The following is a 72,089-nucleotide window of genomic DNA, read 5'->3' as shown; positions in this document are numbered from 1 at the left end:
CTTCTGCACAGCAAAGGAAACAATCAACAGAGTAAAAAGACAGCCCACAGAATGGGAGAATCTTTTTTTTTTCTTTTAAAGACGTATTCTTGCTCTGTCACCAGGTTGGCACAATCTTGGCTCACTGCAACCTCCACCTTCCTGGTTCAATTCCCCTGCCTCAGCCTCCCAAGTAGCTGGGACTACAGGTGTGTACCACCACACCCAGCTATTTCTTTTTTCTTTAATTTTAGTAGAGATGGGGTTTCACCATGTTGGCCAGGATGGTCTTGATCTCCTGACCTCAGGTGACTGTGGCATGATCTCAGCTCACTGCAACCTCTGCCACCCGGGTTCAAGCGACTGTCCTGCCTCAGCCTCCTGAGTAGCTGGGATTACAGGCGTGCCCCACCATGCCTGGGTAACTTTGTATTTTTAGTAGAGATGGGGTTTCTCCATGTTGGTCAGGCTAGTCTCGAACTCCTGACCTCAGGTGATCTGCCCACCTCGGCCTCCCAAAGTGCTGGGATTACAGGCGTGAGCCACCGCGCCCAGCTGAGACTGGGTAATTTACACATAAAAAGAGGTTTAATGGACTCACAGTTCCACATGGCTGGGGAGGTCTCACAATCATGGCAGAAGGCAAAGGAAGAGCAAGGTCACATCTTACATGGCGGCAGGAAAGAGAGAATTTGTGCAGGGAGACTCTCATTTATAAAACCATCAGATCTCGCCGGGCGCGGTGGCTCAAGCCTGTAATCCCAGCACTTTGGGAGGCTGAGGCGGGCGGATCACGAGGTCAGGAGATCGAGACCATCCTGGCTAACATGGTGAAACCCCGTCTCTACTAAAAAAATACAAAAAACTAGCTGGGCGAGGTGGCGGGCGCCTGTAGTCCCAGCTACTCGGGAGGCTGAGGCAGGAGAATGGCGTAAACCCGGGAGGCGGAGCTTGCAGTGAGCTGAGATCCGGCCACTGCACTCCAGCCTGGGCGACGAGCGAGACTCCGTCTCAAAAAAATAAAAAATAAAAAAAAAAAAACCATCAGATCTCGTGAGACTTATCCACTATCACAAGAACACCATGGGAAAGATCCACCCCCGTGATTCAATTACCTCTGACTGGGTCCCTCCCATGACACATAGGAATTATGGGAGCTACAATTCAAGATGAAATTTGGGTGGGGACACAGCCAAACCATATCATCAGAGAACTGCATATCAAAACCACAGTGAGGTACCATCTCACCCCAGTTAGGATGGTTATTATCAAGAAGATAAAAAACATTCTGGCAAGGATGTGGAGAAATGGGAACTCTTACATACTCTTGGGGGGAATGTAAACTAGCACAACCACTGTCGAGAACAGTATGGAGGGTCCTCAAAAAGCTACAGATAAAACTGTCATATGATCCAGCAGTCCCATTTATCCAAAGGAAAGAAAAGCAGTGTATTGAAGAGACATCTGCAGTCCCATGTTTATTGCAGCCCTTTTCACAATAGCCAAGATATGTAATGAACCTAGGTGTTGAACAACATATGAATGGATAAAGAAACTGTGGCATATATACCCAATGGAATACTATTCAGCCATAAAAAGGAATGAAATCCTGTCATTTGTGGCAACATGGATGGAACTGGAGGATAATATATTGTTAAGTCAAACAAGCCAGGAACAGAAAGTTAAACACTGCATATTCTCAGTCATATGTGGAAGCTAAAAAGTAGTTGATCTCATAGAAGAAATAGAGCAGAGAAGACTAGAATGTGGGAAGGGTAAGGAGAAAGAGGGATAGATAGGAAGAGATTGGTTAAGGTTATAAAATTACAGTTAGATAGGAGGCATAGTTCTGGTTTACTACAGCACTGTAGGATGACTACAGTTAACAATAATTTACACAGTTTCAAATAGCTAGAAAGAGAGCATTGAATGTTCCTGACACAGAATGGCTGGGCTTCTGGCTAAACTCCACCCTCAAGCCTGGAACCTGGGCCCTAAGTGAAAGCAGCTGAGCTCATTTTTCTGCTCAAATAATTGCCTTTTTGGCCCTCCCCACCCCCATCCGGTGCCCATAAGAAGACTTCATCTGGCAGAGCAACACAAGCAGTGGGTGCAAGTGGCTGGGGATGCAAGCTGCTGAGCCTTGGGGATACAAGTTGCTGAACTTTGGGGATACAAGTAGCTGAGTGTCAGAGACTACGGAGACGCAGCTAACTTCAGATGGTCCAGCTTCAGGGAAAGATCATCTTCTTCCCATACCATCCCCTTTCCAATTTCCCATCCCACTGAGAGCCACTTTTATCACCCAGTAAAATCCTCCACGTACACTACCCTTCAAGTAGTTCATGTGACCTGATTCTTTCTGGATACCGAACAAGAACTCAGGTGTCAAAAAGGGCAGGTGCAGGAGGCTATCACCCTGACCCCTCACTGAGCTGCTAACAGTTAGCCATCCATGGACTGCAGGTTCAGTGAAATGAGCCACTCCTGTTCCTGCCCACACAGGGGGTCAAGGTCAAGGAAACAATCCCATCTCAGTCCCAACACAAAAAAGTGGTAAATGTTTGCCATGATGGTTATGTTAATTGCCCTGATCTGATCACTCTACCTTATATATGTATTGCAATATCACTAAGTGCCATTCATATGTACAATTATGTGTCAATTAAAAAAATTAAAAATAAATAACTAAAAAGAAAAAGAGCTGATGTTTCAGTATGAGTCCTAAGGCCTGAAAAGACCAGTGTCCTGGCTCAAGGCAGTTAAGCAGGAGGAGTTTCCCTTTATTCAGCCTTTTTGTCCTGCTAAGGTCTTCATTTGATTGGATGGGGTCCTCCTACATTAGGGAAGGCAATCTTCTTTTCTTAGTCTGCTGATTCAAATGTTAATCTCATCCAGAAACACCCCCACAGACACACCCAGTATAACGTCTGAACAGATATCTAGGCATCTAATGGCCCGGGCAAACTGACACAGAAAATTAACCATCACAAAGGATTATCCACAAAAGGGCAGCTATGTCCCTAACGGGAATTCAGCTCTAGCTTTTGAAGTTTTTTTTTTCCTCTTTGTCACATATATTATCCTATGTAGATCTGGTCATTCATTTATTCATCAAGGACCTCCTGAGAGCCTGCTGTGTGCCAGACACTGCTTTGGATACTGGGGAGACAGTGAACAAAGTAGACTTATTGTGAAAAAAAGTACACACTGGCAGTATCCTAATATTGCGTAAATGGTTCCTGAAAATGTGCATAAAATAAAATGTGAGAAAATCTAAACATTAGGTTTATTTAGTATAAGGGACAGTTCATTTAAAAAAGCTAAGAAATATTATAAAACTATATTTTGCCTTTTAGTCATAATTTTGACAACAGATTCCCAACTTTTCAGAATATTTCTAAATTTGTTTTTATTTTTGTCTTTCTATAAGTGAACACACAATTGCTCTTGTTAAGCCCCATGAGTGTTTGTTTGAAGCTAAAGATGTGTTATTTTAGACACATATAATGGTCTCCGTCTCTATCTCAGTTCTAATAGGTTTGTGATATTTACAGTTCTTATCAGGTATTAGGGTTTTTATTTTTCAGGTTTTCACTTACTATAGGACATAAGGACCAACGCTCTGCAACTTTACTAAAGAAAATAAATAATCTTTATACACTGGCTACCTAGTTATGGGCATTTTATTAAGTGTCTTACAAATACTATATTTTTAAATCCTGGGATAGGAGTACATTTCTGGACCATTTACAGAACTACATTCTGTTCAATGAGTTATTACAGAGACAGGGAAGTTGATGAAGTTACAGAGATCATCATGCCATGATGAATAGTACACAAAAGACATAATTAGCATGAAAAAAAATTCAGCTTATTCAAATAGAACTGTAGTTTCTCTAATGAATAAATGATCCCCTGATTATACTTTCAAGTAATACCAAGTCTAAAAATGGTTGTTAAACCAATGATTTCTAAGTTTTAATTGATTTGGAATGAATATGTTGACCTCCATTATCATGAGCCAGATCACAATGTAGTTGAGATGCCCACTTTCCCACTATTCCTAGCCCTGACCTTGGCTAAACTGCTCACTCTTTGAGCCTCAGTTTATTTTTCTGTAAAATGGGAGCAATCGTAAGAATGTCAAAGGATGCGAAAAGGATAAATTATAAATTTTTATTATTTATAAATTATTAAAGGATAAATTATAAAATAATTTATAAAATCCTTTAATAACTTTATTTAATCCTTTATTAAAGGATAAATTATAAAATAATTTATAAAATAATTTAAATAATTATAAAATAATTATAAATTATAAAATAATTTATAAAATAATTTATTAAAGGATAAATTATAAAATAATTTATAAAATAATTTATTCTTTAATAAAGGATTAAATAAAGTTTAATAAATAAAATGACAACATACAGTTTGGAACTTGGAACATCACAGGGAGAGGTGACAACATGCTAGCAGGCGTCACTCGCTCTTGGCGCCTCCTCGGCCTCCGCATCCGCTCTGGCCACGCTGGAGGGGCCCTTCAGCCCGCCGCTGCGCTGTGGAGGCCCCTCTCTGGGGCTGGCCAGAGCCGGCTCCCTCTGCTAGCCGGGAGGTGTGGAGGGGGAGGCGTGGGCTGGAGCTGGGGCTGCGCGTAAGCTCACGGGCCGACGCGGGTGCGGGCTCGGCGGGCCTGCATTGCGCCCCGCCAGCCGGAGCTTGCTGTGCTTGATCAGGGGAGGAGCTCCCTCTGGGCTGCTGGACTGCCCGCTGGCCGCAAAGCCCGCTGCGAGGGCTAGTGAGAGGTGAAGCCCGCTGGGTTTTTGGGACAGGTGGGGACTTGGAGAACTTTTCTGTCTAGCTAAAGGGTTGTAAATGCACCAATCAGCACTCTGTGTCTAGCTAAAGGTTTGTAAACGCACCAATCAGTGCTCTGTGTCTAGCTAAAGGTTTGTAAACGCACCAATCAGTGCTCTGTGTCTAGCTAAAGGTTTGTAAATATACCAATCAGCACTCTGTCAAAAACGGACCAATCAGCTCTGTAAAATGGACCAATCAGATCTCTGTAAAACGGGCCAATCGGTAGGATGTGGGTGGGGGCCAGATAAGGAAATAAAAGCAGGCCACCATAGCTAGCCGGGGCTTCCTCCTTTGGTTCCCATCCAGGCTGTGGAAGCCTTGTTCTTTTTCGCTTTGCAATACATCTTACTGCTGCTCACTCTTTGGGTTTGCATAGCCTTTGTGAACTGTAACACTCACCATGAAGGTCTGCAGTTTCACTCCTGAGGCCAGTGAGACCATGAATCCACCGAAAGGAACAATCAGCTCCAGACGCACCACCTTTAAGAGCTGTAACACTCACCACAGAGGTCTGCAGCTTCACTGCTGAAGTCAGTGAGACCATGAACCAAACTCCTGACACACCATCTTTAAGAACTGTAACATTCACTGCGAGGGTCTGTGGCTTCGTTCTTGAAGTCAGCGAGACCAAGAACCCACCAATTCCAGACACAATAGTTGTTTGAAAATACTTCGGTTTCTATTTCCTGAAGGCAGGTATATTGGAAGTGTTCTACCAATATTTGCTGGAGATGTTGAATTCTAATATTGATAAGCAAAGAAAGATATATATTAAAATAAAATGAGTTATTGAATTTGGTGTTAAGTAGTTTAGAGCTGCCTCTACGTATTTTGAGTTGAGCCTAAAGATTTCGCTGTACATCATGAACTATAACCTAAATGGAGGTGTAAACAGACTGTAACCTTACTCTTGTGCCAATCACCGAGTTTTGGCCAAAGGGTGCCAACTGTTCAAACCATGTTCAAATAAGGTAAATACCTGAGCTGTCACCAGTCGAGCTGTTTCAATACCTCACTTCTGTTTCCTGTGTGTCACTTTTCTTTTTCTATTCATAAATCTTCTTCCACCCCGTGGCTGCTCTGGACTCTCTGAGCCTACTGGAGGCCTACTGGATTCATGAATCAATTAAACTCTGTTACATTTACTTTGGCTAAGGTTTGTCTTCTAACATTGGAAAGAAAGCTGAAACCTTTCAAACTTTACTCTTGAATCTTCTTTTCCTGGTCAGGGAACTCTTCAAGGGTGGATGTTCTGGAGTGGCCAATTATTTGTCTAATTGCTTTGTTTCTTTCCTAACCAACTAGGCTAAAACATCTCTGATAAACAGGCATACAGGCCTCCCGCTCCCACCACCCCATAAATAGGACTGTAGGTGAGAAAGGCAGGGAGTCTGCACTTTCCCCTTCTGATCTGTGCGGGGGAGGTTTCTGCTTCAGGGGATGTGGAGGAGACTGGTCCCGGCTTAGTCTTCTTAGGTTAATCTTTGGCGGGGACAGCAAGCTGCCTCTTCTAATCTGCCTTCCAAGTGCATGTAGTGGTTCTTGGCACTGCTTTACAAGGGAGATGGGTGGAGCACTTGTATATTTTTAACTTACGAAGTCCTTGTGAGCCAGGCACAGTGTCTCATGCCTGTAATACCAGAACACTGGGAGGCTGAGGTGGGAGGATCACTTGAGGCCAGGAGTTGGAGACCAGCCTGGGCAATATAGTGAGACTCTGTTTCTACCAAAAAAAACAAACAAAAAAGAAGAAAAGAAAAAAATAACTAGCTGGGTGGTGGCACACACCTGGAATCTTAGCTGCTCAAGAGGCTGAGGTTGGTGAATTGCTCAAACCTAAGAGGTTGAGGCTTCAGTAAAGCTGGCTATGATCATACCCCTTCATCCAAGCCTGGGTAACAGAGAGAGACCCTGTGTCTAAAAAACCACGACAAGAAAGTTATTGTGAAACCCTTAGAAGAGACAGTACTAGAGCTTATCAGTATCTGGTTTTTCTTTCCTTCCTGGGTCCACAGAGGATTACGTTGCCTACCTCCCTTGCCAGTAGGTGGAGCTATGTGTCTAGTTTCACTTCAGAGCCCAACCATAGAACATACAGATGTTCAGACTGTCACTCGCTCTCTTCAATCTTGTCTTGAGATGTTAGACCCACAAGGCAAGGGACATGTAGTTTGCTGAGTTACTGCATTGACCTTAGTTGTCCTGGAGAGCTGCCCAGACATACAGTAGATGTGGCAAACATGAAGAGTAAACTATTATGGTATGAAGGCACTTAAATTTGAGGGCTGTTACTGCCTCATAATCCAGTTTATTCTGACCAATTGAGCCTCGTGGGGAAGGTTTGAAATGGGGTAGAAAGTATTCTGTGCTACCAACAAAATATCCTAAAACTATGCCAAATAGTCTACTGGTAAATGATGGGGAACTGGAGGTGGGAAATGAGGGGAAGGAAAGCAATGAATCTGGAGAAGCTGCGACAGAATTACTGTCTAAAATAATGATCAATCACTTTTTCTGGGTTTTAAGTTAGCCTGTAACCTTCTGCCTTCCAGGATTCTCAAATAAATTCTATACCTTTGCCTGTCTCAAAGGAATCTCCTCGAAGACCATTGTTTTTGAAACGCCTTGAAGATGGCTCACAGCAGAAACCAGTTCGGCACTTGTCTATTGTAAGTAATGATAATCATATGACTTTAAACTATCATTCTTCCTTCACTTGAAGTGAACAAATTTGAGTCAACAAATAAGGATGGGAGCTTACATGAAGTGACTGTACTTGGCTGTGGGGATACCAAGATGTAGAAGGAATGCTTCTGCCCTCGAGGAGCTCACAGTCTAGTGGGAGGGAACAATGCAGACATAACTGGCTATGGAACAAGTTAGCCTGGGGAAGGGCTTCAGTAGAGGCATAAACAGAAAAAGTCAGGGTCGGGAGGGGGAGAGATCTCTGTTCTGTTTGTCGGGGAGGGGTCTGGGAAAGCTGTATTTTAAGTTAGTACTTGAAGGATGACAAAGATCTTGATGGTTTTCTGTGAGGTATGAAAAACCACCAGTGTTGTATCTTTAGCTTCAGGAATTTTATTCCTATGCTGCAGAAAACTCCAGCTCGGCAGATGTGTAATTTAAGCATTTTCAAAGCCCATATAACCAGAGATCTGGGCTAATGGGAAAATAGTCATAACATTGCCACTAAATGCAATAACTTGATATATTTTGCTCAATTGCCCTTATTAATTATTCATCAATCATTTTTGCTTCCTGCACTAAAAAAATCTTGCTGCAGAATTTTACCCACACATATACACACCTAGTTTTTGGCCCTTGGCAGCCTTCCTAAGTGGAGAGTATTTTCCAGTTGTGGTTGTTGACATGTAGATTTTGAAATTCAACAACAATGGATGCATATAAGAGGGAGAGGAGACTGAGAATATATCCTCCATGACATGCAAAGATCAGTGTTTCTCACAAGTTGGTCCCGACTGGGTGTGGTGGCTCATGCCTGTAATCCCAGCACTTTGGGAGACTGAGCTGGGCGGATCACCTGAGGTCAGGAGTTCAAGACCAGCCTGGCCAACATGGTGAAACCTTGTCTCTACTAAAAATACAAAAATAAAGAAAAGGAAAGAAAAAAAAAATTAGCTGGGTGAAGTGGCACGGACTTGTAGTCCCAGCTACTCAGGAGGCTGAGGCAGGAGAATCTCTTGAACCCGGGAGGCAGAGATTGCAGTGAGCCAAGATCACATCACTGCACTCCAGTGTGGGTGACAGAGCAAGACTTCAACTAAAAAAAAAAAAAAAAAGTGGTCCCTAGAGCACTATTTTTGGATGAATGAATGTGGTATAAAAAAGGATTATGTGTTGTGTGTTTTGTCATTGTGCCAACTATCAATTTATCACCTCTCAGCTCCAAATTCACCCTTTTGTTACCAGCTCCACAGTGAAGCCTTAAGCATTGCTCTTTTGTAGCAAGCATGGTATTTAAGCTTTGTCAGTAGAGGAACACTGGAGAAACATTACAGGAGGAGGGAGATTCTCTTCCTGCTGGTTGCAACCACACCTTTTCCAATAAGGTCTGAATCCCAACCTTGGGGAGGCCCCAGCTTCCAAGTTTGCTTCTCCTTGGGTGCTCTTCCTTGGCCCTGGAGTATTCTTCAGTGTTCTCTTCACATCTCTATAGTTACTCCCCTGTTGTTTTTATTTTATTTTATTTTTTTGTTTGTGATGGAGTCTCACTCTGTAACTCAGGCTGGAGTGCAGTGGTGCGATCTCGGCCCACTGCAACCTCTGCCTCCCGGGTTCAAGTGATTCTCCTGCCTCAGCCTCCTGAGTAGCTGGGATTACAGGCACCTGCCACCACGCCTAGCTAATTTTTGTATTTTTAGTAGAGACGGGGTTTTGCCATGTTGGCCAGGCTGGTCTCGAGCTTCTGACCTCAGGTGATCCACCCACCTTGGCCTCCCAAAGTGCTGGCATTATAGGCGTGAACCATTGCGCCTGGTCCCCTGTTGTGTTTAATAAGGGTTTATCTTACACTCTCCCTGTTCAAGTTATTGTATAGCTCCTGTCTCCTCATTGAACTTTAACTGATTGAGTCAGGATAGGTGATAACAACGGTTCTCAAAATTTTATTATCAGGACCTCTTTCTACTCTTAACATTATTGAAGACCCCAAAGAGATTCTATTTGTCTAGGGTATATCTATTGATATTTACAATATTAGAAAGTAGAACTGAGACATTCAACAAACAATAAAATTAATTCCTTAAAAATGATAAATGAATTACATGTTAAAGAATATGGAAAAATACCAACTTTTTCAATACAAAGAGTATTAGTGAGAAGAGTAGTATTGTTTTACAATTCTACAAACAACTTTCATGTCCGGCTTAATAAAAGATTAAGGATGATCATATCTGCTTCTGCAATCTGTTGTGATAGGTTGTTTAGTTTGAAATTTGTGAAGAATATCTAGCATCTCACAGATATGTAGTTGCGTAGGGAAGAGTATTTAAGTAGTCTTTTTAGATAATTGTGGGTATTCATCTTTGATGCTGCACCAACATTCAAGTGGTAGTTTTTATGAAGTTGACTGCAATGTGGAATCTAAAACTAAAATTCATTGATTTATCTTGCACTTTGAGTGACTTTGCACATGCATTGGTCACTGTGAAAATACTGGTTCATTGAGTTAGTAAGATCTAGATGTTGACACTTTTTTTTGCTTTAAAAAATAATTTCAATAGATTTAGGGGTGTATATGTGCAGGTTTGTCATGTGGATTTATTACATGACACTGAGGTTTCGGGTATGAATGATCTCACACCCAGATAGTAAGCATAATACCCAATAAGTAATTTTTCAGCCCCTGCCACTCTCCTTCTCTCCCCTTGCTAGTAGTCTCCAATGTCTATAATATGGTTATTATATCCATAATCTCATCTTGGATTGTATATACCCAAATCTCATCTTGAATTGTAATCCCCATAATCCTCACAATCCCAACCGTGTCAAGTGACAGACCAGGAGGAGGTAATTGAATCACAGGAGAGGTTTCTCCCGTGCTGTTCTCGTGACAGTGAATAAATTCTCATGAGATCTGATGGTTTTATAAGAGGCTCCTCCCCCTTTATTTGGGACTTTTCCTTTGTGCTGCCTTGTGAAGAAGGTGCCTTACTTCTCAAGTTCTGCCATGATTTTAAGTTTCCTGAAGCCTTCCTGGGAATGCTGAACTGTGAGCCAGTTAAACCTTTTTCCTTTATAAATTACCCAGTCTTGGGCAATTCTTTATAGCCATATAAAAACAGACTAATACAGTATATTGGTACTGCAGAGAGTGGGGTACTGCTATAAAGATACCCCAAAATGTGGAAGTGACTTTGGAATTGGGTAATAGGCAGAGGTGGGAACAGTTTAGAGGGCTGAGAAGAAGGGAGGAAGATGTGGGAAGGTTTGAAACTCCCTAGAGACTTGTCGAATGGCTTTGACCAAAATGCTGATAGTGATATGGACAATGAAGTCCAGGCTGAAGTGGTTTCAGATGGAGATGAGGAACCTTGTTGAGAACTGGAATAAAGGTGATTCTTGCTGTGCTTTAGTAAAGAGACTGGTGGCATTTTGCCCCTGCCCTAGAGATCTGCAGAACTTTGAACTTAAGAGAGATGATTTAGAGTATCTGGGAGAAGAAATTTCTAAGCAACAAAGTGTTCCAGAGGTGACTTGGGTTCTTGTAAAAGCATTCCGTTTTATGCATTCACAAAGAGATGATTTGAAATTAGAACTTCTGTTTAAAAGGGAAGCAGGACATAGAAGTTTAGAAGATTTACAGCCTAACGATGTGTTAGAAAATAAAAACCCAGGGCTGGGCGCAGTGGCTCATGCCTGTAATCCCAGCACTTTGGGAGGCCAAGGCGGGTGGATCACGAGGTCAGGAGATCGAGACCATCCTGGCTAACATGGTGAAACACTGTCTCTACTAAAAAAATTATTTAAAAAATTAGCCAGGCGTGGTGGCGGGCGCCTGTAGTCCCAGCTACTCGGGAGGCTGAGGCAGGATAATGGTGTGAACCCGCGAGTCGGAGCTTGCAGTGAGCTGAGATCGCGCCACTGCACTCCAGCCTGGGAGACAGTGAGACTCTGCCTAAAAAAAAAAAAAAAGAAAAGAAAAACCCATTTTCTGAGGAGAAATTCAAGCCAGCTGCGGAAATTTGCGTAAGTAATGAGGAGCCAAATGTTAATCGCCAGGAACATGGGAAAATGTCTCCAGGTCATGTCAGAGGTCTTCATGGCAGCCCCTTCCATCACAGGCCCAGAAGCCTAGAAGGGAAAAATGGTTTTGTGGGGTGGGCCCAGGGCCTTGCTGCTTTGTGCAGTCTCAGAACTTGGTGCCCTGCGACCTAGTTATGGCTAAAAGGGGCCGACATACAGCTCAGGCTGTTGCTTCAGAGGTGGAAAACCGCAAGCTTGGGAGGCTTACATGTGGTGTTGAGCCTACAGGTACATAGAAGTCAAGAATTGAGGTTTGGAAACCTGCATCTAGATTTCAGAGGATATATGGAAATGCCTGGATGTCCAGGCAGAAATTTGCTGCAGGAGCAGAGCCCTCATGGAGAACCTCTCCTAGACTAGTGTGGAAGAGAAATGTGGGGTTGGGGTCCCCACACAGAGCCCCCACTGGGGCACTGCCTAGTGCAGCTGTGAGAAGAAGGCCATCGTCCTCCAGACCCCAGAATGGTAGTTCCACTGACAGCTTGCACAGTGTGCTTGGAAAAGCCACAGACACTCAATGCCAGCCCATGAAGGTAGCTGGGAGGGGGGCTGCGCCCTGCAAAGCAACAGGGGTAGAGCTGCCTAAGGCTGTGGGAGGCCACCCCTTGCATCACTGTGACCTGGATGTGAGACATGGAGTCAAAGGAGATCATTTTGGAACTTTAAGATTTGACTGCCCCACTGGATTTTGGATTTGCATGGGGCCTGTAGCCCTTCATTTGGGCCAATTTCTCCCACTTGGAATGGGTGTATTTACCCAATGCCTGTACCCCCACTGTATCTAGGAAGTAACTAACTTGCTTTTAATTTTGCAGGCTCATAGGTGGAAGGAACTTACTTGTCTCAAATGATACTTTGAACTTGGACTTTTCGGTTAATGTTAGAGTGAGTTAAGACTTTGGGGGACTGTTGAAAAGGCATGATTGTGTTTTGAAATGTGAGGACATGAGATTTGGGAGGGACCAGGGATGAAATGATGTGGTTAGGCTTTGTGTCCCTACCCAAATCTCATCTTGAATTGTAATCCCTGTTATACCCACGTGTCAAGGGACAGACCAAGAGGAGGTAATTGAATCATGGGAGCAGTTTCTCCCATGCTGTTCTCGTGATAGTGAGTTCTCATGAGATCTGATGGTTTTATAAGAGGCTCTTCCCCCTTTACTCATCACTTCTCCTTCTGGCTACCTTGTGAAGAAGGTGCCTTGCTTTCCCTTTGCCTTCAGCCATGATTTTAAGTTTCCTGAGGCTTTCCCAGCCATGATGAACTGTGAGTCAATTAAACCTCTTTCCTTTATAAATTACCCAGTTTCAGGCAGTTCTTTATATCAGTGTGAAAACTGACTAATATAGTCTATTACTCCATGTCTATTATGTCCATGAGTATCTGATGTTTAGCTCCCACTTACGAGACTGTGTGGTATTTGGTTTTCTCTTCCTGTGCTAATTCACTTAGGATAATGGCCTCTAGTTGCATTCATGTGGCTGCAAAGGATATGATTTTATCCTTTTTTATGAGTGTGTAGTAGTCCATAGTGTCTATGTACTGTATTTTCTTTACCCAGTTCACCATTGGTGGGCACCTAAGTTGATTCCATGTCTTTGCTATAGTAACAGTGTTGCAATGAATGTATGAGTGCATGCACCTTTTTTGTAGAACAGTTTATTTTCCTGTGGTTATATAATTAGATGTCTGGGTCAAATGGTAATTCTGTTTTAAGTCCTTTGAGAAATCTCCAAACTGCTTTCCAAGTGGCTGAACTAAGTTACATTACCACCAACCGTATATAAGCATTTCCTTTTCTCTGCAGCTTTGCCAGCATTTGTTATTTTTTTGACTTTTTAGTAATAGCCATTCTGACTGGTGTGAGATGGTATCCCATTGTGGTTTTGATTTGCATTTCTCTGATGATTAATGATGTTGAGCAGTTTTTGTATGCTACTTGGCTGCTTGTATGTCTTCTTTTGAGAAGTGTCTGTCATGTCCTTTGTTGACTGTTTTTCTTTTTGACATAGGGTCTCACTCTGTCATACAGGCTGCAGTGCCATGGTGTGATCAGGGCTCACTGCAGCTTCAGCCTCCTGGGCTCAAGCAATTCTCCCACCTCAGCCTCCCAAGTAGCTGAAAGTATGGGCACATGCCACCACACCTGGCTAATTAAAAAATTTTTCTTTCTTTTCTTTTTCTTCTCTTTTTCCTTTTTTGTAGTAGATAGGATCTCACTATATTGCCCGGGCTAGTTTTGCCCACTTTTTAATGTGGCTATTTGGTTTTTTGCTTGTTGAATCATTTATTTCTTTACAGATCCTGGACATTAAACCTTTGTTGGATACGTGGTTTGCAAATATTTTCTCCCATTCTGTCGGTTGTCTGTTTACTCTGGTGGTGATAGTTTCTCTTGCTGTGCAGAAGCTCTTTAGTCTAATTAAATCCCACTTGTCAATTTTTGTTTTTGTTGCAGTTGCTTTTGAGGACTTAGCCATAAATTCTTTGCCAAGGGTAATGTTGAGAAGAGTATTTTCCAGGTTTTTGTCTGGGATTTTTATAGTTTGAGGTCTTATATTTAAATTCTTCTTAAGTTTTTTGTATGTGGTAAAAGGTAGGGGTTCAATTTCATTTTCCTGAATATGGCTACCTAGTTATGTCAGCATTGCTTATTGAATAGGGAGTCTTTCCCCATTTTTATTTTTGTGGACTTTGTAGAAGATCATATGGTTGTAGGCATGTAGCTTTATTTCTGGGTTCTCTATTCTGCTCCATTGGTCTATGTGTGTGTGTTTGTACACTGTAGTATCATGCTCTTTTGGTTACTGTAGTTGTATAGCATAGTTTAACAACAGGTAATGTGAAGCCTCCAGCTTTTTTTTTTTTTTTTTTTTGGCTGTTTGGACTCTTTTCTGGTTCCACATGAATTTTAGAATAGTTTTTTTTTTCTCTCTCTCTAATTCTGTGAAAAATGATGTTGGTAGTTTGATAGGGATAGCATTGAATCTATAGATTGCTTTGGGTAGCATTACCATTTTAATGGTATTGAGTCTTCCAGTGCATAAGTATGGAATGTTTTTTCATTTGTTTGTATCATCTATAATTTCTTTCAGCAGTGTTTTGTATTTCTCCTTGTGGAGATCTTTCATCTCCTTGGTTGGATGTATTCCTGGGTATTTATTTTATTTTATTATTTTATTTGTGACTATTGTAAATGAGATTGTGTTCTTGTTTGGCTCTCAGCTTGAACATTATTGGTGTATAGAAATGCTACTGATTTTTGTACACTGATTTAGTATCCTGATTTACCAAAATCCCTTTTTCAGTTCTAGGGGCCTTTTTGTGGAGTTCTTAGGTTTTCTGGGTATAGAATCGTATTGCTGTAGAAGAAAGATAATGTGACTTCTTCTTTTTCTATTTGGATGCCTTTTCTTTCCTTTTCTTTGCCTGACTGCTCTTGCTAAGACTTGCAGTACTATGCTGAATAGGAGTGTGAGAGTGGGCATTCTTGTCTTATTCCTGTTCTTAAGGGGAATGCTTCCAGCTTTTGCCCATTCAGTATGATGTTGGCTGTCAGTCTGTCATAGATGGCTCTTATTTTGAGGTATGCTTCTTTGAAGCCTAATTTGTTGTGGCACATTTTCTTTTCTTTTCCTTGTTTTTTTTTTTTTTTTTTTTTGAGATGGAGTCTCGCTCTGTTGCCCAAGCTGGAGGCTGGAGTGCAGTGGTACAATCTTGGCTCATGGTGCAACCTCTGCCTCCCAGGTTCAAGTGATTTCCCTACCTCAGCCTCCCTGTAGCTGAGATTACAGGCACGCACTACCATGCCCAGCTAATTTTTGTATTTTTAGTAGAGAAAGGGTTTCGCCATGTTTGCCAGGCTGGTCTCGATCTCCTGACCTCAAGTGATCCGTCCACCTCGGCCTCCCAAAGTTCTGGGATTACATGTGTGAGCCACCATGCTTGGCCCAAATTTTCTTATATAATACGAAAAAATCCACATTCATTCACATTACCACTGATCTCAGTAGGAAAAAATTATTTAAGTGTTAGCAGCTATCAAGCCCACAGCATCAGATAAAAGTTTTCCAAAATGCTAAGATTCACTTGAAAATCTGAAGTTTATCATTAGCAAGAATATGTTTGCCAAATAATTAAGTCTGAATAACTGTAATTTGTCTGTCAGTCATCCTCATAAATAAGAAATTTTTAAAAATGGAAAAGTAGGCCGGGCGCGGTGGCTCAAGCCTGTAATCCCAGCACTTTGGGAGGCCGAGACGGGCGGATCACGAGGTCAGGAGATCGAGACCATCCTGGCTAATACGGTGAAACCCTGTCTCTACTTAAAAATACAAAAAACTAGCCGGGCGACGAGGCGGGCGCCTGTAGTCCCAGCTACTCGGGAGGCTGAGGCAGGAGAATGGCGTAAACCAGGGAGGCGGAGCTTGCAGTGAGCTGAGATCCGGCCACTGCACTCCAGCCTGGGTGGCAGAGCAAGACTCCGTCTCAAAAAAAAAAAAAAAAAAAAAAATGGAAAAGTAGCTAATTCAGTTTGTAGCTCAATCATAAGTATTTTTTCTCATGACAAACACAGTATTTTGGTGTGCAGTGAAAGAGCCTTATGTCTACATTATATTTCATCACAAAGAATATTAAGATGTGTACTCAAAAGTGAGATTTAAAAAAATTAGTCTTTTTTTTCTGTTGCATTAAGTGATAAGGCAAAACTTACATTTTATTTATTTATTACTGATTTTATTTTTTAATTTTTGGAGACAAGGTTTTGCTCTGTCACCCAGGCTGGAGTGCAGTGGCATAATCATGTTTCACTGCACCTTAAGCTTCCAGGCTCAAATGATCCTCCCACCTCAGTGTCCCAAGTAGCTGTGACTGCAGTCATGCACCACCATGCCTAATGTTTTATTTATTAAAGAGATGGGGTCTTGCTATGTTGCCCAGGGTGGTCTCAAACTCTTGGGCTCAAGCTGTCTTTCTGCCTTGGCTTCCCAAAGTGCTGAGATTACAGGCATGTACCACAGTTCCTGGCAAGAACTTTTCCATTTAAAAAAAACTATGACTGCATGGGGGTGAAAACTACAATGGCTATTAAGTACAGTTTGGTAATCTACTGTGATTTGTGACAAGGACCAGCCATTTTACCCATTGCTATAGTTTGGATATTTGACCCTCCAACCCTCATAATGAAATTCGATCCCCAGTGTTGGAGGTGGGGTGCAGTAGAGGTGTTTGGGTCACAAGGGTGAATTCCTCATGAATAAGTTAAGGCCTTCCTTGGGTGGGAGATGACTGAGTTCTCACTCAGCTCCTGAGAGAGCTGGTTATTTATAAAAAGCTCGGCCCTTCCCCTCTCTTTTGCTTCCTGGCTACGTGATCTCTGCACAAGCCAGCTCCCCTTCTCCTTCCACCATGAGCAGAAGCAGCCTGAGACCCTCACCAGCAGATGCTGGTGTCATCCTTCTTGTACAGCCTGAAGAACCATGAGCCAAATATACCTTTTCTTCTTTGTAAATTACCCAGTCTCAGATACTCTTTTATGGCAACACAAATGGACAGAGACCCACCATTACTTTTACATCATTAATGTAAAGGTCAACATGATGAAAAAGGCAAACAATGTCCCAGTTTTTTTTATTAATTGCAAACATAGTTTTGGCTGGGCACTGTAGCTCATGTCTATAATCTAGCACTTTGGGAGGCCGAATGGGTGGATCAACTGAGGTCAGGAGTTCAAGACCAGCCTGGCCAACATGGTGAAACTAAAATACAGAACCTAAAAATACAAACTAAAAGTACAAAAATCAGCCGGGTGTGGTGGTGTGTACCTGTAATCCCAGTTACTGGGGAGGCTGAGGCAGGGGAATCACTTGAACCCAGGAGGTGGAGGTTGCAGTGAGCAGAGATTGCACCATTGCACTTCAGTCTGGGCCACAGAGTGAGACTCCATGTCAAACAAAAAACAAAACAAAACAAAAACCAGTTTTGACTTAATGGATACCATGAAAGGGTCTGAGGACCCACAAGAGTTTGAAGGCTGCACTTTGAGAACTGCCAGCCTAGTTATGTTGTGATGACAAATGATGGTGGAACTTCAGCGGCTTAAACAACAAGGACCTATTTCTTATGCATACAACCTGTTCATGGTGCCATGACTGCAAGTTTGTTCTACATCATCTTCACTCCGGGACTCTGTATGTGGACTAGGCTGCTTCTGGAATATTGACGACTGCCATGGCAGAGGGAAAGAGACAAGAGGAGACGTGAGCTGACTTTTAAAGCTTTGCCCAGACATGACAATAGGAAGTGATATGAATCATTTCTGCCCTTTCACTTGAGTTCATCAGTGTAGAAATGTATATTCTTCTTTTAATGAGGGAAACCGGAAGCATGGCAAACAGTTTACAACCTAACGCAGTGGTCATAGAAGATTAGAAAACGACCGGGCGCGGTGGCTCATGCCTATAATCCCAGCACTTTGGGAGGCCGAGGCAGGTGGATCACAAGGTCAGGAGTTCAAGACCAGCCTGACCAACATGGTGAAACTCTCTTTCTACTAAAAATACAAATATTTGGCCGAGTGTAGTGACACACACCTGTAATCCCAGCTACTCAGGGGGCTGAGGCAGGAGAGTCACTTAAACCTGGGAGACGGAGGTCGCAGTGAACCGAGATTGCGCCACTGCACTCCAGCCTGGCGACAGAGTGAGACTCCATCTCCAAAAGAAAAAGAAAAAAAAAAAAGATTAGAAAATACTGCATAAAACACTCCTTTCCTAGAAATTCACAATAAACAAAGGCATAAAAAGACATGGGGAAATCCTGCAGTAAGGAAACACTGTGCACTTGGTTTAATTAAGGGTAGGGCTACTGAGAGGAAATTTTAGATTTAAGATCTGATGCTCACTGCCCCCTTCCTGTTTGACCCTTCGCTGGTCCTGGGCAGAGAAAAAGGCAGCCTCGACCAATCCTTTCCCATGTACTCAACAACAGGTTAAAGAACACTGGGATCATTACTCAGTAACTGGCCAATTGGGCTCAGTGACTGACTAAATGAGACTCTCTTCAAGACTTCCCTTATTATTACCTGCTCCTGTGCTGGTGCACAAGGACGCTGGATGGATTCACTTGTGTACTCAAAGAGTGTTACTGATACAGAAGCGGGGAAGGGAAGTACTGGGAAGGGAAGGGCGTGGTCTTGGCTAGGGCTCCACTCCTGGGCCCTATGCCCACGGACCTAGATGGCGACAGGCTTTTCTGTTTTCCTGCCCAAATGTTGCATTTCCCAAGACCACCCTGGGCTGCCACACCCCTATCCGGTGCCTATAAACCCCTCCAAGACCCTAGCAGGCAGAGACACATGTGGCTGGAAGTAAAGAGGAACACATGGGGGAAGAACACCCAAGTGGTTGGACGTTGAGAGGTTGACGAGGGGAGCACACCTAAGAAGGAGCACACCGGCTGGCTATCGACTGGTGGAGCAGCTCAGAGTTTGGATGGGATGGTTGGAGGAGAGCCTAGGCCACTGAGCTGCCTGACTCGGGGAATAAAGCCACTTTCCCACTCCATCACCCTTCTGGCTCCCCCATCTGCTGAGAGCTACTTGCACTCAATAAAACGTTGCACTCATTCTCCAAGCCCACGTGTCCTCCTGTTCTTCCAGTACACCAAGGCAAGAAATCCCGGGATACAGAAAGCCCTCTGTTCTCGTGATACCGCAGGGGGGTCTAATTGAGCTGACTAACACAAGCCGCCTACAAATGGCTAAACTAAAAGACCACCCTGTAACACACGCCCGTTGAGGCCTCAGGAGCTGTAAACTTTCACCTCTAGACACTGCTAGAGGTTGGAGCCCCACAACCAGCCCGTCTGCATGCTCCCCCTAGGGGTTTGAGCAGTGGGGCACCAAAGAAGTGAGCCACTCATCACATGCCCTGCGAGGGGGATAAGGGAACTTTTCCCGTTTCAACACCAAAACAAAGATTCGCCAACATCACAGTTTGGGGTCCTCCACTGGTGGGAGTGAATCTGAGCAGAAGGTGAGTATCAAACCTGTATCAGAAGAGGTCCCAAGTTTCTGAGAAGGGCTCATCTTGGGACATTATTGTCCCCTGACCTGTTAGGGGACACCACCTGCTGGTACCTAGAAGTCATCGTAATTGTCTAACTATTTGGGACTCTCTTGAGAGGCCTCAACACTGAATCATTTTCTTTGTTGTTTAGACTCTGATCATCATAAATCTTGTGTATTGCCTATAGCCCAATTAAATCTTACTTTCACTCTAAATCCAAATTAAATTTCACTCCCATGCTGGCTGTTTTTTCCTCATAACTCCGCATCTTTTTTTTGTTTTCTTTTGTTTTGCTTTGCATTGCACTTACCACACTTCATTATTATCTCCATATCTGTGTGACTATTTTCTGTATGTCTCTAAAAGCTCCACAATGGCAGAGGCCATGTTTGTGCCTAGCTCAGTGCATGATATGTGTAGATTATCAATAAATATTCATTGAATGGATAAGTGAGCAAATGAATGGAAGTCTACTCGGGAAGTGAGAGTTCTCTTTATTGTAGATTTCCGTGGCATTTACTGTCTATACCATTTCAGTGACATTTACAATTGATTACTATCATCCTAATAAGTGGGCAATGTATTGTTAGGAAACAAAACCCTGACCTTTGCAGATGGTGAAGGGATATTTGATAGCACAACCCAGTAAGTAATAATAGATTTGGTTTTTTTTCCTTTCAAAATGTTGGGAAACTTAAGAACAGTTTGGAAAGTGTTCTCTTTTTACTAAAACCCATTGTTGATGTAGTCCTTGACCTGACAGCTGAGAGAAAGAGGCTGTAGCAGCAGGAAATTTTACAGAGTATAAGTGGAGAAATATGAGCCTCCATAAGTTCCACCAATGCACAGATCTATGAGGTATCAAATGAGGGGTAATAAAAACTACAGCTTAGAAATGTAGATGGCGATGAAGCCTTTGAGCACTGCCAGAGAATCAGAGAACTCTCCTCAATTAGCCAGTGAAACATGGTGCCAGGTAGCCTGACATGTCAGTAAACAGGGGACTTCAAAGGAACACACACAACTGGATCAGGACTGGAACATTTCTTTCCCTAAAGATCCAGTCGTTCTCTAATGAGGGAAACTGCAGTTAAAGCCAGAATCACACTGCTATGGTTTCACTGTGTCCCCCAAAAGTTCATGTGTTGGAAACTTAATCCCCAATGCAACAGCATTGGGAGGTGGGGCCTAATAAGCAGTGATTGGGTCGTGAGGGTGGAGCCCTCATGGATGTATTAATGTCCTTCTTGCAGAGGCGGGTTAGTTATCACATGAGTGAGTTATTATAAAGTGAGTCCAGCTCCCATGCTTTCTCTGTCTCACGCACTCAACTCTGCCTTTACATTCCTTAAAAGCCAAAGATCTTTTCTTCTTCTTTGTTTTTATTTTGTGTGGCATCCAGGAGAGTGGAGAGTTATTTGGGTTCAATAAGTGCTATACATACACACACACACACACACACACACACACACACACGATTCAAAGTTCTGAATATTTTATTTAATTTATTCCTCCTCATTACCTCATTTATTTGTATTTCAATAGCTTTTGGGGTACAAGTGGTTTTTGGTTACATGGATGGATTATCTAGTGGTGAATTCTGAGATTTTAGTGCACCTGTGTCACCCAAGTAGTGTACATTGTACCTAATACGTAGTTTTTTACTCCTAGCTCCCCTCCCACCTTCGCCCTTCCGAGTCCCTAAAGTCCATTATGTCACTCTGTATGCCTTTTCATATTCATAGCTTAGCTTCCACTTATAAGTGAGAACTTACAGTTTTTGGTTTTCCACTTCTGTGTTATTTCACTTAGAATAATGTCTTCTAGTTCCATCTAAGTTGCTGCAAAAGACGTTATTTCATTCTTTTTACTGGCTGAGTAGTATTCCATGGTATATCTATACCACATTTTCTTTATCCATTTAATAGTTGATGGCCACTTAGGTTGGTTCCACACCTGTGCAATTGTGAATTGTGCTGCTATAAACACGTGTGTGCAAGTGTCTTTTTCATATAATGACTTCTTTTTCTCTGGGTAGATCCCCAGTAGCAGGATTGCTGGATCAAATGGTAGATCTACTTTTTGCTCTTTGAGGAATCTTCGTACTGCTTTCCATAGAGGTTGTACTAATTTACAGTCCCACAAGCAGTGTATAAGCGTTCCCTTTTTCCTGCATCCACACCAACATCTATTGTTTCCTGACTTTTTAATAGTCAACATTCTTGCAGGAGGAAGGTGGTTATCTCATTGTGGTTTTGATTTGCATTTCCCTGATTAGAGATGTTGAACATTTTTTCATATGTTTGTTGGGCATTTATTTATGTTCTTTTGAGAATTGTCTATTCATGTCCTTTGCCCATTTTTTAATGGGATTATTATTATTATTTTTTTTCTTGCTGATTTGTTTGAGTTTCTTGCAGATTCTGGATCCTTGGCTGGATGTGTAGTTTGCAAATATTTTCTCTGTGGGTTATCTGTTTACTCTGCTGGTTATTTCTTTTGCTGTGCAGACGCTTTTTTGTTAATTAGGTCCCCTTTATATATTTTTGGTTTTGTTGCATTTGCTTATGGGGGTCTTTGTCATGCATTCTTTGCCTAGCCTGATGTCTAGAAGAATTTTTTCAATTTCATCTTCTAGAATTTTTATAGTTTGAGGTCTTATATTTAAGTCTTTGATCCATCCTGAGTTGATTTTTATGTAAGGTGAGAGATGAGGATCCAGTTTCATTCTTGTGGCTTGTCAGTTTTTCCAGCACCATTTATTAAATAAGGTGTCAATTCCCCAATTGATGCTTTTGTTTGCATTGTCAAAGATCAGTTGGCTGGACATATTTGACTCTATATCTGGGTTCTCTATTCTGTTCCATTAGTTTATGTGCTTACTTTTATACCAGTACTGTGCTATTTTGATAACTATAGCATTGTAGTATAATTTGAAGTTCGGTAATGTGATGCCTCTGGATTTGTTCTTTTTGCTTAGTGTTTCCATTGCTATTTGGGTTCTCTTTTGATTCTATATAAATTTTAGAATTTTTTTTAGTTCTATAAAAAATGCTGTTCGTATTTTGATGGGAATTGCGCTGAATCTGTAGACTGCTTTGGGCAGTATGGTCATTTTCATAATATTGATTCTTCCAATTTATGAGCATGGGATGCATTTCCATTTGTTTGGGTCATCTGTGATTTCTTTCAGCAGTGTTTTGTAGTTTGCGGAGATCTTTCACCTCCTTGGTTAAGTGTATTCTCAGGTATTTTACTTCAGTTTTTTTTTTTGAGATGGAGTCTCGTTCTGTCAGGCTGGAGTGCAGTGGCGAGATCTTAGCTCACTGCAACCTCTGCCTTCCGGGTTCAAGCGATTCTCCTGCCTCAGCCTCCCAGGTAGCTGGGACTACAGGCACGTGCCACCACGCGGGGCTAATTTGTTATTTTTAGCAGAGATGGAATTTCACCATGTTGGCCAGGATGGTCTCGATCTCTTGACCTCGTGATCCACCCACCTCGGCCTCCCAAAGTGCTGGGATTACAGGCTTGAGACATTGTGCCAGGCCTACATTACTTTCTTATTTTATTTTTCAGCTGCTGTAAAAAGGGATTGAGCTCTTGATTTCATTCTCAGCTTGGTTGTTGTTGGTGTATAGCAGTGAAACTGACTTGTATACATTGATTTTGTAACCTGATCCTTTACTGAATTCATTCATCAAATCTAAGATTATTTGGGGGAGTCTTTAGGATTTTCTAGATATACAATCATCTCATCTGCAAACAGCGATAGTTTGACTTCCTCCTTTCCAATTTGGATGCCCTTTATTTTTCTCTTGCCTAATTAACTCTGGCTAGAACTTCCAGAACTATGTTGAACAGGAGTGGTGAAAGTGGGAATCCTTATCTTGTTCCTGTTCTAATGGGGAATGCTTTCAACTTTTCCCCATTCAGGATGATGTTGGCTGTGGGTTTGTTATATATGGCTTTTATTACTTTGAGGTTGGTCCCTTCTATATCTAGCTTGTTGAGAGTTTTTATCATAAAGGGATGCTGGATTTCAAATGCTTTCTCTGCATCTATTAGATGATCATATGTTTATGTGATGTGTTACATTTATTTACTTGTGTATGTTAAACCATCCCTGCTAGATAAATATTTGAGATTTGTTGACCAGCAGATCATCTCTTGGTCCTTTTCAACTGCTCAAGCCTTTAAAATGGGCTTGGAGTGATAGCTGCACTATGAAAAGCACTGTGTACATCATAAGATAGGTTAACGCGTTTTCATTCCTGTCTTGGGCCTTACTCAGGCAGCAATCCAAGCTGAGTGTAACCCCAGCTACCCGGGAGGCTGAGGCGGGAGAATTGCATGAACCCAGGAGGTGGAGGTTGCAGTGAGCTGAAATGGTGCCATTGCACTGCAGCCTAGGCAACTGAGCTAGACTCCGTCTCAAAAAAAAAAAAAAAAAAGATTCCCAGCAAAAGATCTGGAGCTGATTCTTATTGGTTCAACAAGAGTCATGTGTTCAACTTGGAACCAATCATTGTGGCCAGGAGGCTGCAGAGCTCTGATAGGCCAGGCTAGGAGGCGCCTGTCTCTCTGATGATCATGTGCTCTGGTTTGTAGGAGAGGGTCTAAATTTGTGCCTGTTGTCTTTCTTGGGTGGTTTAGCATTTACCCTGGTTTCTTTATCTTTAATAAAATGTTATTAATAGTGACATTAAAAATACATGGAAATGGGTTTGGTAGACCTCTACTTTGTATTTCCACCTTTTGCCATAGACGACTCTGGTCATATGAGAGAAACATATGTAGTGAAGACGCTTGAGTTTAGTCCCTAGTTAAATCTAAAAGTCATCCAGCCATGATGACTCTCTTGTCTGGACCCTGGCGTAAAATAACTAATACCTGTCCTCAAGGGCAGTAAGCTGGATGCTTAGGGAAGAGCAGCTTGGGCTTGCAAATTCTTTTGGTCTTGGGTGGTAGTACACATTATATTCTCTATGTGGTGCACTGATTTCCTTCATATTGCTCGCATTATAATAGAAAATAATCTGAATGTTCTTGCCACAGTGGTTTTGTCAATTACTGTGTGGATGAAATCTGCAACTATTTGTTTCATTGTTTAGTAATATTTTTTCTATTTTGCAATGACTTTTAATATTATTTTAACATCAATGAGTTAAAAAATGTGCTTGTTTGTTGAAAAATTAGCAAACAAATGTTAATTTCTCAAGAAAGCTGATGATAGGTCTAGTGCAGTGGCTCATGCCTGTAATCCTAGCATTTTGGGAGGCCGAGGCAGGTGGATCACTTGAGATCAGGAGTTCAAGATCAGCTTGGCCAACATGGTGAAACCCTGTCTCCACTAAAAATACAAAAATTAGATGGGCTTGGTGGTGCATGCCTGTAAACCCAGCTACTCAGGAGGCTGAGGCACGGGAATTACTTGAACTTGGAAGGCAGAGGTTGCAGTGTGCCAAAATCACGCCACTGCACTTCAGCCTGGGGAACTGAGTGAGACTCAGTCTCAAAAAAACAAAACAAAACAAACAACAACAAAAAACCACAAAAACAGAAAAAAAACCACACAAACAAAAAAACACAAGAAAGCTGATGATAAAGGTTAACTTGTACAAGATATTTATTGACTTTATCACAGCTTTATCATAGGTATGGGAAAGGGCGTAATATTATCACTGACCACTTGAAAACCAGAAGGCACAAGTCTATGGGAGCATCAGGATCTGCTTCCAGTGTTGGTAGTTATTTTAAGATTGTGACTTACAATGATAAATTAACATGTGCCATGGCTGTAGGTGCTTTTGTCTATCCCTCTGTGAATCATGACGCTTCCTTTTTTTTTTTTTTTTTTTTTTTTTGAGACAAGAGCCTTGCTCTGTCGCCCAGGTTGGAGTGCAGTGGCACGATCTCGGCTCACTGCAAGTTCTGCTTCCCGGGTTCACGCCATTCTCCCACCTCAGCCTCCTGAGTAGCTGGGACCACATGCACCCGCCACCACACCCGGCTAATTTTGTTTTTGTATTTTTAGTAGAGATGGGGTTTCACAGTGTTAGTCAGGATGGTCTTGATCTCCTGACCTCGTGATCCACCCGCCTTGGCTTCCCAAAATGCTGGGATTACAGGCGTGAGCCACCGCACCTGGCCAAATTATGACTCTTCTTCTAGATCAAGTGACTGCTCTTCTAAATTCAGTTTGCTCATTGTTTATACTAAGTTTTCTTGTGCAATACAAAAAGTAATACGATAGCTGTTAGTGTGTTGTCTCCATAAAAAAGAAATTTGCAGACAGTTAAATGGGTGCCAGCTTTATATCCATGTTCTGAGATGGTTCAAATAGAAAAGTTAACTTCTAGAATTAGGTAATATCTATAAGGGTTTGAATTTTTCACCCAATTATTGAAAACAAACTAAATTTGGAAATTTGTTCTATTAATGGTGAAACATCTGACATTATTATGGATGTTGTAGATTAAGTTAGAAAGATCACCATTGAAGATAAAATTATTTAAGGTAATAAATACATTTACAATTTTTGGAAAAACATGACGTCAGGGTAAAACAACATTTTAAAACTAAATTTGAAACCTATCAAGGAAAATTGTACATGGAATTGGTTGTACTATACACATAATTCAGAAATGCATCCGAATAGGCTGTGATAGTCTATGGATCAAAACAGAGCTTTCCTGTCAATTTTATATAATTTTTTTTTTTTTTTTTTGAGACGGAGTCTCGCTCTGTCGCCCAGGCTGGAGTGCAGTGGCCTGATCTCAGCTCACTGCAAGCTCCGCCTCCCGGGTTTACGCCATTCTCCTGCCTCAGCCTCCTGAGTAGCTGGGACTACAGGCGCCCGCCACCTTGCCTGGCTAGTGTTTTGTATTTTTTAGTAGAGACGGGGTTTCACCGTGCTAGCCAGGATGGTGGTCTCGATCTCCTGACCTCGTGATCCACCCATCTCGGCCTCCCAAAGTGCTGGGATTACAGGCTTGAGCCACTGTGCCCGGCCTAATTTTATATAATTTTTAAACATATGCATAATGACAAAACTGCAAAATTTTTGTGATTAAGCTGATGTTAGATTTAAAGAAATCTCTTCAGGCTGCTGGAATTTGAGAAGCCTTTTATAATACTTGGGCCCCTTCTTAAGCCACAGCTCAGCAAAGAGGCCATGTTCAGTTTGAGCACCAAGATCATGAATCCCAGCTGCGAGAAGCTGAATATGTTCGAGAGTAGCTCTTCCAGGCACTTCTGAAGCTGGAGATGAACTTGGACCTCAGGCTCAGCTCAGGGAGCTGAATATCACGGCAGCCAAGTAAATTGAAGTTGGTGGTGGTCAGAAAGCTATCATCATCTTTGTTCCTGTTCCTCAACTGAGTGTTTCCAGAAAATCCACATCTGGCTAGTACATGAACTGGAGAAAAAGTTCAGTGGGGAAGAATGTTTTTGTTATTCAGAGGAGAATTCTTCCTAAGGCAACTCAAAAAAGCCATACAAAAAATAAGCAAAAGTGTCCCAGGAGTTGTACTCCGACAGCGATGCATATTCCCTTCCTTGAGGACTTGGTTTTCCCAAGTGAAATTGTGCACAAGAGAATCTGCATGAAACTGGATGGCAGCCAGCTCGTGAAGGTTCATTCAGACAACACAGCAGAACACTGTGGAACACAGAGTTGAGACTTTTTCTGGTGTCTATAAGAAGCTCACTGGCAAGGATATTAATTTTGAATTCCAAGAGTTTTCAGTTGTAAACAAAAAAGACTAAAGTATATCCACAGTAAACAAACAAAAAACCCAAAAAAACTCCTCTTCAGCCTGGCATACTTTTTTCCTTACTACTTATCAACAATTAGATATGGGAAATGTTTGAATCTACAGACAAGAGAGTCTATTGAAGCTTTCAATCAGTGTCGTAGTGCATGCAGTTTTATGAAAATATTAAAAATTATCATTAATTCTTCAGAAAATACCCTTGACGTTGTACTAGAGACAGATATGGTTAAGAAACTGATTGGGTTGGGCATGGTGGCTCACATCTGTAATCCCAGCACTTTGGGAGTCCAAGATGGGAGGATTGCTTAAGCTGAGGAGCTCTAAACCAGCCTGGGAAACATAGTGAGATCGCATCTCTATATATACGCACACACAGTTAGCCAAGTGTGGTGATACGCATCTGTAGTCTCAGCTATTCAGGAGGCTGAGGTGGGAGGAATGCTTGAGACTAAGATTGAGGCTGTAGTGAGCCATGGTCGGGCCCCTGCAGTCCAGCCTGGGTAACAGAGGGAGATCTTGTATCAAAAAAAAAAAAAAAAAATTGATTGAAATACCTAATGATGTATGAAGAATAATTATTTTGCTTGTTATTTTTAATGTTCAGAAAATCAATATAAATAAAACTTGATGTCCCTCTTCCCTACCTCATATTTTGCTCTAATGGTTATGCATATGTTTTATTTTTTGGAAAAAATATATTTTTGAAAATAGTTTTTGAAGAGGACTGTTTCATAGGCCCATCCGTTTAATAAAATCAATTTATTGGTCACTACATAGTTCAAAAATTACATAATTACAATTTTAAAAACTTTTATTCTCACAATGCCATAAGTTTGAAGATAAATTATATGGTCATTCTAGGGATGAGAGTGATCAGTTCCACTGGATATCTACAAGCTGACAGTGAGGTATGAGGAACTCTGTAAAGGGAAGTAAAGATGATGGAATGGATGCTGGGCAGGCAAGACCAACTGTGTCTACTGGTACCCAAGTACCAGATCAGAACTGGGGTTTTCTTACCTACCTATGATGATCCAATACTGAATTTCATTTTCCATTCTCCCTGATAACTTTTAAGTTATAACATGCCTTCCCCTTGCCCCTTGGTTCACCAGCTCCTCCATGCAGCTCTGAACAGCGCAGCTTCCCAGCTTCCCTTAATCCCCTGATAGAAGCCGAAAGACAGTTCTTTTTAAACATTTCTAAAAGCTGCAACATGCTCATGTCTCAATTCCCTGCAAAACAAATTCAGAAGGCTGAAATCATTTTTCTCAGCAAATTGGGTGAAAATGGAGCAAAGGCAGAAGCTTTCAAACAAAGCCTCAGGAAAAATGAGAAGAGACTGTAGAATACTGAATATGTAAGTAGAACTCGATATTTCATGCACTTCTCCCAGTATCCAACCCTGAAGCTTGTGTGTTTTTTTTTTTTTTCATAGTAAGTTGTAGTTGCCAAAGCAAAGCAATCACTCCATTAATTATAAAGTAAGGGAAAAAATGGGTATCGATCTTAACTAGTTCCCTTTTACTTGTTTAGTATTAATTGAAAGTTATTCTTCTGAAGACACTTAATTCTTTGGAGGCACTATAGAAAATAATGTTTAAATATTCATTCAGTGTTAAGTGAACTCAGAGTCGAGCTTTTATAAACAGGATATTTTAAAATTGGAACTGGATTTTATGTAAGTGACAAAATGATTTCTGAGTTCTCTTTAGTTCTCATGGTTCAAGAACTCACTTGCTGATGTGCATGTCTAGGGTGGTCAGAGTATTTGTCCAATTGGTGCAAAGACAATGTGCTGCTCCCTTACCCAGAAATGCCCCTTGTAAAAGCAACATCCGTTCATTCATTAATTGATTGATTCAGTCACTCCTGGGCACTGGGATCTTGACTGTAATACTGTTGGACACCAATTGAGATCTAAAAATTATCTGGGTATAAGAATAATTTTGGCTAATGCTCATATAGTGCTGACTATATATAATGTTTGGAATGCTTTATGCACATTAACTCATTTAATACTCAAACAGATGCTTAGAGGGATACAATCATCATCATCTACACTTTACAGTAGAGGAAACTGAGGTATAGACAAGAGAAATAACTTGCCCAGGTCGCTCATCTGGTGAGCAGCGCAAGATTTGGACCCAGGCAACCTAGCTTTAGAGTCTGTGCTCCTAACTGCTACTCTATAGTGTGGCTATTAAAAATATTTTTTTCTGTTTACAGTAACATGTAAGGCGTCCTTTGGTGACGATAAAATTGTTCAGTTGAGAATGTCTATACTCACATTGGAATAACTGGATACAGCTAGTATAAGCATACTTTCATGCAAGAGATATGATACAGTGGGCCTTTGATATTTATCTACAATTCATTTTTAAAAGAATTGGTAAAAACCTTTACGTAGAAACAGCTAAATCTCTGTTCAGTTCAGTTCTGGATTGTGTTACTGTTACTTTTACTTTTTTAGTGGGTTTCATGTATGTTTAAAAGTAAGGAATACCAGGTTTGCTATCTAAGCTCCACCACTAAATTATAAAACCTACAAAGCAAAATTGTACTTAGAATTGTTTGTACAATGGGGATTATAGTGAAATGTGGTAAAAAATCAGTAAAGTGGGGGTATCTCTGTCATCTTTGCAGGGTTCTTGTGAGGGTTATAAGATACTATAGTCTCTTGACTTCAGGGCCTTCTACAGCTATTTCTTGATGTAATTTGGTGCCTAATGTAGTGTCTGTTTCATCACAGAAGTATAATGGATATCAGTTGAATGTGAATGAAAGCGCCGGGCACATACTAAATTTCACTGGCTCTGAGAGCAATTTTTCGTATTCTAACTTCAGGATATGTCTCACAGTCAATAGAATGTTACAATAGATGTCAGCCAAATGGCTGTTGAGATGTAGTTGTTATTGCTCATAAAGCTGTGGACTTGGTCTTTATTCCAAGGTCTTTCAAGGAATGAATATAAATGCAGGTTTGTGTTTGATAACTTTCTGTTGATACCTCTTGGTAAAGGTAGTTTCAGCACCAAGACTTGCAGGATGGGTGTCAGTGGTTCCAAATAATACCTTCAGAGACGGTGGTGCAGCACTCTTTCAAGAAATGCTGTATTATCACTGCATTTGATGGCACAGAGTATGATATCATATGGGAAAAGAAAAAATAGACATTACCCAGTCTGAGTCAAAAAAGGATTTAGCAGAGTTTAACACAGATTTAAAGCATTTTAATTAATACCGTAAATAATTTATTTTACATATATATTACTTTTTGTGCACAAGAATGGTACATAAAAGTATTTAGATGAGTCTACAAAGCTCGTTAAAATAAAATGATGAATGGTTAGTGTATTAGTTTGCTTTCACACTGCTATAAAGAACTGGCCGGGCACGGTGGCTCACACCTGTAATCCTAGCACTTTGGGAGGCTGAGATGAGCGGATCACTTGAGGTAATGAGTTCGAAACCAGACTGGCCAACATGGTGAAACCCCATCTCTACTAAAAATACAAAAAAATTAGGTGGGCGTGGTGGCATGTGCCTGTAATCCCAGCTACTCAGGAGGCTGAGGCAGGAGAATTGCTTGAACCTGGGAGGTGGAGGTTGGTGTGAGCCAAGATCGCACCACTGCACTCCAGTGTGGTGACAGAGTGAGACTCCATCTCAAAAAAAAAAAAAAAAGAACTACCCAAGACTGGGTAATTTATAAAGAAAAGAGCTGTAAATGACTCACAATTCTGCAGGCTGTACAGGAAGCATCGTTGAGGGGCCCTCAGGAAACTTAGAATCAAAGCAGAAAGTGAAGGGGAAGCAAGCACCTTCTTCACATGGTGGCAGGCCAGAGTAAAGGGGGAGGTGCTACACATTTTAAACAATCAGATCTCGTGAGAATTCACTCACTATTGTAAGAACAGCAAGGGGGAAATCTGCCTCCATGATCCAATCACCTCCCACCAGGTCTCTTTCTCAACACTAGGAATTACAATTGACATGAGATTTGGGTAGGGACACAGAGCCAAACCGTATCATTTTGCCTCTGGCCCTTTCCAAATCTCATGTCTTTCTCACATTTTAAAACACAATTATGCCCTCTTTGCAGTCCCACAAAGTCTTAACTCATTCCAGCCTTAACTCAAAAGTCCAAGTCCAAAGTCTCATCTGAGACAAGGCAAGTCCCTTCTGCCTCTGAGCCTGTAAAATAAAAAACAAGTTAATTACTTTTGAGATACAATGAGGTACAGGTATTGGGTAAATAGACCCATTCCAAGAGGGGGAAATTAATACTTAAATTTAATCCTCAGTGTTGAAGGAGGGGCCTGGTGGGAGGTGATTGGATTATGGGGGTGTACCTCCCCCTTGTTGTTCTCATGAGTGTGAGTTCTCGTGAGATCTGGTTGTTTAAAAGCGTGTAGCACTTCCCTCTTTGCTCTCTCTTCCTCCTGCTCTGGTCATGTAAGACGTGCCGCCTTCCCCTTCACCTTCTGCCATGATTGTAAGTTTCCTGACCCCTCCCCAGCCATGCTTCTTGGACAGCCTGTGGAACTGAGTCAATAAAACCTCTTTTCTTCATAGATTTCCCAGTCTCAGGTAGTTCTTTAAAGCAGTATAAAAATGAACTAATACAGAAAATTCATATCAGAGAAGCGGGGCATTGCTATAAATTAAATTCAGTCCCTCAGTGGCACCAGTCCCATTTCAAGAGCTCAGTAACCACATGTGGCTAGTGGCTACCACATTAATTGGCTCAGACACAGATCATTTATTTCCATTATCACAGAAAGTTCTTTTGGACAGCCCTGGTCCAGGTTCTTATTGCTTCTCAGTGACAGGGACTTCTCCTAAGTGATCTACAGGCCAGACTCTTAGATATGCCTTCCTTTGTCATTCCATAGATACTTACTGCACATCTGCCACATGCCAGTCATTGGGAGATATGACAATGGGCAGAGCAGGCAGGGGCCACCCTCACCGTTCCTGCAGTCTCCAGCCTCAACACCTCCCCTACAGGCCATAGTCTAGTAGTTTCCTGAGGGATTTGTTTTAAGATACAAGTCTGAATGTGTTTCTTCAGGAACACCTTTGTCCCCCACAAAATATAGATGGTCCCCGACTTGTGATGGTTTAACTTAATTTTTTTGTCTTTATAATGGTGTGAAAGCAATACACATTCAGCAGAAACCATACTTGGAGTACCCATACAATCATTCTGTTTTTCCCTTTCAGTGTAGCAGTTAGTCAATTATATGAGCTATCCAACAATTTATTATAAAAATAGGCTTTGTGTTTCATGATTTTGCCCAACTGTAGGCTACTATAAGTGTTCTAAGCATGTTTTAGGTAGGCTAGGTTAAACTATAATGTTGGGTATTTTCACTTGGTGATGAGTTTATTGAGATGTAATCCCACTGTAAGTTGAGGAGCATCTGTAACCTCATTGCTCCTTAGCTTACACCAAGATTCCCTAAGATCTGGCTCCCACCTTCATCTCTAGTCTGAAGGCTCATGGAGTGTCTGCTGCCAGGGGCACCCCTAGGTGCTGTGACTACAGGCACCTGCATGTTAGAGGCCTCTTCTGCAGCTTTGCTCTCCCAGGCACTGAGAGCCAGGACTCAGGACCTGTGGCAGCATTTTTCAGGGACCTCTCCAGCTGTGCAGTTCCCCTTCTGTATCTTGGCTAATTCCAACTCATCCTTCAAGATCTGGCTTAGATGACACCTTCTCTAGCACTTTTGCATGACTCCCTGATATATACTAGGCTCTTTTTCTTCCATGCTCCTGTAGCACCTTGCACCAGCCTGTATTCTGAGGCTTTAAATGCCAACTCTTCAACCAACATGAGTGTCTGCTGTGGGCCACATACCCTACTAAGCTCTGTGAATGCAAAACCAAATGAGACTGCTACCTGCCCGCTCCAAGCTCAGCATTTACAGAGGGAGACAGTCCACTCCACTAAATATAAAACAGAATGTGACCCAAATGTTATTAGAAGGAGCACAAAGCAGAGAGGTAATGCAGTCAAGAGAGGTGGTTTGGATTGGGGTAATGGGTCATGGAAGGCTTCTACCTAAGCATGGTGTCTGTGTTACATAGTTGAAGAATAAATGAATAATAATAATAACCAATAGGTATTGAGCACATATTATATGTCCAGCCCTGCCTGTGTTAAGTGGCTTTCCATGCATTCTATCACTTATTCCTCATAACTACATGTGACTCATGTATATTGATACCATTTTGTAGATGAGGAGACTGAGGATTAAGAAACTTGACCATAGTCACCTTAGCTAGTAAGTTGAAGCAACATTTGAATCTAGGAGGACCGTCTGACTCTAAAGTGTGATATCACCATGTCAAAATTCTGCCTTTTATGTATGCAGTAGGATTTTGTAGAATGAATAGGAGTTTCTCATGTGGACAACAAGGGTGATGGACATTCAGGGTGGAGGTATTCTAAGGGTGATGCTCAGAGAGGTTAATTAATTTGCCCAGTATCACACAGTGGGAATTGAGAGTTTGAGCATGTTTCAGAGAACTTATTAAATGCCAAGGCTGGATATGATGAAATGGAAGAAATTTTTTTAATCCCCTTTTTCTCTTCCACTTGCTACATAAAAATGAAAAGACTATTGATTGGGAGGGCAGAATGTGCAGTTAGTAATGAGATTCCTTCTGAAAATCCTTTAAAGTCTCCATAATTAATTTATTTGAGAGGTGAAACAAACTGTGCATGTGAAATGTGTTAAAATTATGAACAGGTTGCACTGGGTCCACTGCCTGAGGCTGCCCGGCCTGATGAAGGGCACCGGGATTCATGTCTGCACATCATCCTTGCAATTAATTATTGATCACAGCTGGGGTTCAAGCAGTTGTCTCAGCCACTGCAGCTCAGCTATGTTGCAGCCTCTGAGTCCATTCTGGTCCTGCCTGGCTGAGCCATGAGCAAGGAAGTCTGGAGAAAAGAGTGGGATCCTTTCTAGTCCCACTGATGTTGAATTCAAGAAGAGGCTAAATGAATATGTGCTGATACAAGTCAACATAGTGTTATCTGGGTGGGTGGAGTGTTGGCTGGGAATGGGAGTCTCTTCAGGGAATTTCCAGAGAGATGGAAATAGTCTGTACCTTGATTTGAGTGGGCATTCTTCCCAATGGTGCCAATGCTGTGAACTGCATCTCTGTGGCCTCCCTGAGGGAATGAGGACCTGCGGCACATCCCCAGTCCTGCTAAATCCTTGGGACTCTCATTTTTCCAAGTCAGAGTAAGCCTGTCGCCAAAAGACTGGAATTAGGATTTCTTTCAATGCTGAGATATAAATTAAGAAAAATATTATATCTGCGTGTCACAACAAAAGTCATACAAGTGACAATGGTTTTGCAAAACATTTTTACCTCTGTCATTATTTAACCTTGACAACAATCCTATGAGTGAAGGATTAGCATTCTCATTTGACAGATCTAGAGCCAATGAAAGCTTGAAGAGGTTAGTAGCTGAGATAATTCTGAAATGCAGGAGACTTGACTCCAAATCTGTTACTCTCTTTCCTAAATCTGGTGTCGAGGACATCCTCTGAGGGGAAAAGAATTGCCCAAAGGTATCCTATGGGAAATTATCTTCATACAGTGCTAACTCCAAGACCAGCTATCACAAAGCTCATGTAACCGAAAGGCCCAAGGACCAAGTTAAGACGCTTGAATCACATAGTTTAGTATATTAACTTAAAACACACAGTTTGAAGCCAGAAGAGTGAGGTGGGTAGTTAATGGACATAGGAGAGGGTGCAAACAGGGAAAAATGGCCACGCTTCCTGCACCCTGGAATATGCAGAACTCCATCTAATATTCTTGCCACCAGAGATTGGCTCAACCGGCCCAATCATTTCTTCCATCTTCACGTCAACAGCTGGTCCCTCTTAGGCCTCTATAGTGATCAGCTGGTCCCTATTAGGCCTCTATCGTGATCAGCTGGTTCCTATTAGGCCCCATAGTGATCATCTCATCCAGCTGCCTTCAATCCTGCCTACACATTAGAATCACCTGGAGAGCTCTTAGAATTTATCAATGCCTCATTCTTATCCCAGAACAATGAAATCAGAATCCATATGGGTAGAGTTCAGACACCTGTATTTTCTAAAAAGCTCTTCAATGATTCTGATTTACAGCCAGAGGTGAGAACCAACAATTTAGATTCTGGGATAGCAAATAGATGTCATTTCAGATGCTAACTCCAACTAATTGATAGTAGTAAGAGAAGGACCACGAGCTGCCGTGTGGGCTCAGAGAGAGAAAGTTTAGTGGGCAATGCAGAGCCTCAACTCTCTGCTACATGAGTCTTCCTGCTGATGGTTAGGTTACAAGATCAGAGTTGAGGTTGAACAAGGAGCTTGGCAGATGAAAAGTGCCTGGGCCAACACAGTGAACTTGTTCTATTGGGAGATTCAGGGGCAGTCACACCTGGCCCATGGTGGTAACTCATCCTTTACCCTGACAGCAGCTCTGGATTTCATTTGGCAGAGGACTTGCGGGGCTGGAATGGGTGTCAGCAATGGATGGCTGATTTCAGTTCTCATAAATATTGAGTGCCTCGTGTATATTGAATATATTATGACTATTTGGAAACTCCTGTGCCTTATGTATATTTGGTGAGTCTCAAATATTTGCTACCTCTTGGTCTTTCCATCTCTTTCTAAGCTCAGCAGACACATGCTCTATTTAATCTATGCTAACATGTCGCCCTATGTTTATATACACTTAACCTATCTAATGAATTCTGCCTCATAAGCTTAATTGTCTCATAAGCTATTTGCTTCTATACTTGTTTCATTTATTCTTCTTTGTATTTCTGATTTTCTCTAGCAGAATGGCATATCTTAAATAATATAACAAACACATTCCAAAAAGGGAACTGTGTAAGGGACTCTGTGCAAGAGTAGTTGGGTTGACCAGAGTGGTGGGAAACTTCTGGACTAATGGATACTCGATCAGAGACAGCATGTGAGGAGTGTGTGAGTTCGGAGTCAGTCCTGGGTTTGAACCCAGCTCCACTGCTGACATCTGGGGATAGCTTCCTAACCTGTCTGACCCTCAGTTTTCCCATCTAGAAAGGGCATAACCACACCTACCCTCTATAACTGTTTGATGATTTAATAAGTACTGTCGTAAGCATTAGCACATGCTTAAGACTTGCAGCAAGTTTTCCATAATGTAGTAGTCTTAGACCTGGATGAGGGACTCACCTCCTTTCGATCCTTTGTAAGCCCCATTTGTGACTGTCCTGCAGAGCATGGTTTCATCCAAGGCCACTTTTCCCACCAGAGAATCAGATAGAAGAGAATTTGTATTTGTTGAACCCAAAGCAGCCATCCTAGAGGCTGTAGGCTTACGTGCTGTGTCCTCACGGTGCCAGCAGCGTGGGAAGCACAGGTGGTATGGGAACACAATTGACCTACCCTGGAGCGGAGAGGAGGCTCTGGAAGGGCTTCCTGAGTTGAAATTTGCATGGTGAGTAGGCATTAGCTAACGAGCCTATTAAAATTAGGGGGAGGAAGGCAGGAAGTCCTGCTTTAGGCAGAGGGGTAGCAGAGATGAAGACCGCAGGCAAGAGAAAGCCTAACACATCTGAGGACCTGCGTGAGATTCAGCCTGGCTCCAGTGAGTGGGACCATTGATGGGTGACTTCTGGTCACACATGGACCTGTTCTGAACTTTCTCACGGACCAAAGACAGAGGTAGAGTTGAAAAAGTAATATATGCCTTTATTCAAGTCTAAGTGGTAAAATATGCAGCGAAACTAGGAAATTGGACAAGGAGGAGCAGTGAGAAGTGTTTGAGCGTGGGGCTTTTATGTTTTTAATGTGTGAGATGGTTCTAGCATCCAGTTAATACTACTCGGTTTAAATGTGTTTATCTTTATGCTAGGAGGATGGTGGGCACAGAGGATCTGAGATGTGTCTTCCAGGATTCTTAGTTCATGTACATGAGGCTGAGATGACAGCGCACATATTCAAACTTGGCCCTGACAGAATTTAAAAAGCAGTTTTGTGTTTTTTTCTCCCTTATGGGAAAGGATAAAAGTAGGAGATTAAGCGTCAGCCAAATTCATTCTGATTTCTTTCTGTTGGAATGCATCTCTACCTCCCTGGTCAATTGCAATAGAAAGTGGCCTTGAGAGTTGAGATGGAGGTTATTTTAATGTAAATAGAACTTTAAAATTACCCTTCCAGGAAACAGTGCTCAGACAAACTCTCTGACAGGTCTGAGATTTGATTGTATTAAGTGGCTCTTCCTGGGGAGAATGCGAGTGAATCTGGCCACCTCTTACCCTGACACGGGCTTCTTCAGGAAGGGACACGTGAAACTTCATTAGGAAAAGCTGAAGCCCCATTGTGATCTACTTTAACGCAGTCTTTATTCTGTGGGCCATTTGCTAATTTAATAAAAATTGCATATTCCTGGTAGCTGAAAGAAATTTGACAAGTCAATGCCTGAAATGCTCAGCAGAGTAGTTTAGAAGAAAGCTAGAGATTTACTTCCCATTTTCTAGAGAGGGAGATGGGCCTGGCTTATGTTTCAAAGGAGAAGGCCATGTGGGCAAAGAGAACAGTGAAGGACCAGTCACTGGCCTGGATTGGAATTCAAGCTTTCACACTTTTGGGCTGTGTGACCTCTCCTGAGGGGCTTCACCTCTCTAAGTCTTATTTTCCTTATCTGCAAAATGGGTATAATAATCTCGACCTTCTAGAACTGTGAACAGTGACTGAGGGGAAGTATATAGAGTGCTTAGCCTAGTGCCTTTGACACAAAGTTTTTAACTTCAAGTAAATTGGAGCCAAGAGAGTGAAATGAAGGTGGCCTGGTATACAGGATGAAGGGCAGTGCTTAGATAGATAACTGACCAGACAGCTGCAGCCATGAGCTCCATGCCTGATGCTGCAGAGGTAGGAGGGCTTGCTTTAGAGGCATTGGCAGAGTGGGAGGGGGCCACACCTGAATCTGGCTCTTCCACCTTCCTATGTGTAGTTTTCAGGCAAGAAAGGAAGCACAGGCAGGCATGCAGGAAAACTCAGCACCCAAGAAGACGTTCAGGAGAAGGTATAAATGCTCTCTTACGGCAGGGAGAAGATGGTGCCAGGAATTGGCTGTGAGACTCTTGTTCTACTGTAGGATCCAGAGAAGAGTAGCTGAGAGCTTCAGATATGTTGATTAAAGGTCATGGGAATCCCAGGTGTGATCTGTACAGTGCTCAGTGGTGGAGTCATGGCAGAGGCCAGAAGCGGCTCTCAGAGTATAGGGCAGGAATCCAAGCACTCTGAGCCAGGCACCTATGGGGAGAAAGCACTGTTTTGGGAAGGAAGCTAGGCCTGGGAAAGATAAGACTCTACAATGAAAATGGCATCACAAGGAAGTATGGTGAATCACGCTTGCAAATAAACAATAACAAATGAATTCTGTGTAAGAGAGATGCAAGAAATGTTAAACTTTAGACTCCAGTAATTGTAGGTAATACAATAAAAGATTTTCAAATAAGTATATTTATAATATTCAAAGAGATAAGTAAAGAAATATAAGTCATTAGGTAAGAAGGGAAAATTATGGGAAAAGGAAAGGTGGATTTGACAAAGACCAAGTAGAAATTCAAGAAATGAAAAACCATGAAGTCGTTGAAGTTAAAAGAAAAAAAAAAAAGGTACTCATGAAATGGCAGACTAGAAATAGTTGAAGAGAGAATTAATAATGTGGAAACAAAGCTAAGTAAATGAGCCATGAATATAGAAGAGAAATTATAAGGAAAGAAAGATAAAGAGGATTAAAAATGTCTAATTAGAGCATCTGAAAATTAGCTTGGATGTAATTGAGAAAAGGAACCACTTCAAGGTAAAATGGTGGAAAATTTTTCATTTTTAAAGAAAGCTATAAGGTCTCATTAAAGGAGTGCACAGTTTAAAAAAAAAAAATTAATTTGTAGCCATAACAGAAAAATTGCAGAACATCAAAGTGACAGAATAATATTAAATTCTATGAAAGGAAAAAGACAATCACTAATAATAATGCATGCTTTTTAAAGAAAATTTGAAAAATAAAATGTAAAGAAAACTTTGCACATAATTCAATTATAGTCAATGACTATATTTTGATGTACATTTTGGGGATACATATGTCTTTTTAAGAAAGTTAACTCTTCAGGTTTGCACAATTTCATGTCCTTCTTTTAAGATTTAATGTATAATGGATGTCCCATATCATTTTTAAAAATAATTGTTAATATAGAAACATTTTAAACTTACAAAAATATTGCAGGTATGGTAAAAAGAATACCCCTGCTGAGATATTTGACAGAAACTTGTCAATAATGCTGCAGTGCTTCTGAATACTTCAGTGTTTATTTCCTACAAACAAGGGCATTTTCTCACATAATCACGACATAATAATGAAAGGCAGAAAGTCAATATTAATGTATTATATTTAATCCACAGACCCCACGGGTTTTGACAATTATTCCAATAATGTCCTTTACAGCAAATGGATCTAGTTCAGACTCATGCATAGTATTTTGTTGCCATGTCTCCTTAGTCTTTTCCAGCCTGTGACAGTCCTCCGTCTTGTCTTGACTTTCATGACCTTTACACTTTTGAAGATTCGAGGCATGATATCCGTCCGGTTGGATTTTCCTGATATTTCATCTTCATTAGATTCAAGTTATAATTTTTTGGCAGGAATATCACAAAAGTGATATGATGTTGTGATTGCACTCTAGGATTTTGTCTAATAACTGAGGTTGCTCACTTTGACCACTTCATTAATGTGGTGTCTGCAGGGCTTCTTCACAGTAACACTACTCATTTTCCTTTATACTTAATACGCATTTGATGGAGAGGTACTTTGAATCCACATAAGTTCATTCATCACCAAAGTCTCTCTCTATAACTTTATTACTCAAACACCAGGGTTTCAGTCTAGATCCTGCTGCTTGCTGCACAGAAAGCTAATCACTGAGATGACAGATATTGCCAAAGAAGAAGACTTTAATCCGGTGCTGCAGCTGAGAGAATGCAAACTCAGTCTCAAGTCCATCTCCCTGTTGACTAAAACTAGGGGTTTAGATAGCAGGGAAGAAATGTAACAATGTGTAAGAAAATAAGAACTAGGGAGGGGGCAAGGAGGCATCAGGTGCTGTGATCTAGTGAGTTTCAGTTCTTCAGTACTTTTTTTTGAGAGGTCTGAAAGTCCTTTCCTGAGGAAGGAACTAGGATAAAACAAATACAGGTTTCATTCTTTAACAGCAGAAGGGTCAATTTCTATTCTATGTTTATCCAAAAACAACTGTCTATGGGATTATTCCGCTGGTTTCATATCTATTTTTGTCAGATGGACTCATGTTTTCCTATTTATTTAATGGCTATATCCTGTTACTATCATGTTTTTGATGGTCAGATTTCCCCAGGTGACACCCCTTAAAGCTGGCCCCCCTATGTTGCCCAGGCTAGTCTCAAACTCCTGGACTAAAGCAGTCCTCCTGCCTTGGCCTCCCAAAGTCCTGGAATTACAAGCCTGAATGACCACTCCCAGCCCTGTACCTTTGAGATAAGAAATTTTATTTGGTTTACCCAAGTAGTGTCTGTGTGCATTTATTCTGCCACTCTGAGCTTATGATACACCTGTTAATATAGTGTGTTTTTGTGCTCTCTCTCTCCTCCTCCTTCTCTCCCTTTCTCCTTCTTCCTTCCCTTTTTAAAGCACTAAATTGTAGGCACCATGCTAGGTGATGAGACTTTAAGATAAATGGGATATATTTACCTGCCTTAAACATGCCATGTGAGATTAGGAGACCTCATACTGCGGGTGCTTTTCTGCAGACAGGTGTCTGGTACTCCAGATGCTTGCCCAGTGTTAAAAGAAAACCTGTTTTCTCATTGAATAATGGAGGCAAACCAAGGGTTGTATGAAAAGTCACAATGGCCAGAGGCCTAAGATCATCTTCCCATGAACAAGAAGGAACATTGAAATGGAATGATAGTCTGATAGGGAAGATTGATTGAGAGCGAGAGAGCAACAGCTCTAGACAATGACAATAACAGGCTTTCAGGATCTCACCCCAACAAGGGAGGTACTCAGTAGTTGCATAGGAGTAGAGTAGCCATTGTTCAGTTATGAAGTTCAAGTTGTGTGGAAAGTATCCCAGAAAACAGATTTTTTTTTTTTTTTTTACGTTCTGTGGTATAGGTGCAGAACGTGCAGGTTTGTTACACATGCCATGGTGGTTTGCTGCACCCATCAACCCCTCATCTACATTAAGCATTTCTCCTAATGCTAACCCCCCCCGCCCCCTCACCCCCAACAGGCCCCAATGTATGATGTTCCCCTCCCTGTGTCCTTGTGTTCTCATTGTTCAACTTCCACTTATAAGTGAGAACATGAAGTGTTTGGTTTTCTGTTCTTACGTTAGTTTGCTGCGAATGATGGTTTCCAGGTTCATCTATGTTCCTATAAAGGGCATGAAGTCATCCATTTTTATGGCTACATAGTATTCCATGATGTATATATGCCACATTTTCTTTATCCAGTCTGTCATTGATGGGCATTTGGGTTGGTTCCAAGTCTTTGGTATTGTGAATAGTGTGACAATAAACATATATTTGCATGTGTCTTTATAGTAGAATGATTTATAATCCTTTGGGTATATACCCGTTAATGGGATTGCTGGGTCAAATGGTATTTCTGTTTCTAGATCCTAGATCTGGTTCTAGAATTACCACACTGTCTTCCACAATGGTTGAACTAATTTACGCTCCCATCAACAGTGTAAAAGCATTCCTATTTCTCTACATTCTCTCTAGCATCTGTTGTTTCCTGACGTTTTAATAATCACCATTCTAACCAACATGAGATGATATCTCACTGTGGTTTTGATTTGCATTTCTCTAATGACCAGTGATGATGAGCTTTTTTTCATGTTGGCCGCATAAATGTCTTCTTTTGAGAAGTGTCTGTTCATATCCTTCGCCCACTTTTTGATGGGGTTGTTTGTTTTCCTTTTGTAAATTTGCTTAAGTTCTCTGTAGATTCTGGATATTAGCCTTCTGTCAGATGGATAGATTGCAAACATTTTCTCCGGTTCTGTAGGTTGTCTGTTCACTCTCATGATAGTTTCTTTTGCTGTGCAGAAGCTCTTTAGGTGGAGTCTTCCTCTGTCTTGCCCAGGCTGGAGTGCAGTGGCAGGATCTTGTCTCACTGCAACCTCCACCTCCTAGGTTCAAGCCACTCTCCTGTCTCTGCCTCTGGAGTAGCTGGGACTACAGGTGTGTGTCACCACACCCAGCTAATTTTGTATTTTTAGTAGAGACGAGGTTTCACCATGTTGGCCAGGCTGGTCTCGAACTCCTGACTTCAGGTGATCCATTCGCCTCGGCCTCCCAAAGTGCTGAGATTACAGGCTTGAGCCACCATGCCTGGCCAGAAAATAGAAATATTTTTCCAGGACTTTTTGCATGGTTGGGGTCTCCTGTGTATAATTCCCAATCAACCAGGCATTTTGATGCTTTGAAATAATAATTTTCTAGAGTATCATGGTGACTTCTTCATCTGATAGAAGAGGATTTGTGTATCACTCCTCAATTGCTTGAATTATTTCAAATCCCACTCCTGGATGGTCATCTGTGGTCATCAAAGGAAGCACAAAACCATGTTTTTCTAAACACCGTAAAGAGATTCACATCCCTCATCACCCACCATTAGGTGAACAGGCATGTGAAACCATGACATCTATTTTATTTTGATAGGAATTTATTGGCAGGATAACATAATGGTTAAAAAATTAGCTTCTCATATCAGGCCTAGGTTTGCATTACAGCTTGGCCATTCGCTGTCTGTGTGATATTAGGGACATAGCTCTTTGAGCCTGAGTTTTCTCATCTATAAAATGGGAGAAATGATGGTTCTAATCTCATAGGACTGTTTTGAGAATTGAATGAATTAGTGCATAGAAAGCACTTAGCATAGAATCTGGCATTTCATAAGTGCTCAGTTCACACTGGCTTTTATTATTAGTTATTAGTATAAGTTGTATATATCTTGGCTTTTATTAATAAGCTCCATTTTATGCTATTCCTGGGGGAATAGATGCTAACCCATGCCTTTCAAATAAAACTTTGGGAAATGAATTATTACTTAATAGCATTTATTTATCAGTTTGAATCCATCAAAACCTAGGGTCTAAGTAGGAGAAATCACATTGAGGATATTGGTGGTGAAAAAAGAAATGACCTTCTTGTACCATAAGGTAGAGATTTTAAACTATAAACGTAGCCTGCAGAGGAGTTTTGTTTGACTTGGACAGTATTTGTTTTCAACTTGATTTAGTTGCTGACGTTTAAGAACCAACTGATTTCATATAAAAATTAGCATTTCCTTCTGGGCTTAGATTCGGCCTGTTTTATTTTTTTGTTACCTGTGTGTGGTAGGCAGAATAATGATCCCCTGAAGATGTCCATGTCCTAATTCCCGAAGGTGTGAATCTCTTAGGTTATATGACAGAGGGAAATTAAGGTTGTAGATGGAATTAAGGCTGCTATTCATCTGACCTTAAAATAGATTATCCTGGATTTTCTGGGTGGGCCCAATGTAATCACAAAGGTCTTTATCAGTAGAAGAGGAGAGTCAGAGGGAAGTAGCTTAGGGAAGAAGGATGAGAGAGATGCAACATTGCTGGCTTCAAAGATGGAGGACGGGGCCATAAACCAAAACATGCTTGTGTCCTCTAGAAGCTGGAAAAGACAAAGAAATGGACGCTTCCCCTTTACCCACTAGTGGAGATGCAACCCTGCCACCATTTTGATTTTAGCTCAGTGGGACCTGTATTGGACTTCTAACCTACAGAACTGTAACGTCATACATTTGTTGTTTAAATCATGAAATTTGTGGTAACTTGTTATAGCAGCATTAAAAACCGTTACACTTCTTTATTCCTATAGGATAAGAGTATGATTTTTATGTAATTTTGTTGAGGCACTTAATTGTCTTGGCAGATGTGAAGCCCACCAGAGTTGCAGAAGCTCCCTGGCTTCTCTACTCAAAAATGCAGACCAATAAGAATGCTTGCTGTCTCTGATGGGAAGCACATGTGTTGGTATTACTAAAGGACTTTTAACTACACAAGCAAATGACCCTTTTGATCCTAAAAAAGTATTAAGGGATAATAATTACTGTGGAATACTCACATTCCCTGCTTAAGGGATTTTAGTACCATGTTTTTGTATGATTGGAGTAGTTCAGCATTTTTCTCCAAGACAAATTGCCTGGGCTAGGTGGGTAATTTCACATAGGAAGGGAAAGTTCTTGTTTGAGAAGGTGTAGTCTCATTTGTCTGTGCACAAATGACCACAGGAACGCTTGGAAGAAACTAGGATCAACAGAGGCGGAAAAAATAGAATTCTTCCAAAGAAATCCTGGAGTAAAGGACAAAGGCCTTTGGGAATAGAGATGATGGGTCTGAGATGTGCATTAGAAACGTGGAAAGACATGAGTTCTGTGGGCAGGGCTGCAGCCAGGGCACCTTTGGTCCAGGTGCATGGAGGAAGGAACATGGGTGGTTTTAGTCTCTCCACTCCTGGCCCCAGGGAGTCTTTGGGTGGGGCCCAACATGTAGAATTAGACATGGCGGTTCTGTCTCTTGGGGATTCAGAGTCGTAAATAACAGTCTTCTCCAGTCCTGAGATAAAGATTGTTTGAGAGATGAATAGAGGAGTCAGAAAGATAGAGCTAGAAATTCTACTGCTGAGTACTCACCCCAAAGAATTGAAAACAGAGACTCAAGTAGATATTTGCACACGCAGCATTATTCATAATAGCCAAAAGGTGGAGGCTACCTGAGTGTCCATTGACAGATGAGTAAATAAACAAAAAAAATGTGGTCTGTATGTATAATGGAATATTATTCAGCCTTAAAAAGGCAGGAAATTCCAACACGTGCTACAACATGGATGAACCTTGAGGACATTACGCTAAATGAAGTAAGCCGGTCACAAATGGACACACGAAAGGACACATATGTCCGCTTATATGAGACACCTAGAGTAGTTAAATTTATAGAGACAGAAAGTAGGATGGTGGCTACCAGAGGGTGGGAGAGGGAAGAAAGGGGAGTGATTGTTTGATGGGTGTGGAGTTTCAGCTGGCAAGATGAGAAGCTCTGGAGATGGATGGTGGTGACAGCTGCATAATAATGCAAAGATACTTAATGCCACTGAACTCTACAGTTAGAAGTGGTTAAAATAGCAAATTTTATTTTATGTATATTTTACCACAATTACATAGAATAAGGAAAGAAAAGGAAAGCTAGCAAACAAACATTTCTGCTTTATTTCTAGTATAAGTTAGATTAGGTGATGATACCTAGATGTGTGGCCACAAAGAACTTCACAGCACCCCTTCTTTTTTTTTCTTTTGAGACAAGGTCTTACTCTGTCACCCAGGGTGGAATGCAGTGGCATGATCATGGCCCACTACAGCCTCAACCTTCCCTGGGCTCAGGTGATTCTCCTACCTCAGCTTCCTGAGTACCTGGGTCTACAGGTATGTGCCACCATGCCTGGCTAATGTTTGTATTTTTTGTAGAAATGGAGTCCCACCATGTTACCCAGGCTGGTCTCAAACTCCTGGGCTCAGGTGATCAGCTGGCCTCAGCCTCCCAAAGTGGTGGGATTGCAGGCATGAGTCACCATGCCCAGCCTCAGTACTCTTTCTTGAACTGAATGACCTGTCAGAAGCCTGCTCAACATCTGGCCTCCTGCTTGCAAGAGAAGAGCGGGTCTCAGAAGCTCACCCTCATTGGATGAGCAGAGAACGTGAGAGTCCTCCTGTATCTTAGGCACAGCCCCTTCACAGAGGCCCTGCTGGACATACTTAGTCCTCCCTCTGTCTCCAAACTCTCCAATCAGATAAGTCATTCTCCTTATCTTCTGGACCAGATAGTGAGGGAGGAGGAAGAAGGTCACAACAACCCTCCTGCAGTTTCCACACTGGGCAGGGGCAGTGGAAGTTCTCTCCCCTTTATGGAGACATAAGGGGTGGAGATTAAATGTGCCTCCCTCACATGTAAAGTACACATGTGTACTTATGGAGATAGATCTCTCTATAACATGTTCTTGCTTTATGTTTATTTTTGATCTCAATTTTGTGGGAGTTGCGATATTACCACCACTTCAGAATAAATGGGATTGGACATTGACATAGTTTGCATGTTTGCTCCAAATCTCATGTTGAGATGCAATCCCCAGTGTTGGAGGTGGGGCCTGGTGAGAGGTGTCTGGGTCATGGGGTGGATCCCTCATGGATTGGTGCTGTCCTTGTGTTAGTGAGTGAGTTCTCATGAGATCTGTGACAGCTCTCCTTGCACTCTCTCTTGCTTCTGCTTTCACCATGTGACTTGCCTGCTCCTACTTTGCTTTTTGCTGTGAGCAAAAGCTCCCTGAGTCCTCCCCAGAATAAATTATCTAGTCTCAGGTATTCCTTTATGGCAAGAAAAGAATGGCCTAACACAGACCTGTTTCACAATTTATCCATCTTGATTCACTGATTCTAGTCCGTGTTCTCTCAAGTTTCTGAGTGTTTTCATACTCTTGTGGGATGTTGGTGAGTTGTACCAGGTCTTTGAGAGTGGCAGATCCTCAAGTGGGGAGGGATGGGCCTCTCCCCTCCCCCACCCCAGTCCTCTCTTCTGTCTGGGCTCTCCACTGCTCTTCCCCCTACCAGCCCCTGCCTGGTTACTGGCTTTCAGCTTGGAAAGGCAGATGGTGGTAATTCTTAGAGCGTTCCTCTGAGCAGAGAGGGTCTCTCTTAATACTTTTTTTTTTTTTTTTTTTTAGTTAAGGCTTAAGACTTGCAAACACTGAGACCTTTCAAATATAGACTCTTATATTCTAATGCTCTGATTGATACCAGATCCAGAAGTTCAAAATTCACTCCAAAGTGTAAAATTTACCACTAGAAGGAATGTTTCTAATTTGCCTTTGTATTTGGAAAGCATGTGGCTTTAAAAGTCCTTCATATCTCTCTAGCATTTGCTCCCTAAAACTGAGCTTTGCTCTGACACATCCAATCCCTTCCTTCAGTGTGACGAATTTTGAATGTATTTTTCTAGACACGCATATATACCAGCATGATCTCCCGATGAAGTCTAAAATCCAGCTTGACTGAGGACGGCAGCTTAGTCACTTGGAAACTGCTTGAGCAGTGGTTTTTAGAGGTTTATTACATAAGCTCAGGTTCAAATCTGACTTATCTGGGAGGGAGCTGGGAGAAATCCCCCATACAATGACCATGTGAAGCAGAGAGATTCTGACTCAAGCACTCATCTGCCTTCCTCCTTCCTGTGACTGGTAATTCACCAGGTAGAAATGAAAAGATTGTGGGACTTTGCACTGCCTAAACAAAAGATAAAAAAAGAAAAATTCTAATAGTAATTACTCTTTGCAAAGGCAGAATTTACCTTAGGTCTCTAGGCAGTAATAGGGGACTTCAGCTCCCAGGAAGTAAACTGCCAGAATAAGATTTGGAAAACAAATCCACAAGCAGGGCTTAGTACACCAGATTTATACATGCTGCCGGCTTCTGAGCAATATAATTATTGTCATTTTTCTGCCTTGAGCTGCTGCCTCTGGTTCCTGGAAATCGGGCCAGAATATTTCCCACTTGGTGACATTTATTACCACCACCCCTCATAGCAAAGCTCACCCCGTCTTCAGTCCCCCATCCCCTACTAAATCTCATGTTTAAAAAGAGCCCCAGTCTTGTTTCCAATTGTTAACATGAAAATGATCAGATGACAAAGATTCATTTTTATGATATTGTATTGTGATAGTTTTCCGTGTCTCAGGCTTGTGAGAAATCACAGACAGTAGGTCCCAGTAAGCATCTGGGCTAAAGCAAGATGGGAGCCCAAGTCTGCAATGCCCCCTCTGTGGTATAGACAGATCTGTGGCGTGAACCCATGATAGATGCTTTGATTGATGAAAATATCATGCTGGGGAGTCATTGCCCTGAGAAGATGGATTTATTGGAGGTGGGGTTCTCATGTATGTGTGCGTGTATACGTGTGTGTCAAATCTCTACCTTTGAACCTTTGTTCTATCCTGTCTCTGGTCTAGAATTGGTGGCCATGTGAAGGAGAGGGACTCTGACTCAAGCACTCATCTGCCTTCCTCCTTCCTGTGACTGGTAATTCACCAGGTAGAAATGAAAAGATTGTGGGACTTCGCACTGCCTAAACAAAAGATAAAAAAAAAAGAAAAATGTTTGAGGGGAACATATAAACTGGTGTTTGCTCTGGTTTTAGTTCTTATTTTTAAAAAAACATTACATTAAAATAAAATACTTCTCTGATTAGAGAAGAGAGAATTATTTAAAATTGGAATGGAAATTGGCACTCAGGTGTTATTTTTTAACTCTATGGGCAGAGGATGGTCTGCAGAGTAGGAATCTACAGATGAGTAATAGCTGATCAGTGCTCAGCACTCAAATATGGAAACCAGTAGCTTGTGGAGATGCGATGTTGGCCTTGATCCTCTTCCATCAACATCACCATCCTCATCTTCATCCTCATCATCACCACCTTCATCATCATTGTCATCATCGATGACCATCATTCCTAACATTAATCAAGAATCTTCTCTGTCAGAAGTACTGTTTATTTGACTCTTATAACAACACTGCAAATTAGATATTACTATTCCCATCTGGTAGCAAGGCAGCTGTGGTTCAGAGTGACTAAGCATCTTACACCAGGTTACAAAATGGGTGACAGGCCACCGGATGTGCATATAGAACTGTTTGATTTTAAAGTCCGTGTCCTCAATACCATATGATGCTGCCTCTTGTAAAGATTTAGCTAACTATTTTCCTAAATAGAGGTTTTGTCATGCCCCAAATCGGTAGAATTGGTAAAGCTGGATTAAATAAAAACTTTCTTAAAGCTGAATGCTAAAATGAAACAATAGATTCCTTTCCCTAAGCCCATTACAGATATGAAGTATTTAGCAATTTAATTAGGGCACACTTTAGCTTTCGTTGCAGTCGGTGGAATACAAATATTTTAGAACTTGACCTTACTCTTTGGTTTTGTGTGGCTTTGACCCTTGCAGGCCCACCTACAAGCCCCTTCAAATGATATGTTTGCACTGAGTTTTCCTTCTTCATAATGGAGTATTCCCACGCATGACCGTTTTTCATTGATTTTCTTGACTTCAAGAAAGGGAGGGGTTGGGGAGATTTTCGGCTCCTAAGACTTCACAAGAATCAATGACCAGGAAAGTAAAACAAAACAAGGAAAAATAAGCCAAATCAAAACACACGAAAACCTCAAAAAGGTTAGTGCTAACGGTTTCTTTGTTTTAACTCTTCTGCTGGATTATGGAGCATCAGAGGTTCTGTGGGAAATAAAGGTGCCTGGGGTTGGGCTGGAAGCCTGGAGGATTATGAAGGGAGGCAGATTCCATTGTAGGATGAAATGTAACATTTGCAGCTCACAAAATTTTTTATGGGCTATTTTCCACTGAATTCTCATTGCTTCTTGACATGTTCAGGAGCTTGGCCTGTTCACATTCATTGGCTTTATAACAGAAACATTCAATTAAGGTATAAGGAAAGTGTCATTCTGTCGCAGGCTGAAAAGAGAAGGGGAGATTCAATCAGAAAAATGTTTGAGGGGAACATATAAACTGGTGTTTGCTCTGGTTTTAGTTCTTGTTTTTTAAAAATAATTACATTAAAATAAAATACTTCTCTGATAAGAGAGATTATTTAAAATTGGAATGGAAATTGGCACTCAGGTGTTATTTTTTAACTCTATGGGCAGAGGATGGTCTGCAGAGTAGGAATCTACAGATGAGTAATAGCTGATCAGTGCTCAGCACTCAAATATGGAAACCAGTAGCTTGTGGAGATGCGATGTTGGCCTTGATCCTCTTCCATCAACATCACCATCCTCATCTTCATCCTCATCATCACCACCTTCATCATCATTGTCATCATCGATGACCATCATTCCTAACATTAATCAAGAATCTTCTCTGTCAGAAGTACTGTTTATTTGACTCTTATAACAACACTGCAAATTAGATATTACTATTCCCATCTGGTAGCAAGGCAGCTGTGGTTCAGAGTGACTAAGCATCTTACACCAGGTTACAAAATGGTGACAGGCCACCGGATGTGCATATAGAACTGTTTGATTTTAAAGTCCGTGTCCTCAATACCATATGATGCTGCCTCTTGTAAAGATTTAGCTAACTATTTTCCTAAATAGAGGTTTTGTCATGCCCCAAATCGGTAGAATTGGTAAAGCTGGATTAAATAAAAACTTTCTTAAAGCTGAATGCTAAAATGAAACAATAGATTCCTTTCCCTAAGCCCATTACAGATATGAAGTATTTAGCAATTTAATTAGGGCACACTTTAGCTTTCGTTGCAGTCGGTGGAATACAAATATTTTAGAACTTGACCTTACTCTTTGGTTTTGTGTGGCTTTGACCCTTGCAGGCCCACCTACAAGCCCCTTCAAATGATATGTTTGCACTGAGTTTTCCTTCTTCATAATGGAGTATTCCCACGCATGACCGTTTTTCATTGATTTTCTTGACTTCAAGAAAGGGAGGGGTTGGGGAGATTTTCGGCTCCTAAGACTTCACAAGAATCAATGACCAGGAAAGTAAAACAAAACAAGGAAAAATAAGCCAAATCAAAACACACGAAAACCTCAAAAAAGGTTAGTGCTAACGGTTTCTTTGTTTTAACTCTTCTGCTGGATTATGGAGCATCAGAGGTTCTGTGGGAAATAAAGGTGCCTGGGGTTGGGCTGGAAGCCTGGAGGATTATGAAGGGAGGCAGATTCCATTGTAGGATGAAATGTAACATTTGCAGCTCACAAAATTTTTTATGGGCTATTTTCCACTGAATTCTCATTGCTTCTTGACATGTTCAGGAGCTTGGCCTGTTCACATTCATTGGCTTTATAACAGAAACATTCAATTAAGGTATAAGGAAAGTGTCATTCTGTCGCAGGCTGAAAAGAGAAGGGGAGATTCAATCAGAAAAATGTTTGAGGGGAACATATAAACTGGTGTTTGCTCTGGTTTTAGTTCTTGTTTTTTAAAAATAAATTACATTAAAATAAAATACTTCTCTGATAAGAGAGAATTATTTAAAATTGGAATGGAAATCTTAGCCTGTAAGCGTCTCTTGATTCTAATGAAGTCTGGGCAATGTTTTCTAAGTTGAGAGAGCTCTTAAGCTTCTCATATATACTTTAAGTCCTTTTGGTGATCTCAGCTCTTTTGGATGGGTACAGAGGGGTAGGAATTTAACAAATGCAGAAAGCTAGTGACTCAAGCCAATTTTTTTTTTTTTTTTTTTTTTTATGAGACAGAGTTTCGCTCTTGTTGCCCAGGCTGGTGAGCAATGGCGCAATCTCAGCTCACCGCAACCTCTGCCTCCCAGGTTCAAGCAGTTCTCCTGCCTGAGCCTCCCGAGTAGCTGGAATTACAGGTATGCGCCACCATGCCCAGCTAATTTTATACTTTTAGTAGAGATGGGATTTCTCCATGTTGGTCAGGCTGGTCTTTAACTCCCAACCTCAGGTGATCCACCCACCTCGACTTCCCAAAGTGCTGGGATTACAGGCGTGAGCCACCGCGCCCTTCCCCTCAAGCCAATGTTCTGAGCAGTCCAAGGGGTCAGGTGCTCTCCTGTCTCTGGCTCCAGGGTTTGCTCTCTTGCAGTAGAGTAAAATAGATGAAGCACGCAGGGTTTGCAGGCATTTATGTTATTTACATAGACCTCAAAACAGTTAATGGATGAGACACCGCAGAACCAAGAAATTCTCAAACTCCTGGGTTTAGATACAATCCCTTTGTATGATCCAGGATGGTCTCCTCATGATTCCATCTTTTGCTCCTGCACATTTTCTCCCCAGTTTTTTCTAAGACCCTTTCCTAAGATGGAGCTATTTAAGCTAAATGTTGCTTTCTTGTCCAATTGCCTTCATTTTTCTGTGGCTTTTTAAAAATGATTGTATAATAGGCTGAGGAAGGGCTTCTTTACTAAGGCAACTGCATTTGTGGCCTGTGCTCTTTCAGTGTCCACTGGATCTGTCTTCAGTTTGCTCGATCCTTTGTGGGGCGTTGTTTCTGTGCTATGTGACCCTTTTTAAGCTTTAAATGAGCCAGAACATGACAGATTTTTTCATTATTTCCAGGATGATCAGTCACTGCAAGCCCAAGGACAAGGGGGTCCAAAGAAACAGATTTGAGCAAGGGCAAGTTCCCTTTGTCTCTCACAGCCTGGAGAAAATGCACGTGACCTCAGGCATCCTGTTGCCTGTATCAAGTATCTTGCCTCTACTCCAGCAGCGTGAGATTCTTTATGCAACCATATCTTTCCTCAGCTGGCTTCCCACTCTTGCCCTGGGTCCCAGAGGTTTTACATCCTCCATTTACTCCTTTTGGACTATTGCTATCAGTTCATTGAGGTCATGGGGCCGCATTTTACTCATGTTTGTTACCCAGCACCTAGCCCAGGGTCTGGCATATTGCAGCAGTTGGTTAATAGTCAATTGGCGAATGATCTATTCTTCCCTTTACCATCCTGAGACCTAAGCAACAAATCCGTCAATCAGCAGATATTTATCAGACACCTACTGTTTTTTGGGACCTGTGCTAGCCTCTGAAAGTCTTTCAAAATTCTTCACAACTGGGATGGCATAGATAGTGATCATGCGGGACTGACCTGGACCAATCAGAAAGAATGCCTGTTGTAACTAATTGGTGTATGTATGCGTGTGTGTGTGTGTGTGTGTAGGGGTGTGTGTGCGTACTGGCTTAATCTTGGCCCCAGACCCAGAATTTTTTGGTCCCAGGTCTCATGGAATTTGTAGTTCAGTGAGAGACCTAACAATGAATGAGTAATTCTAAGTGTGTTGGTGTTGCAAGGATTGAGTTAGGTTGCTATGGAGGTATAATGGGAGGCTTAACCCAGTGAGTGTTTGTGAGGGTCAGTGTAGGGGGCCATTCTCTGAGAAACTCCTGGCCAAAGTTGTCATCTCCAAGGCCTCCTATATTGACACAGGTATTATCTCCCCTCCTCTCTGGAAGGAAGGGATTGCAACTTTGGTTTCTACTTTTCCATAGTGACCTAAAGACTCTTAAGCTTTGTATTAGTTCACTTCCCCTTACCCTTTCCTTCCCCCCCACCGCCCTTTTTTTTTGAGGCGAAGTCTCGCTCTGTCACCAGGCTGGAGTGCAATGGTGCAATCTAAACTCACTGCAACCTCTGACTGCCTGGTTCAAGTGATTCTCCTGCCTTAGCCTCCCAAGTAGCCACAATTACAGGCACATGCCACTATGCCCAGCTAATTTTTGTATTTTTAGTAGAGACAGGGTTTCGTGATGTTGGCCAGGATGGTCTGGATCTCCTGACCTCATGGTCCACCCGCCTCAGCCTCCCAAAGTGCTGGGATTACAGACGTGAGCCACCGAGTCTGTCCTTCTTTTCTTCCTTTCTTTCCCTTCCTCCTTCCCTCCCTTCTTTTTATTCCTTTCTTCTCTTTCTTTCTCTCTTTCTTTCCCTCCCTCCCTTCCTTTCCTCCCTTTCTTCTATTTTTCCTGTTCCTTTTTCTCTTTCTTTTTTCCTTCCACCCTCTCCTTCCCTCCCTCCCTCCCTCTCTTCTTTCTCTTTCTTTTTCTCCCTCCCCTCCCCTCCCCTCCCTCCCTCCCTCCCTCCCTCCCTCCCTTCCTCCTTCCCTCCCTTCTTTTTATTCCTTTCTTCTCTTTCTTTCTCTCTCTCTTTCTCTCTCTCTTTCTCTCTCTTCTTTCTCTTTCTTTTCTTTCTTTCGACAGAGTTTTGCTCCTGTTGCCCAAGCTGGAGTGCAATTGCGCGATCTCAGCTCACTGCAACCTCCGCCTCCTGAGTTCAAGTGATTCTCCTGCCTCAGTCTCCTGAGTAGCTGGGATTGCAGTCATATGCCACCACGCCTGGCTAATTTTGTATTTTTAGTAGAGATGGGGTTTCACTTTGTTAGCCAGGATGGTCTCAATCTCTCTCTCTCTCTCTCTCTTTCTCTCTCTTTCTTTCTCTCTCTTTCTTTCTCTCTCTCTTTCTTTCTCTCTCTCTCTCTCTCCCCCGTTCCCTTCCCCTCCCCTCCCACTTGCCCTTCTCTCCCCTGCCCTTCTCTCCCCTGCCCTTCTCTCCCCTGCCCTTCTCTCCCCTGCCCTTCTCTCCCCTGCCCTTCTCTCCCCTGCCCTCCTCTCCCCTACCCTCCTCTCCCCTCCCCTCCCCTCCTCTCTTCCTTTCCCTTCCTTCCCTCCCCCCACCCCCTCCCTCCCTCCCTTCCTTCCTTCCTTCCTTCCCTTGTCTGCCTACCTGTCTTACTCTGCCACCCAGGCTGGAGTGCAGTGGCATGATCACGCTCTCTACTGCCTCAAACTCCTGCGCTCCAGCAATCCTCCCACCTTAGCCTCCTGAGTAGCTGGGACTACGGATGTGTGCCATCACACCTAGCTAATTAAAAAAAATTTGAGTAGAGACATGGTCTTAGTTTGTTTCTCAGGCTGATCTCAAACTCCTGGTTTCAAGCAATCCTCCCACCTTGAGCTTCCAAATGGTTAGTGAACCACTGCACCCAGCCTTGTATTCATTTTCTAGGGTTGCCATAGCAAAATACTACAGATTGGGAGGCTTCAGCAACAGAAATTTATTTTTTTATTTTTTAAATTTTTTATTATACTTTAAGTTCTGGGGTACATGTGCACAACGTGCAGTTTTGTTACATGTGTATACATGTGCCATGGTGGTGTGCTGCACCCCTTAACTCATCATTTACATTAGGTGTATCTCCTAGTGCTATCCCTCACCCCTTCCCCCACCTCATGACAGGCCCTGATGTGTGATGTTCCCTTTCCTGTGTCCAGGTGTTCTCATAGTTCAATTCCCACCTATGAGTGAGAACATGTGGTGTTTGGTTTTTGGTCTTTGTGATAGTTTGCTGAGAATGATGGTTTCCAGCTGCATCCATGTCCCCACAAAGGACACGAACTCATCCTTTTTTATGGCTGCATAGCATTCCATGGTGTATATGTGCCACATTTTCTTAATCCAGTCTATCATTGATGGACATTTGTGTTGGTTTCAAGTCTTTGCTATTGTGTATAGTGCCACAATAAACATACGTGTGCATGTGTCTTTATAGCAGCATGATTTATTATCCTTTGGATATATACCCAGTAATGGGATGGCTGGGTCAAATGGCATTTCTAGTTCTAGATCTTTGAGGAATTGCCACACTGTCTTCAACAATGGTTGAACTAGTTTACAGTCCCACCAACAGTGTAAAAGTGTTCCTATTTGTCCACATCCCCTCCAGCACTTGTTGTTTCCTTACTTTTTAATGATTTTCATTCTGACTGGTGTGAGATGGTATCCCATTGTGGTTTTGATTTGCATTTCTCTGATGGCAAGTGATGATGAGCATTTTTTCATGTGTCTGTAGGCTGCATAAATGTCTTCTTTTGAGAAGTGTCTGTTCATATCCTTTGCCCACTTTTTGATGGGGTTGTTTTCTTCTTGTAAATTTGTTTGAGTTCTTTGTAGATCCTGGATATTAGCGCTTTGTCAGATGAACAGATTGCAAAAATTTTCTCCCATTCTGTAGGTTGCCTGTTCACTCGCAACAGAAATTTATTTTGCACCGTTCTGGAAGTCCGAGATCAAGGTGCCAGCAGGTTTGGTTTCTTCTGAGGCCTCTCTCCTTGGCTTGCAGATGGCTGCCTACTTATAATATCTTCATGCGCTCTTTTTTCTATGTGCAAACATCCCTGGGGTCTCTCCTTGTGTCCTAATCTCCTCTTCTTATTAATAACAACAGTAAGGTTAGATTAGCGTCCACCCTACTGAAGTCACTTTAACCTAATCACCTCTTTAAAGGCCCTGTCTGCAAACACACTTATGTTCTGAGCTGCTGGGAGTTAGAGCTTCAGCAAATGAATTTTACCATTCAGCCCATAAAACCTTTTCAATCTTTCAGCTGAAGAATGACAGATATTACCTGGGAAGATTGAATTTGGGGATTCTCTTACATTTTGTGGCATACGTGGGATATTAACAAATAAGCAAATGGTGGTATAGCAAGGTGGAATAAGACAAGGCAATAAGAATGACGGGACCATGGGGAAAGGATTCCCTATTTAATAAATGGTGCTGAGAGAACTGGCTGAAAATTGAAACTGGACCCCTTCTTTACACCATATACAAAAATTAACTCAAGATGGACTAAAGACTTAAATATAAAACCTGAAAGTATAAAAACCCTGGAAGCAAATCTAGGCAATATCATTCAAGATATAGGCATGGGCAAAGATTTAATGATGAAAACAGCAAAAGCAATTGAAACAAAAGCAAGCATTGACAAATGTGATCTAATTAAACTAATGAGCTTTTGCCCAGCAAAAGAAACTATCCTCAGAGTGAACAGATAACCTACAGAATGGGGGAAAATTTTTGCAATCTATCCATCTGACAAAGGTCTGATATTCAGAGTCTGCAAGGAACGTAAGCAGATTTACAAGGAAAAAAGAAGAAACTCCATTAAAAAGTGGACAAAGGACATGAACAGACACGTCTCAAAAGAAGACATACATGCAGCTAACAAACATATGTTAAAAAGCTCAACGTCATTATCATTAGAGAAATGCAAATCAAAACCACAATGAAATAGCATCTCACACTAGTCAGACTGGATATTATTAAAAAGTCAAACAAAACAAAACAAAAAACAAAAAACACGACAGGTGCTGGCAAGGTTGTAGAGAAAAAGGAATGCTTTTACACCCAGGGTGGGAGTGTAAATTAGTTAAACCATTGTGGAAGACAGTGTGGAAATTCCTCAAAGACCAAGAGGCAGAGATACCATTTGACCCAGCAATTCCATTACTGGGTATATACCCAAAGGAATGTAAATCATTCTGTTATAAAGATACATGCATGTGTATGTTCATTGCAGCACTATTAACAATAGCAAAGATATGGAATCAACCCAAATGCACATCAATGATAGACTGGATAATGAAAATGTGGTACATATACACTGTGAATACTATGAAGCCATAAAAAGGGGTGAGATCATGTTCTTTGCGGGGACATGGATGGAGTTGGAAGCCATTATCCTCAGCAAACTAGTGCAGGAACAGAAAACCAAACAATGCATGTTTTCACTTATAAATGGGAGTTGAATGTTGAGAACACATGGACACACTGGGGGGGCCGGGGGAACAGCACACACTGGGGCTGGTCTGAGGGGAGTGAGGTGGAGGGAGAGCATCAGGAAGAATAGCTAATGGATGCTGGGCTTAATATCTAGGTGATGGGATAATCTGTGCAGCAAACCACCATGGCACACGTGTACTTGTGTAACAAACCTGCACGTGCACCCCTGAACTTAAAAGCTGAAGAAGAGAAAAAAATGGCAGGACCAAAGTCATGAGGGTACACTGATACCTTCTATTTGGAAGTATCAGGGAAGTCTTATCGATCATAACAGTAGCTAATGTTTATTGAGCATCTTCTCTTCATTCAACCAATATTTATTAAGGGCATATTGTGTGCTGGAAACTATTCTGGACATTGAGAGTAGACATCAAATAGTAGGGAAGGTGGTCACTTTTTTGGTTTTTATAGTCTAACAAACTACTTTTGCATATTATAGTGGTTACTGCCTTGCCCCACCTAGATCCCCATTTAGGAATCAGGCAATCAGGCACTTATTCCTCTTTCTGTTGGCCTTGGCCAGCCTTGGTGACTGGTGGGGCTGAGGAACCATTCCTGGCTGAATGGTTCATTATGTACAGTGTTTTACTGCATGAAACAAATTAGCAGAGAAAAGAATTTGTAGGCTGATATTGAGAAGATGGTGGGAGGAGGTTGTTTTTTTGTAGGGGTGGGGGACGAAGTCTTGCTTTGTTGCCCAGGCTGGAGTGCAGTGGTGTCATCTTGGCTCACTGCCACCTCTGCCTCCTGGGTTCAAGTGATTCTCCTGCCTCAGCCTCCCTAGTAGCTGGGACTACAGGCATGTACCACTATGCCTGGCTATTTTTTTATTTTTTTTTATTTTTAGTAGAGACAGTATATCACCATGTTGACCAGGCTGGTCTTGAACTCCTGACCTCAAGTGATCCACCCACCTTGGCCTCCCAAAGTGCTGAGATTTTATACTTGAGTCACTGTGTCTGGCAAAGATTCTTAAATGCTGATGCTCCTATAAGTTATAGGAGATAAACCGCCCTGAAAAGTAAGGAAACAGTTTCTAGCTGAGTGCTTCATTACATACTGGGTTTTTTTTACTGCATAGAAGGTTTTGCTGCCTACAAACTCCTTTTTCTGAGTCCCTCTTGTGGCTGTATTCGCAAGAGCCCCTTAGTCCTTCTTGTGACTGTATCATGTTGCAACATATACCCCTGCCCAATCCTGTGTCCCTCCCTATGCCAAAGGTGGTGTTTTGAATCATACTCTGCAAGAAACTTCTGGGTACAATCTTTATCTCAATCAGTGCCTGATTGCCTGATTCCTAAATGGGGATCTAGGTGGGGCAAGGCAGTAACCACTATAATATACCAGCCTATTTCCTGGTAAATCTGACTGTCTTTGTTTTGTGCTGCTAGAACGAAATTTCTGAGACTGGGTAATTTATAAGGAACAGAAATTTGTTGGCTCATGGTTCTGGAGGCTGAGAAGTCTAAGGTCAAGGGGATGGCTTGGCAGAAGCCTTCTTAGTGTGTCATTTCATGGAAGAAGGTGAAAGGGCGAGAGAGAAACAGAGAGAAGGCCAATTATCCCTTTTTGAGGAATCTACTCCAGCAATAATGAACTCACTTCCATGATAATGACATCACTCTATTAATGAAGGGAGAGACTTTATGGCCGAATCACCTTTCCTTAGGCCCCATCTCCCAACCCTGTTGCATTGGGGATGAAATTTCCAACATCTGCTTTTTTGGGGAAGATATTCAAACCATAGCACTGACGTAAGACATGATGAGGCTAACTTGTGAGCTAGTAAACAATGAAACTGGGACATGAACTCATTTCTAATTGACTTCAAAGCATGTTGTCTTAAATATTACCCTATGCTATCCTACTCAGAGGTGGTAATTATGCTGGACCTTGAAGACTGGCAAAGTCTTGGGCAAGCCTGGGTTTTGAGGATAATTTCTCTGAGTTCTTATTAATCTGAACGTGTTCATTGCCTGGGGAAGAATCAAGTCATTTACTATTGATCCTAAAAAAGCCACTGTTCTTTTTTCCTAAAGTGTCTCTATAAGTACAGCATATTGATTCCAGAAAGATAATCTAAGTCAATTTTATTAAAACTATGAAAGTATAGATTTTGCTAAAAACTAAAACCCATGAAGTCATTTTGATTTCTCATGATTGTATTCTAACTGTTGACTCCCATTGAAGAAGACCAAATGTTAACTAAGTATAGGAAGGGGTGATATTATTGAAACACTTTATCTACATGAGGTTGAATTCTCTTACTAAAAGCACTGAAGTTTTTTAAAATGAAGTTTGTTTAAATGCCATCTTCTATATATGCATTTAATAGCCAACAACATTGATATGGTTTGCTTGTGTCCCCACCCAAATCTCATCTCGGATTGTTGCTCCCATAATCCCCAATGTCATGGGAGGGACCTGGTGGGAGCTAATTGAATCATGGGGGTGTTTTTTTTCCCATGCTGTTCTCATGATAGTGAATAAGTCTCATAAGATCTGATGGTTTTATAAAGGGCAGTTCCCCTGCACATGCTGTCTTGCCTACTGCCATGTAAGATGTGCCTTTGCCCCTCCCTCACCTTCTGCCATGATTGTGAGGCCTCCTCGGACACATGGAACTGTCAGTCCATTAAACCTCTTTTTCTTTATAAATTACCCAGTCTCAGATATGTCTTTATTAGAAGTGTGAGAAGGGATTCATACTAACATATTTTTCTATTTATTGTCTCACTTGAGAGTTACCCAAAACTGGCAGGTGGGTTTTAGTATTCCTATTTTATAGACAAGGAAACCGGGACTCAGAAATATTAAAGTGCCCCTCCACAGCTAGAGAAGAGTCCACACTCAAAAACTCTAATGCTTTGTCTCCCACCTCCTAACTGCTGGGAGATGATGTAGTCAACTGAATATTCTTTATGAGCCATCCTGTACCATGTTCACTTAAGCTATTTTTGCTGATCAACAAAAGCATCTTCATCTAGAACTTATCGGCATGTCCAAAACCAGATCTGATGTTCATTCTGTTTCCCTCATCTGAGATAATTATGCAAATGTTCATTCAATTATCTAAGCTGGAAACCCCAAACATTCTTGAATCTTTTACCTTTCTACTGGCATCCTTACTTCCTCCTCCCTCTATTTATTCATGTATATATGTATGTATATATGTATGTATGTATGTATGTATTTAGTTTTTGGAGACAAAGTCTTGCTCTGTTGCTCAGGCTGGAGTACAGCGGCGTGATCTCGGCTCACCTCTGCCTCCTGGGTTCAAGTGATTCTCTTGCCTCAGCCTCCCAAGTAGCTGGGACTACAGGCACATACAGCCATGCCTGGCCAATTTTTTTTTTTTTTTTTGTATTTTTAGTAGAGATGAGATTTCACCATGTTAGTCATGACCTCAGGTGATCCACCTACCTCAGCCTCCGAAGTAGCTGGGACTACAGGCACATGCCATCATGCCCAGCTATTTTTTTTTTTTTTTTTTTTGTATTTTTAGTAGAGATGGAGTTTCACCATTTTGGCCAGGCTGGTCTTGAACTCCTGACCTAAGGTGATCCACCCGCCTCAGCCTCCCAAACTGCTGGGATTACAGGTGTAAGCCACCGTGCCCAGCCTCTCCTCCCTCTATTTGAAACTTCATTTTTTTCTTGTACCAAAATACTTATCAAGCCTTATTGTTACTCGGTTCAGATGATCATCATGTGTCATATAGACTAATATTAATTCAGTAGTTCTCTCACCTGTATAGAATTAGGTGTTCTTGGTCTGTATTCTCTTTCAATACAAAGGAGTAATGTCAAGTTGTGGAGTCTAAGACAGACTGCTTGTATTTAAGTCATGCTTTTAACCAGTAACTGACTAGACTTTCTGGACAAACTTCCCTGGACAGACTTCCTTGCCTTAAGGTCTTCATCTGTTAAATGAGGGAAAATAATAGTAACAATCTTCTTGGATTATTGTAAACATTAAAGGAAATAATATTTGTAATGCACGTAGAACAATGTTAAGGATACAGTAAGCACTCAGTAAGCGCTAGCTTTTATTATCATTCATCTTCCTTTTGGACATTGGAGCAGTCTTTCTCAAACATGAATCCAATCTGATTGCTTTCCTGTTTAAAAACCTTCAGTAGCTCCCAGAACCTATAGAATATCATTATAGACTTTTTTTAAAAGTTCAAAAATAGGTAGGCACTATTTATTACATATGATGTGGTTTGGCTCTGTGTCCCCACCCAAATCTCATGTCAAATTGTAATCCTCAATGTTGGAGGAGGAAGCCTTGTGGGAGGTGATTGGATCACGGGAGTGGACTTCCCCCTTGCTGTTCCTGTGATAGTGAGTTCTCATGAGATCTGTTTGTTTAAAAGTGTGTAGCACCTCCACCTTTGCTCTCTCTTCCTCCTTCTCTGGCCGTGTAAGATGTGCCTCCTTCCCCTTCCGCCATGATTTTAAGTTTCCTGAGGGCTCCCCAGCCCTGCTTTCTATACAGCTTGTGGAACTGTGAATCAATTAAACCTCTATTCTTCATAAATTACACAGTCTGAGGTAGTTCCTTATAGCAATGTGATAACTGACTAAAACAGCATTCTACTCTGTGTTCCAGGCACTTCAGTTATTATATTTAATCCTTTAATAGATAAAGAAACATGTACTTTTATACAACTTACATTATTATTATTTTTGCTTCAACAGTTTGACCTGGGAAACTTTTTATGTCAATGTGTAAATTTACCTCATTCTGTTTAAAAACTGCATAATATTCTATTGTATAGATGCCAAAATTCAACTATTCCTTTATGTTTATTATTTTTATACTGGTGGGTATGTAGGTAATATGGTAGATTGAAAAAATAGCCGTTAATTCTTTACTTGACCCTCTGTGCATGTACCCTTGCAATGTGACATTGTAGCTTCTTGAGTCAAGAGGTTGAGATTATTTCTTTAACTCTTGAATCAGGAGTGGCCTTGTGACTTGCTTTGACCAACAGACTTTGGAAGACGCTGTGTGTACCAGTTTAAGGCCTCTTGAGGCCTACCTTTTACTTGCTTTTTTGGGAGGCTGCTGTCAAGTGTGTGAACAAACCCCAGTGTTCCTTGTAGAACAGGAAAGACCATGTTGAGCAGAAGCAAGCTTCCACATGTGCTAGCACCCAATTGACCTAGCAGCTGACCACGTTTATATGAATGAACACAGTGAAGGCCAGAACTGTCCAGTTTAACCCAGTCAAAATTCTTAACATGCAGAATTATAAACTAATTAAATAGCTGCTGTTTTCAGTCATTAAATTTTGGGCTTATCTGGTATGCAGCAAATAACAGACACAAGTATTTCCCATTAAAATTACACTTCAGAGGTCATCACTGTTCATGTATCTTTGGGTAAATATGTGAGCATTTTTGGGTTATTTTTAATGAACAAAAAGCATGTATTTATCATATACACTGTATGGTTTGGAAATATGTATATGTTGTGGAATGGCCAAATCAAGCTAATGAACATGTGCAGTACCTCACATACTTATCATTTTTTTGTGGTGAGAACACTTAGAATCTATTTTCCTCTCAATTTTCAAGAATACAATACACTGCTATTAACTATAGTCAGTATGTTGTACAATAGTGCTCTTTAACTCATTCCTTCTGTCTATCAACACTTAAATTTAACCAAAATTTTATATCCTTATGTGAACATTTCTGTAGGTAAATTTGATAGTGGAGTTTTCAGGTCCAAGGGTATGGAGTTTGAGGCCAGGTGCGGTGGCTCAAGCCTATAATCCCAATGCTTTGGGAGGGCGAGGTGGGAGGACGGCTTGAGCCCAGGAGTTTGAGACCAGCCTTGGCTAACATAGTGAGACTTTGTCTCTACAAAAAAATAAACAAAATCAACTGGGCATAGTGGAGTGCACATGTGGTCCCAGCTACTCAGGAGGCTGAGGTGGGGCAATCACTTGAGCCCTAGAAGTTGAGGCTGCAGAGAGCCGTGATCATACCACTGCACTCCAGCCTGGGTGTCAGAATGAGATCTCATCCCCCAGCCTTCCAAAAATTAAAAAAAAAAAAAAAAAAACCCAAAGAAAACAGTTTTATTTGGCTCCTGATTCTAGTGGCTAGAAGGTTTAGGTAGCTGCATCTGGTGAGAGCCTCATGCTACTTCAACTTAGGGCAGAAGGCAGAAAGGGAGCAGGCGAGTGCAGAGAGATCATATGGCAAAAGAGGAAGCAAGAGAGAAACCGAAGAAGCCAGATTTTTTTTTTTTTTTGAGACCGAGTCCTGCTCTGTCACCCAGGCTGGAGTGCAGTGGCGCAAACTCGGCTCATTACAAGCTCTGCATCCTGGATTCAGGCCATTCTCCTGCCTCAGCCTCCCGAGTACCTGGGACTACAGGCGCCTGCCACCACGCCCTGGCTAATTTTTTTGTATTTTTAGTAAAGACAGGGTTTCACCGTGTTAGCCAGGATGGTCTCGATCTCCTGACTTAGTGATCCGCCCGCCTCGGCCTCCCAAAGTACTGGGATTACAGACATGAGCCACCGCGACCGGCCTTCAACCAGATTATTATTGACCACTCCCTCTTACAGAATTTAATCCATTACTGCAAGAGTGGGAACTCACTCATCCGCACAGGAGGGCATCAGTCTATTCATGAGGGATCTGCCCCCATGACCCAAACACCTTCCAGTAGGGTCCAACGTTGCCACATTGAGGATTAGACTTCCACATGAATTTTGGTGGGGATGAATGACGTTCAAACCATAGCATTCCATCTCTGCACCCCTAAGACTCATGTCTTTCTCACATGCAAAATGCAATCATTCCATTTCAATAGTCGCAAAGTCTTAACTTGTTCCATCACTGATTTAAAAGTCCAAAGTCCAGCTATTAGCATCTAAAATAAGACACAAGTAATTTACTTGCAAGATACAATGGTGGGACAGACGTAGGGCAGACACTTCCATTCCTAAAGGGAGAAATAGGCCTCAAAGTAGAGGAATATGATTCTGGAGAATAGTTCTTGGAAATGGCAGCCTAGGCGAGGCCTGTTTCTTCAGCCATTCCAATAATTTTGTAATACATGGGAAAAAAATTCCTCACTATGGAAACCATCTAGGGAGATTTCTGTTGTCTGTAATGGAGTCCTAAATGTGATGGTATCCTTTTTGACTATTCATTGGTTATTGTTGGTGTTTAGAAAGCTATTGTGTTTTCCACGTTGATCTGTGTCTGCTCATGTTACTGAATTTTCCTATTAGTTCCAGTAGTTGGGAAAATTGGTTTTCTTAGAATTTCTTTTTTTTTTTTTTTTTTTTTTTGAGACGGAATCTCGCTCTGTGGCCAGGCTGGAGTGCAGTGGCTGGATCTCAGCTCACTGCAAGCTCTGCCTCCCAGGTTCACGCCATTCTCCTGCCTCAGCCTCCCGAGTAGCTGGGACTACAGGCGCCCGCCACCTCGCCCAGCTAGTTTTTTGTATTTTTTTTTTTTTGTAGAGACGGGGTTTCACCGTGTTAACCAGGATGGTCTTGATCTCCTGACCTCGTGATCCACCCGTCTCAGCCTCCCAAAGTGCTGGGATTACAGGCTTGAGCCACCGCGCCCGGCCGGTTTTCTTAGAATTTCTAAATGGGTTATAGTATTACCTAACATCGTAGAATGTTTTGTCCCTTGCTTTTCAAAAAATGTTCGTTCTTTTTTGCCTCCTATTATTGAGATTATTAGAGTCTTTAGCGTAGTATCGATTTGTAGGAAGATTGCAGATTTTCCTGTGTTGTTCCTGATGACTGGGGATCTTTCTAGTGTTTCTCATTAAGTGTGATGTTTATTGTTCGTGGATACTCTCTATTAAGTTAAGATTTTTGTTTGTTGGTTTGTTTTTTAATTCAGTTGAGTGTGGAATTTAAAAATACTTTTTAGCATCTATCAATGTAATTAAATGTATATTTATATTTCTTTTTTCTTAACCTATTACAATAGCGAATTTCATTAATGTATTTTCCCTAATGTTAACCCATTCCTAAGATTTTTTTTCTAATATTAAGAAAAGACATTGCGGTCAGACATGGTGGCTCACACCTGTAATCCCAGCACTTTGGGAGGCCAAGGCGGGTGGATCACCTGAGGTCAGGTGTTCGAGACCAGTCAGGCCCACATGCTGAAACCCTGTCTCTACTTTAAAAAAAAAAAAGACATTGCAAGATTTGATTTACTAAGATTGTATTTAGGATTTTTCTGTTTATCTTCATAAGTAAACTCAGCCAAAGGATGTGTGTTTGTGTGAATGTGCATGCTATATTGTTTCATGTGATTTTATTATCAGGATTATGCTAGCCCAAGAGAATGAATTAAATATTTTATGCTTTTCCATGCTCTGAAATATTTAGTTGACATAAAGCTTAGTATTCTTCTTATAAAACAATTTTATAAAGTAGGCCCAATACCTTTTTTAGTTCTAAAATTTTCACCATCTTTTCTAATTTCTTCTTTAAGTATTAACCTACTCAGTTTTAAAGTTCTTCTTGAGTCAATTTTTTCATTTACAGGTTTTTAGGAAATCATACATTTCATGTAGATGAAAGTCAAAATTATACTCTCACAATAATAGCTGAAATGTATACTTTGCTTACTACGGTGTCAGGAATAGTGTTAAGTACTTTCTTATATAAAGTAGTTAATCCTTCTTGAGGTGGGTACTATTATTAAACTCATTTTATAGATGTGGAAATTGAAGCACAGAAGAGTGGTTTAGTAGCTTTTCCAGCAAGAGGTGGGACTGGGATTTAAACCTATGTAATGTCTCCAGAAACTACTACAATTATTTCAGTCCCTCTGTATCTGTAGTTATGCCTGTCTTCCTTTTCTTTCCCCCCTTTTCCCTTTTTTGTCTTCCTTTCCTTGACTTAATTTATTATTATTATTATTTTAATTTTTGAGATGGAGTTTCACTCTTGTTGCCCAGGATGGAGTGCAGTGGCACAATCTTGGCTCACTGCAACCTCTGCCTCCCGGGTTTAAGCGATTCTCCTGCCTCAGCCTCCCCAGCAGCTGGGATTACAGGTGCCCAACACCACGCCTGGCTAATTTTTTGTATTTTTAGTAGAGATGGGATTTCACCATGTTGGCCAGGCTGGTCTCAAACTCCTGACCTCAGGCAATCTGCCTGCTTCAGTTTCCTGAAGTGCTGAGATTACAGGTGTGAGCCACCATACCTGGCCTCTTGAGTTAATTTTTGTTCTCTCTCTTTTCCTTATAGCCAAACTTACTAAAGAATTGTCAGTCTTATTATTGCTGTTGTTATTTCTCCATCTAAATGACTGGTTGTTAAATGACTGGTTGTTATTGATCACAATTATTTAAAATTTTATTTTATACTTACTGTTTATTTTACACTTAATTAACTTATACTTTTATGTATTTGTGTCTTTCTTTTCCTTTTCTTTATATTTGTTTTTTACTTTGTAATTTCTTGAATTGGATACTTAGATAATTAACCTAATAACTGTATCAAAGATCTCTGAATACCACTGAGGCTGAATCTTAAAGTTTTTGTTATATAATGCTGTCATTAGCATTAATTTTGACAGATTCTGTAATTTTGGTTTTAATTTCAGCTTTTACTTAGAAGTTATTTAAAATAGCTCTTTAAAATTTCTAAATAGTTATTTTGGGATAGGATGATGCTGGTTATCTTTTGTTGTAAATTTCTAATGCCTTTGGATTGTGCAGTAATTTCTACTTTTGGAGCTTCCTGAAATTTTATTTTTAAATCTTTCATGAATATTTAAAAATGTATTTTTTGGCTATTATTAAAAAGTCATAAAACAGCAGACTCTGGCAGGGCTATAGAGAAATGGAAACACTTATGCACTGTTGGTGGGAACATAAATTCAGTCACTGTGGAAAACCATTTGAAGATTTCTCAAAGAACTTAAAACAGAATTCTCATTTGACCCGGCAATTCTATTACTGGGTATGTATATCCAACAGGAAATACAGCATTCTGCCAAAAGATACATACACTCGTATGTTCAATGCAGTACTATTCACAAGAGCAAAGACATGGCATCAACCTGGTACCCATCAAAGGTGGATGGCCTGATACTGAATTGGGGACTGGCTTTGGGGCATAAGGAAAATGTGGTACATATATACTACGGACTCTTACACAGTTATAAAAAAGAACAAAATTATGTCCTTTGCAGCAACATGAATGCAGATAGAGGCCATTATCCTAGGCAAATTAATGCAGGAACGGAAAACCAAATACTGCGTGTTCTCATTTATAAGTGGGAGCTAAACACTGAGTACTCATGGCTATGAAGAGGGCAGCAATAGAAACTGGGGATTACTAGAGGGAGAGGGAGTTTGGGGAGGCAAAGTTTGAAAAACTGATTGTTATGCTTAGTAAACCTTGGTGATGGATCAATTGTACCTCAAACCTCAGCATCTTACAATATATCCATGCAACAAGTCAGCACATGTGCCCTCCAAATCTAAAATAAAAGTTGAAATGATACAAAAAAGTATGTTTTCTGTTGTGTACAATTTCTTTATATAGCTGTGATTAAGCTTGTCAATAATGAAATTTAAGTTCCTGTTTCCATATAGAAATACAATCATTTTTTCAGGTGTCTATTAATTCATCCCACTATTTCTATGGATTAGTGAGTTTCTGTTTGCTTTCTAACAATTTTTGCCTTGTATATTTTGAAACTATGTTAACTGCCGTTGTAGGTTTTTGGTAGGTTTCACATTTTGTCAACATAAAAATTTCTTGCATCTCATTTAATGTTCCACTCCTTTGAATTTTATTTCATTTGAAATTAATATTGAGTCACTGTTTTCTTTGAGGAGGATAGACTGGGGAATAGTAGCTAACATTTGTCTGATTTATCTTCCACTGTCACCTTATTTAAATTTCTTATTTTAATGTGATTTCTATGAACATCATGCAGACTGTTTTTATTTGTTTGATTTGGTTTTGTTGTCATGACCAATCTGGGAGTTTCTGTGTGGAAAATATAACCCAGATGTATTTGTCATGATTAATGGTATGTTTGGACTTATTCTTGCCATCTTATTTATTTCATGTTTTATTTGTGTTTTTCTGTTTTGCTCTTTGTTGAATTTATAAGGCTTTTTGTTACATTTTTTTCCCTCTAGTAGTTTGAAACACTTGCATACTATTTATATTCTTGTAGTGCTTTCTTTTAAATTATTGATGTACATTTAAACATATTTAATAATCAACATCTAGAATTCTTTCCATGGTGCTTAATCTGGTGCCTTAATCAATTACACAAATTTCTTCCTATAGGGCTATGGTTCCCAGTCTCTTTCATTTTATGGAGCAGTAATATTTCCAAAAAATAAATTGTGGATCTATATAAGATTATCAATTTTAACTTGTCTATATGACATCTATCATATGCCATTGCCACCATTTCATAACAGATACTATATTTATTTTTAAAACAAGTTTAAAATTTTTAATTTTTGTGGGTACATAGTGGGTGTACAGATAGGAAATTTTATTTTTAACAAATTACAGAGGATGTGGTCTCATAATAAAAGGTCATTTGAAGCAATTATATAAATACCTTACGTATTTAGCTTTGTGGAAAATACCATGCTTATTTTTCTCATTTCACTGTGGATTTATGAAAATTCCATCATGGCCTGATACTGAGACCAGGCTTTTGGGCATTACTGGTTTGCAATCAGTGCTTTTTAGCCTCATTCTCCCCTCCTCCACTTCCCACTGTTTCTTGACTATTTTAAACTCTCTTCCTTTTTTCCTTCCTTTCTGTTTTCCTTTCCTTTCTCCTTCCCTCTTTCTTTCTTGCTTTCTTTAATTCTTTCTTGCTACTATGTGTTTATGAATGATACTTACATTTTCTTGAAATGCCTTTCCCCTGCACTCATGGACAGAGATTACAGTGTATGTGAAGGATAGATTTTGAAAGAATTTACATAATTCAAAGCTACCATAATTGAAGATGAATTTTCTCACAGACCCAATAATAGTATTTCTGATAGTGGGTTTCTGTTTACCGGCTCAAGTGGTAGTAACATCAACACTGCTTACAATTCACTTTGCATAACAGCACTGAAAAAAACAGTTCCTGATGAACTAAACAATGTTTTGGAAATTGCCTAATTTTGAATTTTGTGCATAGATGGGGACTTCATTAATATTTTTATACCATATACTTTCACATTAATTCAATGTTGCATAATATGTAATTGCCCTTCATTATATTACCTCCTCTGATTTCTCATTAGTGCTTGATTATATTTGTCATAATAATTGCAATAGTTGCAGCAGAAACCTTCACTCATTTTCTCTAAGAACAGAGTTGCTGTTCGAATTGGGTAGAGTCTGAGTGCTCAATTGGGCAGAGTTAACATCTGACTGGTAAGGCTGTAGTGCCTGAAAGGAAGGGGGACTGTGTCCACTCTCTGAGGACAGTTCTGATTGATGGCATTGTCTACCATGAGGCCACCGATATGGTTCGGCTGTGTCCCCACTGAAATCTCACCTTGAATTATAATAATCCTCACATGTCAAGAGTGGGACCCAGTGGAGATAGCTGAATTATGGGGACAGGTTCCCCCATGCTGTTCTTAAGAATAAGTCTTATGAGATCTGATGATTTTATAAATGGGAGTTCCCTTGCACAAGCTCTCTTGCCTGCTACCATGTAAGATGTCCCTTTGCTTTTCTTTCATCTTCCACCATGATTGTGAGGTCTCCCTAGCCATGTGGAACTGTGAGTCCATTAAAAGTCTTTCCTTTATAAATTACCCAGTCTTGAGTATGTCTTTATTAGCAGTGTGAGAACAGACTAATAGAATCACCCTTGGCCAGGACTCATTGGCAGCAGCATCCCATGGTGGAATTGCTCTCTTTGTGCATCTGGCTTCCAGGTGGCAAGAATACCTAGGCAGGCCTGCTTGTATTTTGATTCCGCTTTGGTTCCCGCACCAAAGCGTCTAATTTAGACACTAACTTAGATGCTAACTTGGACGCTTAACTTAGCATCTAACTTAGACGGTGAGTTAGAGGGATGCTATGCCCCACAGATCCTGCCGTACGAGGTTCAGGGCAACTGACTTCTTTAGACTTTGAGTCTTTCCATATATTAAATCCAGCATTTACCTGAGCATGTGATATGTGTTTCCAGGTGCTTTTTCTTCTCTTTGTAATCTGGCCTTTGGCTTCCTCCTTGCAGCTTGTGTGGACAGCTTTCTCTGTAGGGAGGGGAGGGAGGAGTGAGTGCGGAATTGCCAACACCTCTCTCCCTAACAAGCATATCCCAGGTTTGGCAGTTGGTTGGGAAGCGTGGAGTTGTCCTTTTCTCATTTTTCCAGGTGAAGTTCATGAAACCCAGGGTTTCTGCTTTGTTTATCTTTTTAGATCCAGTCCTGGCAGGTCCTGATGCTCAACATTTCTGCTTTATTAAATAAAACTCCTTCCCTGTTAAATCATTGCCCGTGAATAGACAAATCTCGCTTCTGGCTGAATGAAACACCTTCCTTACTGTATGTCGAGCATCATTTTCTCCTGCAGGTGTTTGGAGACTCTGGCAAATGCCACTTATTGTGCCTCTTCTGGAACCTGAAGGCAGATGTTGTTACCCTCAAATTCTGTTTCTCTGGATTAAAAAACCACAACACGTTCAATATTTCCCCTCTGTGATTCTGTGATTCAACAACTGAAATCACTTTGTTCTTCTTTGGACCCTTTACAATACCTTCTCATTCCTCTTTAGATGTGGAGGCCAAAAATGCAAGCCAAGTCTAGAGTAAAAAGGATTTTTCATTGGCAGTTTTATATACTTATCTCTCAGCTTAGCCCCCCTTGTCTTAATTCTAGACAAGCTCTTGACTCGTTCCACTTGTTGTCCATTGTGGTTTCCATGGGCTTTTATTCTCTTTCTGTTTCTTGCAGGTCATTGATCCTCTTGTATCTTGGGATTTGTTTGTTTTGGTTGCAGTCTAATATAGCTTATACTTAAAGCCTATTAAATTGCACCCTTTGATTCTATGCTTTGTTGAATTCAAACTCAACTTGACACATTATATTGTGGATTTCTAGCAAATTTGCCCAAGTCTTCATAAACTGTATTGATTACTACTAGTAACTTATTGTCATAGATTTGCTTGACACATTGTTCTAGAACTGTACTATCTGATACAGTAGCCACTAGCCACATGTGAATATTCAAAACTAAACTAAAATAAAAACTCAGTGTTTTTCAGTCACACTGAGCCACATTTCAAGTGCTCAGTAGTCACATGTGGCTAGGGGCTGCTGTATTGCATGGTC

The 72,089-nt window shown here is 41.2% G+C and overlaps 1 pseudogene; it reads left to right on the top strand.

Annotated features, from left to right (window-relative positions):
• The first annotated feature begins 26,662 nt into the window (after positions 1 to 26,662).
• Positions 26,663 to 27,758, top strand: LOC117086297 (annotated as a pseudogene).
• The last annotated feature ends 44,331 nt before the right edge of the window (positions 27,759 to 72,089 follow it).

The sequence above is a fragment of the Trachypithecus francoisi genome, unplaced genomic scaffold, assembly GCF_009764315.1.
Source record: "Trachypithecus francoisi isolate TF-2019V2 unplaced genomic scaffold, Tfra_2.0 Lachesis_group1, whole genome shotgun sequence".
NCBI classification, from domain to species: domain Eukaryota; kingdom Metazoa; phylum Chordata; class Mammalia; order Primates; family Cercopithecidae; genus Trachypithecus; species Trachypithecus francoisi.
This window is presented reverse-complemented; position numbering and strand designations above follow the sequence as displayed.